This window comes from Anopheles coustani, chromosome 3 (genome assembly GCF_943734705.1).
Source record: "Anopheles coustani chromosome 3, idAnoCousDA_361_x.2, whole genome shotgun sequence".
Classification (NCBI taxonomy): Eukaryota; Metazoa; Arthropoda; class Insecta; order Diptera; family Culicidae; genus Anopheles; species Anopheles coustani.
In genome coordinates this window covers 77235466-77307554 of record NC_071288.1, presented here as the reverse complement: position 1 = coordinate 77307554, position 72089 = coordinate 77235466, and the positions used below count along the sequence as shown (strand labels likewise).

Sequence of the window (72089 nt, the reverse complement as noted above, 5' to 3'; positions counted from 1 at the left end):
TGTTTGCAGATGTTGGGTACATTTAAAAATGAAAAAAATGAGACTAAAATATAGATAAAAATGAAACAATAAAAGGCATTTCTAAATAGAAAAAGGTAACAAAAGCTTTGTATAGCAGAAAGCAATTTTGATGCCCACTATGATCTTGTTTGAAAGAAGAACTTTTTGCAAATTTAAAACAACTTTGAATATGTTAGGGCGTTCTTAATTCCCTGTTTTAATGCACATAATTCTGATAAGATTTCTTTATAAAATGTATCAAACTGAGGATTTTCTGAAACAAAGCAAAGACTAAGTATCTATTAGTATTTATAATTACCATAGAAGTCAACAGAAAAGTTGTATTTAAAAAATATATTTCTAAATCCTTTAGTTTGTCAGATTTGTTAAAAGACCACTTCAGTTTTAGTTTAGCTTAATGTGAGCTTCGTTAAGAAGTTCCTCTAAGTTAGCTTTCTGTTTAAGCATTTTTTTTCAATTTGTTCAAAACCTTTTGTACTTATCGGATGCGCTTTGCATTATCGTTCGATATGAAATATTTTGCTAACGGCTTTCAAACGTATTCCAATTTTTAGCATAATTTTTTTATAAATGGATATCACGAACTAATCTATGATGAACATTAGCGATGGATCAGACAACAGCGAGCTAAAAATTCATTTGGATGGTGGCACGCTAACTAATAATCACATATTGACAATATCTACCTCGAGTGAGAAACAAAATTGGTTCTTTCCTTCAAATCCACTGATTTTATTGATTATGCGTGTTCAATTGAATTTGTCTGTTTATCAAATGTATTACCAGATTTAAATTTACATCGCTCGTTACGGAAAATCTTAAACGAAGATATAAAGAAATATTATCGATCGAAACCTATTTCTCTCCCGATAGGCCATGGTTTGAAATCAAATTTCTTGGATATGTGATTAATTAAGATTTTCGTGTTCAAAACTTGCTTTTCAACTCACAGTACTATTTTTTAACAGTTTTCACTTTTAAGTTTCATTTATTTTTTATAAAGGATTTGAACCACGACACTTTATGTATTAGAGAATGCATAATTTTTCTTGACGTTTTTGTAGACAAAGTCAATTTTGTATGGTATTTAGCAGACTGCAGTATTTTCTCAAATGAGCTAAAAGATGTTTTGTATCGAGCATTCTAATAAACATTTTTCGAACAGCCCTAAAAATTTGTGGACATTTAGAGTAAACAGAAAAGCTTCCTCCGGTTCTTTCACTGCGTGGGTTCCTCAATTTGGATCGACCCTTTCACCTTCAGAAAGAGTATTTCTTCGGTAACGATAACTCTTCACGAAGCATCCGACCACTTCCCAGAACCTAGCAGCAACCTTTCAGCAACCCAAATTTCGAGCCGCTTGGTGGGTCGCCAAAAATGGTCGATCTTCAAATACCACCGGCGGACCGTTTCAACCCGCACGCTTCGGTATGTAACACCCCCCGGTCCCGTTCCCATCCTACATTGTTGCAGCTGGCCCCTCGACTTCTTGGGCGTTCTTGTATGATGTTTCGTGCGGCTTTCGAACGCACCGAAAGCGAGAAGTTTGCGATTGCGCGCAAAGGTTACATTGCGCGCCCAACAAATGCCCAGGCTGGGGGAGGGTGTGGGAGGGCTGGTGGTGGTCCACGATTGCAACCGCGAACGCGTAACGGCGCCGATGACCTACATCAAGCGCGTGCAAAAAAAAAAGGAACGGATCCCTCGCGAACACGCGCTCTGGTCAAGCGTAAAGAAAGTCAAGGTGAGGAGAGTTTTCGCGGATCGTCTTTCGGTTTAGAGCTTCAGCAAAATACACACACACACACACAAACACACGAGGGACCGTGGGGAACTGACTGTTGCTAGTCCACAAGAGATAAAAAAAAACATCGGCATCAAGAAATCGCACCATCGAAGCTATGTTTGATTAGAGGTTAGCGGTTTGTCTGTTCTTTCTCGTTTCCAAGCAAACAAACGTCTACCAAATTCAAAAACCGTTCGATACCAGTTCCCAGCGCGTACCTCAAACCCCCTTGCCAAATTCTTCCCGCACATGAAGGAATAATAATTTTCATTCCAAGGCTTTTCAGGGCGTTGATTTAGAGAGCCCGCCCGAGAAGAATGGCGGTTGAGGTGACAGAAAATTCCGAACGACAGAACTTACGACACGCTGCATTCATTATCCGAAGGTTGCGCCGCGAGTGGAGGGCGGCCTTCTTGGTGAACCACGCCGTGGATTGACGATCGACACTTTTCGGTACTGTCGAATCCTCCAGGCCCGAGAAACGTAATTTTGCCAAATCGATGTCAAATGACGTGGGAGGGCGCTGGGGTTTCATCAGATTTGCTAAAAGGAACGGTTCCATTTTGTCGCGCGTGGTGACACTCCCTAGCGACAGAGAGAGAGGGGGCAAAAGATACTTCGGTTTGTCAGGTCGCTTACCTTCAACAATTGCGACTGAAATGGAGGGTTTTCTCGTTGATCGATCTCTATTTACCTTGTTCATAAACGCAACCGACCTGTTGGACACGAACTAACCGATTTAAAATAAAAAACTATGTACTAGTTAATGTCTTGAGATGTCCGCGCCCCGGCCTGGTCCTCATTACCCGGCTAGTGAATTAATCCACCCATCTCGTGAAGCATTCGTATTCGTTTCACTTTCTAATGGTTCGCCCGTACTCGGCCCTGTCCTGTTATGGCCTTGGAATGCGCAATGCGCTCAAGCCACCTGCCTCGGACCGGCATTAATTCCCGCACTAACCGGGTGGAAACGGTGGAAAACGATTGGCCGGCGCTGGCATTGCGATCGAAGTAGGCGAAACAGTACGCTCCGATCGCATACTAACGCCACTCCAGGCCCCGAAATATGTGACGCGCCGATCATCATCAACATCATCATCATGCATGCAGTTAAAAATGCCCGTCGCTCACTTTCCATACATGCATCTTGCATTGTTGTGCGATGGCCGGTTGTTGATGGGCTTTTCTTGGCCTCGCCAGTGAAAGTGTTCGGCTACGGGATGGTTGTTAATATTTAAGGGAAATTTTGTTTTTGGTCCGCCATTTAAATTTGATGTTGATTTCGTGTGACTTTCCACCGACGTTAGTACAACCGATGGGGGGAATTAGCGAAACGCGTTAGGAAACGCACAGGGGCTAGCGCTTCATTATGGTTTTATTGTGGTGAACGAAGGTTTCGTCATGCAAATGTCGGATGGGTTCGGTTGATCGGTTCGAAACGGTCCGACAATAAATGGAAATTATCGTATATTATGGATTATACAGTGCACCAACTGAAATGTTTTTAGTTATAAAAGACATGATTGGAGAAAAACATGGATTTCTCATAAATAAGTTTGTATTAGGTATATTATGGTAAGCTTTTATATTCATTGAATATATAGGGTAATGGTACCAATAGTGGCGCCTTTCGTCATGTAATTAACAATATGATGTAATTTACAATTGTCATAAACACAATATTTTACATATTTATACAAATTATTCATTATTTTTCTCCAAGCAACTTTTTTAAACCATAAAACTACACAACAAAGCAATTATTTCTTAGCCGATTGTCCTTCTTATAGTTGTGGTATGGACTAACTGTAGTGGTGGTAATACAGAAAACTACGAAAGACTAAATATACTTCGACTGTTATTTAATTGCTCACAGACCAATGGATTGTCTTGGTCTTAGACCAATAGTCTCATGGAGCGGTGCATTTTGAAAGGGATTTATAGCCTTAAGAAAATCTTGACATTCCTATAATTTCTTAAAATAATACAGTAAATCAACACAACCTGTTTGGAAAGACGAATTTTGAAGCCTCTATATTCCAAAGTGAGAAGTTTTATCTTTTGAACACGCCGCAGAAGATCAAAGAATATTTCATACTCGAACAAATAACGCTATTGTATTTATTTCTTCCTAGAGCTAAGATTTTATTCCACTACAACCACTAGCACCACTGTGAGATAACCTACCCTACATTGAATAGCTAATATTTCAATGTGTTGTATTAGACCGCCAAAACTTTTATGGTTTAATATTCTTATTTATAATTTTTCCAAACTTACCTAAGTATTGAAGGGCTGTGAAAATCTTTTAGAGAGAGATTTACTTCAGTGAATATTTTAAATTGTATTCCTCAAACAGAACACAATGACAAGTACTTTCCACGAACAACAAAATACCCGAAACAAAACATTAATAAAAAATCATATTACATAATGGAAATATTTGTGTTGAAACTATAAAATAATTACAATGGTTACTAGAAAAAAAGATGTTAACAGACTATAAAAATTGATTTTTTAGTTGCGATTGCTCAAGGAAAACTTTAAGAAACCTTTAAGTTCCAAAGTGTCGATAAAATTAAATAAATTAAAACCATGATAGAGAACGGGAAAAATGTACAAAATGTACAAATGTTTGTGTCCTCCATTAAAAACTCCTTATAAAATATGGTCCGCATCAAAGTTGCTGGTCACGATATATTTCTCTCTGCGATTTGGAAGGCAATGCTTGAATTTTTACTCTTATTTTATGTTTTGTACAACTCAGTGTTGTTTTAATTTCATAAGAGACAGTTTCACTTTCAAATAGTTTGATTTTTTAGATTGGGTTATTTACAAGATAGACAATTTTTGTTTCAACAAATACTCATCACCTCTATCATACTTACCCGTTATGATACAAAACTGTTCGGAATGTTTGGCGCTACCGATCGATGGCAGACGGATTGAATTCTTTCTGTTACATCGCTCAACAAACATGTGGATAACACATAAACAACCGCGAGTGGTTAGGCAGGAAACCCCCTTTCCGCCATTGCCAAGGCCACCAACCACCGGCCCGTGGAAAACGGGTTCCCAAAAACTTTCCAATCGAAATTCCTCGCTGACCGTGTGGTGTAAATATTGCTCGGCATTATTGCATCGCGTAAATAGTAATCAACCTAATCCCGATTCCTCCCCGGGCGTAGCTTCCAACGGAGTTTAAGTTTAATAACTTATCAATTCCAACGCGTGAGGTTCATTAGACTGGAGCAGCTGGGGAAGAAAAACACTACGGTTGCAAGATCTGTTTTTGGCTAATCAATGCCCACCGGTAAACTGTCCGACGTGCGAATCTGACGTGTGTGTGTTGCCAGCTGGTAGCTCACTTCCTTCCACTTCAACGCAGGAAGCAACACCACGAAGCTTGTGACCCGTTTCGGCACCCCGAAAATGGGAGATTTGCAAGGCAGCGGAACAGAAACTGCACACGGCAAGGCGATCTGAAGGCGCCCCTTCGATCTTCGAAAACACTCGACGCGCTTGTGGAGGGAAAGATCCGGTCTCCGGGATGGAGGAGAAAACCAAAACCACGCGTCGTGCGTGCTGTTCGAGAGTTAAAGGGAAAGTTTGGAACATGTGGCGGATGTGTGTTCGGTGTATGGCTACGCCAGCCGCTCACGTCCTATCTTTCTCTACCGCACTTTGGTTCGCTTCGCTCACGAAACTCTGGGCATGTCTGCCGCCTGTATGACTTTGCCGATATTTGACACATCCGGTTACGGTACAGAAGGTTTGAGGACCACTTCCACGTTCGAACATATCCAGTTCTTCAACTGTTTAAACTCGTCACTAACATTTATTGATTTGCCATTAACACTATCACCATCACCAGCACTTAGTTGGGACTAGGTCGGGAATGTCACACTTGCCACGGTTTGCCACCGATTTCCAGGACGCCTAAGGCATCCTTATACCAACGTCGCTATATTCTATACAGGTTGCGGGAAGTCCTGAGGTTCCCCCACAGGTTTGATTGGGTTCTCCAGGACCTTCCGATTTAGGAACGACCGTTGCAGACGACATTCTTCATCAGATCGCACTGGCCAATTGCCTGGTTGAACAGGAGTCCCACAGGGCAGATGCGCTCGTGAGCTACACCGTGGAAGCAGAGCACGTACCGATCGCACCGAACCGGATTGGCCAGGTGGACGGCACCTGTCGGCGGGCAGGCGAAGCACTCGTGCACGGAGGCCTGCAGGCACGACTGACGCCCCTCGTCGAAGCGATGGCCAGCGGCGCACAGACCGTAGAACGGTTCACCCTCGAAGCAATAGTAGTACGAGCGGCAGTCCTGCGGGTTTGCGATGAGGTACCGGCCCTTCTGCCGGCAAATCGGTTGAGCGAAGGCGGCCACGCCTTCCCAGGTAGTCGCCAAGGTTACTACCGCCACCAGCACGCAGGCAAGCACTGTCGGTGTTGATCCTGCGAAGAGGTGGAATCACTCGGTGAGTGTGGAAGAATGACCCGACGCAGGGACGACGGTATCCACGAGTACACTACCTTTCATCGTAGGGCAGGAACTGGTCGCTTTCGGAATGTAATCGGTCCCTTTTATCATGTTCGCAGACATACCTTGAATTTATCACCAAATTCTCGCTAAGATAACAACGAACAACTGGCACGTGCTGTCAGGTGTCTGGACGCTGAGTTCTGGTACAAGCGCACATCCATCATCATGTTACCGTGTCTCGTTAGTGACTCGCTGTAGACGCTGGTTACCAGCTGTCGAACCTATTAGCTCCCGGGTCTTCCTTATCATGACTACAACTGATACAAAACATCCAAAGTGCCCGACGCGCTTCTAACGCGTTTGATTTCTATCTCCTGTGGGCCGGTGATATGTTTATTTTTAACATCAACCAACCGCAGAGGAATGATTGATGGCTGGTGGGCTTCCTCCAAAGGACAAATCGGTGATCGGAACGGTGACATATGCGAGATGCACCTAACACATTGACACTCGCAGCGTACCCGAAAACCATGAATGAATCTTTTCATTCTGGTACGATAAAATAAGACATGACGTCAACGTTTAGTCCGGATGTGTTGACTTGTTTGGGGATGTTTATTTCGCCTCCCTTTCGAACCACCCTAGGTGTCTTCAAAGGGGATATCCAGATAGCGTACGTTTCCGTACAACGATTCGATTATGTTTTGATCAAACTGAACTTTCACGATAGCAAAACCAAAATAGATTAGTGATTCCAAGAAGTTCAAGTCTTTTAAGCCTGTCGGATTAGATAACCACTAAAACGTAAGCTGTCAACAACAAAACCGGGTCGGTTTTCCGGACCAAAATTACGACTCATCTTTCCGGGTTGAGGCGAGATCCGTTTTATGGGTCAAAACTTAACTGAAATTAGCCATTTTGCCCAACTGTTTTGTTGTCCTGTTCAAAGAGTCTAGAATTGAGCTCGTGGGTAGAACACGCGTTTCAAACACTTTTCTGAACATCGTTTATACCAGGGGTCGGCAAAGTCCGGCCCGCGGGCCAAATCCGGCCCGCCAACTGATTTTATCCGGCCCGTAAGAAAATTTTAGTGGTTCATACAAAAACCCCAATTCAACTTTTATCGGATTTGTCAGGTTTGTTTTCTTGCCAAAAAATGGATTAAAATTGTTCAACAAGGTGTTCCTGTTATATGTTGGGATCCAAAATCAAAATTCAACAAAAACAAGTATGAAAATGTTTTAAAAAGTATAATGCTACAATTTATATAACTTTATAACACTTTTTATATAACTTTACTATTTAGAAAGTTGATACTCCATTAAAAAGGTGACTACAAAATATTCAGACATCGTTTAAGGTATCCGGCCCGCGGTTTCACTTTCCTTTGAATCATTTGGCCCTTTAGGGAAATGTATGCCGACCCCTGGTTTATACGGTAATCTTTAGGATGCAATTAAACGCTAGACAAGTAACCATTTAAGGCGTTTCCGTTAAACGTTTGATGAACAACGACCACGGCCCGGTTGGGAGCTAGAAGGAACGCGGTGCTATCGATGAGTAATTGTTGATCCAGCTGGTGCGTTCTAATAAAGACCCTTGCTTCTCCGTCAGTTCGTGTACCGCACACAACCCACACGAGTGTACGCACGGCGGCCGGAGAAGAAGACCTGAATTAAAAACAATAACAATCGTTCAAATATCCCCATAAGGCGCCCGAGAAACCCCTCATCAAACACTAGACAACGCCGCATGCTGTTGAGTGGTGTTGAGAGCCCGTCTTCCGAATTGGGTCAGAAATGTGCGCCCGGCAGTTTCCGAAATACCGTGTGGGATATGACGCCAAAAGTTCTTCAGTGTGTTGGAGGGATGCATGATTCAGCATCATCGCCAACGTGCCGATTTATGCCGTAATTTCATTCGCAAGCTAATTACGCCGGATAAATTGTTCCGTGCTCTGGTGCGATGTGAAGCAAAATATCCTAATAAAGCTAATTCCGTGCGATCGGTTGCAAAGATGAGAACAGAAACATTGCAAAACCATGTTTGGGGAACATATTTTCCAACAGTATGGAATATCGATAGTCGATAAGTTTGTTCGATTATCTTTTTTTTTTTATAAAATCTTAGATCAGGTTTATTTTATCTGAGAAGTTGATATTTTGGTTTTTATTACGTGTACTTAACACTAGAATACATTGTTTTGGAATTTTTGCGATATTGTTTTTTTCGCGGTAATTTTGACCTCTCTTTTTAAGACGCAATCCATTCTCCATTTTTGAAGATTTTTCAAACCTGCAAACGGCTGCTTTTTAGTATATGTTTTGACTATTTTTTGGATAATCACCTCTCCATCATTCCGCTAGCTCGGTATAAAGTAAACAAGATTTGAAAGGAGTTTGTATCTCTTTCAGCTTTTACTATTTCAACATTTGAAATGTAAATTTAAATAAAGTGTAAGAGAATAGTAATGTGACTTAAAAAAAAGTAAATAGAAAGTATGTGTGAAAAAAAGGGTGAAAGCCATACATGAAAAATAATTTCATATTGACGAAACGAATTGGCCTTAAAGTTGTAGAATTTAAAAAAATTACTTTAATTTTCTCAGAAAAATCTGAAATTTTTGTTTAAGATGTAGCTTTGGATTTTCAGAAAGGCCTTTTTGTTAAAAAATATTCAACAGTTTTTGTGATATTAAACACGAAAATACCGGTACGGTTAAAAAGGCCGCTATTTTGACTTGTTTGTTGACTTGTATGTGAAAATTATAGTTTGTAATTTTATGTTTTAAACATACTAACAACCTGGTGATGTTCTTTAATTATGTTTCCTTAAAAAAATAATTTTTGCATTTGACCACTTTGAGAGAGTAATTTGATAATTTAGACTAATAAATAGATAATAGTATAAGTAACAACACAGAGTACATAATGCCGTGTATTTGGGTAATATTGGAACAAGTAACAACGGCTCGCCGTAAATTTAAAGTGTTCTCCCTTCGAGTTGTTGTTGCAGCTGCAAGTGCTATTGAATTTTCCTAACCACCATCATTGGGCCCTCCCCTCGGGGACCATTACAACAACGGTTTACACTGGCTGCACTCTCGCCCCACGTGCGGTTCCCTTCTATCGGAGTTGGTGCAGTACAGTTAGTTCTTTTTGATTAAAACCCAGCTAACCGTGACGTCACTGCATCGTCAAGCATAAACACCCCTACCCCCGGCGGGTCGTCACACACATCGGGATCCGGGAGGGTCCGGTACGTCGGAGGTCAATGGCTAGCAAGCACGGGTTGGAAAAGTTGTAATGACCACCGGCTGTGGGACGAAGGGCCACCCTTCGGTACGCATGGGAAAACGCACGGAAAACAACGCATTGTCGATGGTATACTACGCTCCGAGCTGAGAGTGTGTCTTTCATACCAGGCTGCATTCTGGTGGGCACTTGATTTCACGTCGGGGTTGTTCTGAAGGAAAGTTCACACGCTAAACAATATTCTCTGATTGTTTTTCTTCTTACCAAAGGTGCCGATCTTGCTGGAACTGTTTGAAAGAAATATCCTCCTTCGAGCGTAACGCCACGTCTAACGCCTCGTCTTTAAAACCTTTTAACCCTCGGTCAATCAGACCGGTTCGAACGCGCCGGACGTGTGTTTTTGCCAGATTTTGTAATTTTGTGCAGTCCCCTCCTCCACCGGCTGTTAGTGGAGTTTTGCCGATTCTCACCTTCATTCGTCTGACTACTTCCGTGGCATCCTCAACCCGCAACGTGCGTTCCGCATGGGCGCCCCCAACAAAACACAGCAAAAAAGACAATATGAAATAAAATGACCATTAACATTTCTTTGCGTACACTTCCCTTCCCCCTCCCGGCGTGGTGGTGGGGTGGCCAATTTTCCACGGGATAGTCAGATTTTCGAACGTGTGTTTACCGTGATGTCATACCGGTCCGGTGATCATTTTCGGCTTCCGTCTGAGGCGTCGTTAAATATGCATTAGAAGTGGAATTGTTATGAACACTCTGCCGCTTTTGCTGTGACGCACTTTGGTGAAATAAATAATTAATTTAAAAATCAGAAGAACATCAACAGCCAATCAGGTTTCAACTGTTTCCTTATTTTATGTTTTAGTACATTCATCGCCAAAATGTAACCATATCATCATATTGCTTTTGGCATCCCTGGGGTGACCAAAGACTCGGAAAGGAAAACATTTGAGTCGGTTCGGTTAAATCTACTTGCTTTGTTGTTGTACATTTTATTCTATTTTAATCCCTAAGGAATAAATAAATCATTCGATGATTTTTCGTCAAACAATATTCTTTAATGTATTTGAATTATTTATTAGTAACCGTCACAGCTTATTCGTAAACCCACAAATGCGTTACAAGCGTTACCGGCGAGTCTACAAAACTGCGAAAAGGCGAATTCTCTCTCAAAATCAGGCGAAATCGCTCTTAAAAAGAAACGGTAAAAATGACTTTGTAAGGTAACGATTTGTTCGAACTCGATGACCGGAACCGGTAGAGCGATTTTTCCCGGTACGTTTCTGAACGCGGATGCGGATGTGTTGGTGCACACAATGCCAATGTGTTCGTGGCCCGGTTCATTCTCCGAGAGAGAGAGAATTGTTCGCTCTTCGCCTGGCGAGAACTGTTAGAAAAACTAGAAAAGATGGTCAAAATGTAGTAACATACTTGAGACAAAGTTACGCGTCTTGAGTAGACCATTCGTTTGAGGGAATATTTATCAAAATTGATAGGGGGATTAACAAGTTAATGGAAAATTGAACTTTTCAACCTAAAGTGCTAATCAAGGTTGCTTAACCTTTTCGCCCGTAGGCTGAACCCGTCCCAGACAGGTGTTTTCCTCAAAAACCAGAAACGATGGTAAAATTTTACCTTCCACAAAGTTGCGCGTCTTGAAAAGACTTTTAATTCGAGGGATCACATGGTACAATTCGGTTTAGCGCCCATAAAGTTATCAACAAATTTGTCATTTCAACTGAAAATACCGACCAAGGTTTCTATACCTACGTCCGCATTCAAATATTTATTTAACACTAGAACGCAGTTTTCGATTTTAAGCTTAATATTTAAAAAAAAGGCTTTTCTTAAAATCCAAAGCTATATCTAAAACAAAAATTTCTGATTTTTGTGCTCGACCAGTTCCGAGAACCAACTTGACAATCCCTAGAATGCTTTTTACGGGTCATTTTGACCCCTACTTGTAAAACTTTATATCTTCACTATTTTTGAAAATTTTTCAAATCTGTAAACTGTTACTTTTTAGTGTGGTTTTTGACTATCTTTTGACGTTTTTGACGACATTATTTTTCAAAGGTGGCCTAATAAATAAACATCATAGCGCACACTTTTTTTCTGAATTTACATGATACATTTTGAAAAAATAAAAGTTGAAAAGAATTAAAATTCGACACCGAGCTAGCGGAATGATGAAGTAATACATAAAAAAAAACGCCAAGAGATAGTCAATAAATATACTAAAACATAACAGTTTACGGATTAGAAAAATCTTCAAAAAATAGTGAAGTTATAGCGTTTTCAAAATAGGGGTCAAAATGACTCCCAAAAAGCATTCGGGCAAGTTTCCAAAGCAATGTATTCTAGTGTTAACCATCTTGGTTCATGGAATAAAAACAGAACTGCGCGGATCGTTTCAGCGCCAGTTTCATTCAGCTCGTCAACGCGTTCGGGTGTCGTTCTGTTCGCCTCAGGTCCCGCGAACGAAAGGAAGACTCGCGCGTGCTCGTCTGTTTATCTCGCCGTATATGTGTGTGTGGTTTTGTTGTATGTTTTCTTGCTCTTCCTCGCTTATGTGTTACGTGATTCCTCTTGTTCAGCGGCTTCCTCGCTAAAGACAGCGTGAGAAAATTGTCCCACGGCACGGTCCTTCGACGAAGAGGACGAAGGAGAAAGCCCAAAAGAGATGGGCGAGAGGGAAACGTTTGAATATTTCTATCATCATTAAACATTACCTACGCCACCGCCGCTACCCCTCGTGCATGACCGTGTCACAGGCAGTGCCTGCAGGTCGATTAGTGTGTGGCTGAAGAGTGCTTTTCCGGGCGAAGTGGCAATTTTGCATCGAAACGCTCAATCCGGTGAAAGTGGCACTAAATTATGAATGAATATCGTGACAAAATTGTACCGCTGAGGGGTGGGATAAGAAGGTACGGAAACACACTCGTTCGATGTTTTTCCTGCTGTGATTGAATAATCTCTCTCGAACCATCACAAACCGTAAATGAAAGTATGGCAATCAGTAATGCAGCGTGCCTTTGCAAAACCGCTCGGCGTCTTGACGTAAAACGCTACTATCAGTGCAGTTGCAGTTTCCGTGGCGAGGCGAAACAAAGTTGTGTTAAAAAAGAAAACGTGCCCGTGCCAAGGGGTTCTCATCGTAGTAAACAATAATATTAGCCCGCCCTTTATTCGCCGGGATTTCAGATCGCGAGCGGCGATAAGATGTGAAGCTGGTGATTTGCGCTTAACTTTCTTCCACGAGCAATCACGTCGAAGTGCAATTACATAAACCAACCCCCGGGCCAGGCGATACCGATCACAATCTCAGGCCTACTCCAGCCCACGACGACGCTGATAGTGACCGTGATGGGGTGTACGTTTGCCCGTTTTCCGACCGTTGCCAAGCGACGTCGCTGAAGCCCTGCTTACACGGGGTTGTTAATCAGCGTTAACGTGGTTTATTATTTTTATTATCAATCTGCGAAGAAAGTACGAAACTTGGGCTGTGTGGTTTTCAATTATCGAATTTAGTTGATATCAGGCATAGTTTCGAAAAGTTATTTTTGGTTTTTGATTACTTTTTATACGTTCAATACGAACGTATACACGATTTTGTTTAAAGAATTTATCCCACATTTACGGAGATTTTATTTACCAATCGGGAGTTACAATTTTTCAGGGGAGTGTGTGTGTCGTTGTAAAGGTACCTTAATGCGAGGAAAAAGAATGTTTCCTGTTTAGTCGCATGTGCTGATGGAGTCGCGTGACACGAAACCGTGCATGAGGGCACAACCCACCCTCGCCTTTTAAAGAGCTAAATCGGATTTATTTTTACCGGCCAAACGACAAAATCTTACCGTTTCTGCACCGGCAGGCGGAAGGGCGGAAAATCACATGCCAAACCGCCAAGTGTTGCGGTAGGACTTGGTATGTTGGTGTCGCATCACTTCCTCGTGCACAGCACACAAGGAAGTGAATCGTCCGCGGCGGGACACACTATTTGCGCACGACGCACGACCGCGGAAATCGTCGCGAGGACGAAAATGGGAAATGCGGACGCAAAGACGACGCCGACGGTGGTGGTGACAAGTGAAACGGAAAGCATGATGAGCTCTGCCAAGAAAGCATGAAATGAAATCAAAGCCAAAACGCCGTGAACCCCATCACCAAACTAATAGAGAAGAGTATGGAGGGAAGTGGAAAAAAAACAACATAAAACGACCCCACATCTTTAAGCCGTGCACTGGCGGCGGCTTCGGCACGAGTTTTCTCCTCCAATTATCATTAAAATCCCATTATGGACGGTCGTGCGCGTGGTTCCCTAAGGGGGTATGCACGCCCTTTTTTTTTTGGTTGCCCAATACATGTGCGCACGTGTTTGTTGGGGAGTTGTTTTGAAAGGCTCCTATGTTTGGAAATAATTTTTTCATCATAAAAGACCTTTGATTCCTGCTAATGATAACGGGATGGCAAGGTTTACAGAAATGGTTATCCCGTTGCCAATGAAAAACCCAATTGAAAACATCTCACCAACTATGTATACATGTTCGATCGGGCCACCGACCTGAACAACGAACTATTTCCGAGTGACCGATAGCCCGAAGGGAAATTCACCGTTTCGTCTATAAATAATTACCGCCAATAATTTCGCTCCCTTTTGATGGGAGACAGGACCACAGGGGGACACGTGGGGAAGTAGGTGGGCGTGGGTCGTGACGGTAGAAGTAGTCTCGGCGCCCAATACCCGGCAAGTGCGCACGAGAGCCAACCCCAACGAGGTGGATGTTCGAAGGCTTTAAATAAACCGTCAATAAGGGTGGTAGATTCGGTTTCGGGTCGAATTTACCGCTTGGAGGTGCATCGAGCGGAATGAAGGGCTTTTTCGGGATGGGGTAAAGAGGAAGTAGGTTCTGGAATCTTTTCCCGGAATAATGTCCTTGAAATCTGCTTAAAAAAAGGACCCTCCAGGTCTTCCTGCTTCCATCATACTCTCTCAATGGATGCTGTTGATGCATAATTGATTGGATATTTTGGGTTCAAGCTGGATTAAATCAAAAACCAACGTAGAAGGATGTCAATCACTTGGATTGATGCTTTCCTTATGACTCAAAAATCGTTTATGGTTTGTTTAACAAGAAAATACCACTACCATAATTTCTTATGCTTGGTTTTAATTCGTCATTATCTGATGATAGTATTTTCAACTTTTAAATGTTTTCTGTTTCACGAAAAACATTATTTTATTAACACAGCTCGAAACATCAATACTTGTGAAGCGACCCAGTATGACTGTTCTCAATTGCTGCTACCGATCGTTTGTTCTGCAACGTTTCAAACAGTGCCCCACGTGCCGCCGGTAAACATTTTTTAACCCATATTTCCGCATTTGTTGATACAACTTCGCCAGAATGCTAAACATTTATCCCGCCTCCATCCTCGGGGGGTCCCTTAGTTAATGCAAACAATTATAAACAATCGCCATCGCACGCCATTTGCGTTTCCAGCTGGTTAGCGTTTGGCCGGAACTTACCTTCGATGAACCGGTGCGTCCTCGGATGAACAAACGGCGATGGAGGCTGCGAGTTAATTTCCCTCCAGCGAAGCGGAGTACGGTGGCTGACAGCTAAAATGAGCTGAAGTTGCCAAACCAAGCTGTCTGTCAGCTACATCCGCCGCGATCGGTCGGTTGGGATGGGGGCGGGGTTCGGGGCGAGGTTGCTAAACGTCTATGGAACACCGTTTTTCCTTGTCAATTTTCTTCCGAGTAAGTTGTCTCCCCTCCCTCTTTGAGGAAGGTGAGGTAGGGGGTGTGAAGGATATCGGTTCGCGGTTAAGATGAGCTTTTCTTGCACATCCCTTCCGGCACGGCAACGTCCACCGAACGCAGACAATGACTCTCGAGCTTCAAGACTGACAGGATGTCCCGAGCCGTTTTTTTTGTCTTTACTTTTTTCGTTCGTGACACGTTCAAACGAACCTCAGATTGGAGCGGCTTCGTTTTACCGTCTGGGCCCTCGGAGAGGAGGGATGTTGTACACGTGCTGCTCTTGCAAAACGTGGGCAAGCTGTCGATAAAACAAACCTCTCCTCCAGCCTGTCATTTTTTGTCCCCAGGATAACTTATTGTTCCACTTTAGCAGCGACTTGTTTAAAAGAAAATCTCGTATATTGGATGTTACAGCTTGTAGGATGGATAAACAATATAATAAAGGAAGAAAATGAAAAAAAACAACGCGTTGATTGAATACAGGGTTGATGTTATTGAAAAAAAAAATAAGGAAAATTATCTTGTTTGTATCTTTTAATGTTTCATTTAACAAGTTGAACACGGCATCACACATATTGTGAGTGACAGCAGTATTCCTCATTAGCATTGATCACTAATAGATTTATTATAATAATAATAGACCTATATCGAAGAACTTTTAAGTAATTAAAAAATGTATTCTTTTGGAAAGCATAATTTTTTCTAAACTTTGGTTTAGAATTAGAAATTTTGTAACCAAATGTTAAGAATACCGGTTTTTCTAGAAAATGTATTCAAAATACTATTTAACACGTTTTACCAATCGTTTTTGCACACTTTTTATTACAATCTTTTTTAATAAAATGTGTTTATAAAGTTTATTAAACCGACGGTTTTCGAAGGCTAAGCAAAAACTTAGTTTCCCAAAGAATTATTGTTTAATACTACAATACTTTTTATGTTGCATTTCGATTTATTTTAGGGGCAAAAACTTTTGAGAACTAATGACAGCTGGCTATAAAAAATGATCGATAACTGTTTTTAGAACAGTTTTTTTGTACAATCAGTTCTGATAAAATTTGTTTATAAAACAAATGCTTAGGCTGTTTAACAACTGCTACAGCCTACCATTATATAAGTTTCTTGGTAAGACCCACTACGCGAGTTATTAGCAGTCAAAGTGTTAAGTGCACAAGTATATTAACGTAAAGGGCTAATGTAGATTACTGCTGTCACCCGCGAAATGGGTGACGTGGCATTCAACGTATTGATAAGCGATTTTGATTTTCATATTTGTTTTCTTTACGTTGATATTTCAATTCTACATTACATTTTTCACATTTCAAACAGATTTGAAATGCTTAAACATTGTTTCTATTGATATGCTTCTTTTTATAGATTTAGTTTTTCTTATCAAACAAATACTCGAAACAAAAACTTTATCAACCGTAACCAACATTGGTTACTTGAAACCCCTTGTTCCGATTCCGAACGATTTTGCATCACTTCATAAATAACATAATAGCCATTTAAAATAGCTCCCACGTCGTTTTCTACATCACGGTTGCTTTTTTTTTGTTCTCTTCCATCCCCTTGACATGCGACATGCTCGTTGCAAGGGTTGCCCATTTACGAAGGGCACAATCAATTACATGGCAAATGATCAGCACCGGCATCACCGTTGCCAACACGGTCTAGATGCATCTGAGGGATGGTCGCAAGTGCATACTCGCCTGCATGTGTAACCACCAACCCCACGCTGATGCATTCTCGCGATTCCTCCCCCCGGTTAAATTGCATTTTGTATGGCCCGAGGCCCGTGAATGCTAGTGTTCGTTGGCTTTCCGTTCCTGCCGCTCTTATCTGTGTGCGTTTCACCTTTTGTCAGTTACTGTGACTGTTACGGACTGATAGAGTTATGTGGGCGCGATAAATATAAACAACCTTTTTTTCTCTGTCTTATTTTGCCATCCAGATGCGCGCAGATCGCATCGAAGGACATTTGCGTGCAGTTGTTTCCGTTCTTTTTTTTCCCACCCCACCACACCCGATTTGTTTGCACAGTGTGCATAAAGCCTGAAAATAGACGGCACCATTTTCCGCTGCGCCCGGGATGTTTGTGGAAAGTGACATCCGGAGTTTGATTAACAATGGACGTGACTTTGATTTCGTGCTGTGTCTCGTTGGGACAAGGTTACCACCTGCACGTTGGTGGTGTTTGAAAAGTAAAAACATGAGTGATGGAAAATTTAAATCTAATTTTTCATTTCTACTTGAGAATAAATTGTACTTTAAAAGTAAACCTATGTTGTTTCGAAGTCAATCAATTTGTTAATATTTCCTTCAAGTTATCCATTTTTAAAGTTTGTTGAACCGCCAGGGAGTTGTTTAAATTAAAATATCTACAAAACCAGTTTTTTTGACCTTTGATCATCAATTTGCTCTTTCGCATTATAATAATTTATAAGATAGTTTCAATTCAACCATCTTTCTCGGGACAGACCCCTTGAAAAACCGCACTAAAAAAGCCAAAGGCATCATTAACAATCGTCTGGCATGCAAAGCGAAAGCCAACCTGTTTCTATTTCGCGACTAGACTTTCGATTCCCCAAAACTACATTCGCTATCTGGCAAGTGTTGATATCCGCGTGCCATCGAAACCGGCCGTTGTGGCGTTTGACATTGGCAAACCTGTTTGGAAGCTCCCAAAACCCGTTCCATCTGAAACGGGTTTGGTTTGGGAATTCACTAAAAAAAAGTTCGCAAAAAATCGACATAAGATTTTGGAACCGCAACAGAGGATGATCTTCCTACTTGAACTCTTCTGTGTCATGTCTTAGAACGTCCCTCAGGAGGAAAGTTTTGCGCTGCAAACATAGCTAGACTAAGACGTTTTGCATCGCTGAACATAGCCACATGTTTTCCTTTTTCCTCTTGTTTTTGGCTACCTATGAATGATTCGCTTCCAAACAAAGAACATCCGTACCTGAACGTTTTCACTCGTGCGTGACTCGCGGCTCGAAAGACGCTACCCTAAGCGCGACGAAACGGAAGTAAGGAACGAGTCACAATGCAGCCTTAACTCGGCACAAAGTTGTCTCCCCCCCTCGAGGAACTAGAGATAATACCATATGGAGAAGCGAAAGGCGACATAGGGCCACCTGAAAACAGGCACGACGGAATCTTGTGGCGAACCATTTTCAAACGACTCCCCAAACACGGGAAGGAGGGAAGGGTTTGCCGAGACAAAAGCAACCCTCGAGCCGCCGGCGAACTCCAGCTCTGGTGTGTGGCGGGAGGTATGTAAACTCCAACTATGGTGGTACAGCTATTATTTCACTCCCCTTTCCTATGGCGAGCCTTTGCGACGCTTGTCGTCGATGCTGGTACATGTTTCTTTGTGCTTCTCCTATTAGATACAGTTGGTAGAAGAATGAATAGGTAGATAAAAAGAAAATAAAAACATATGAAAAAATAGCTAATGACCATATCTAGTCATCCCACTCGTCGATCGAGTGATCAGGTCCGGGGCTGAATGACCAACGTTTTCAACATCGAACCTTCTTGGACCAAAAAAAAACAACATTCGGTTTCGGTTTAAACCAATTTCAGTCGAGCACCTTCGGCCCAGGTCTCCTTCCCTGGGGAAATGCGCTGCCAGCGTCAGGTGATTGGAATTTTCCTTCCGTTCGCAAAAATTTTCACGGGCATTCCTTTGAAGCATGGCGACGATAGGGGTTACGGGCCGGGGGTTCATTCCTGCGGGAGGGCGTGAACATCTATAAATAGTGCGATCTTGCACCTACGTTCAAAAATCAATGATTCACGACGGTTTGGGGCAGAGGACCGGGAAAAGGAAACTCGATTATTGCCCCAAAACCGATCCGGGTGGGAAGATGGTGGTTGCCAAAAATACTGTATACCGCCCGCGGCGTTTGGGAAAACACGCGTGGGAAACAATCGAACACACATACGCGGGCGTTTCCGAAAGGCGCAGGTAGCGTCATCGTGGTTTGGCAAGAAAAACTCTTCCCGTTCGAAGGGAGGGCGGTGGTGTCGGTGGCACGTGGCGAATATTTTCCTCGCTCGGCGAAGCACACCATCATCGATCATGACGTCTCGGGTGTGCAGGGGGCGGGGTGGTTTGGGGCAGCAGCATCGTGGCTCTAATCGTGGCGTCTTGGCACCTTTGCTCTCGCGAGACGCCGTCGATATGTCGTGATGGCGGATCGGGTCCGCCGATGTTTGGTGGTGTGTGATCGAATTCCGCCCCCGCGAGCGCCGCGCCGTCGATTACGGTTGATTAACCCGATGAAGGTTGCGTTTTTCAGCACATTTTCACGCATCGTTGGCGGTGTGTTTAACCGCGTGGAAATGTACGAACCCAATGCATTCGATGCAAGCGTTTGTTCAGTTCAATAGTTTCTGTAAACCAAATTCGTAAATATAAATTACAGGTTTTTTTTGTGAATTTTTTATTCAAATGAACTTTTTTTGAAACACACAGATTTGTAAAAGTTTTATTGAACGATGGCAATACAAAGGAAAGGATTATAGATTTTTGTCAAACTGGGATCCATGTTGGACTTTCAAGTAGTTTTTCAAACGAATTATCATTACTCCTGTAATAAAAGATGCGGAAATGTTCGAAAAAGCTAACAGTTTCTGTACCATAAGCATTCTCTTCAAAGCAAAACTTTCTGTCTTTGTAGATATGTCTAGTATATCGCGTTCTTTTGAGTATTTTTCCCTAATGTTTAATATAACATGAGTAGACAAATCGCTGCAATAATATGTTTTGCGTATTTTTATAAGATTAATTATTTTATATATTTATTATATCCTGAAGCGGATTTTCCTATGAACACACACTAAGCGGAAAAGCTTGTTGATAAAATTATAAAGTTGTCAGAAACGTTTGAATGGTATAAATTAGCCTGCCTTTTAATATGTCGGTGAATAACATTAGGAAAAACCTAACATCGATACAGGTTCGCCATATTAAATTGTCATGTACTTAAAGCCATGAGAGAGCGTTTGTTACCTTTAACGCAAGGGGTTTAAAATAGATAGCCAAAAACTAAATTAGCTTTTATCAGGATTAAACATTTTACTTAAGTTTAAAAAAACATTAAATTACATGGATTAAGGTAAAAACATTCATGAATTTGCAAAGAAAGAAGCCAGAAGAACATTTGGAACAGCTTAAAAAAATATTTGATACACAGTTTAGCAACACTCTTCGTTGATTTCATCAGTTTCTTTAAAATATTTTTGAATACAACCCTGCGTGTCATGAAAATATACAATAATTTAAGCTCAGTCTTAGGTTTTTGATGTAGAAACATTGAAAGCATCAGAACTGATGTCACATCAGTTGGTCTGTCCAAACTGGCAACAAATTTGATAACACCATAGTAGAAACACTTAAATGTGATTTGAAATGAAATATAGCAATAACTTTACTGAGGAGCAATCACCTAACCATTCCTGACGCGAGTAAGAATTAATAACATCCTTATTTTTCAAAAATTATCAACGGCTCACATCTTATTACAGATGTCCGCAAAGAGGCAAACTTTTAACATTCCAAATCGATAAAAATAAAAATACATTCCAAAAACGCTACTTTGCAATTGTTGCGACACTGTCGCTTCGGGTGAACTCACAAGATAAACCTTAGGGATACGGGGACCAACAAAAAACCAACTTCTTATCCACCGGCGAGAGGACGAGAATGATGGACGGGGGAAGGCGTTCCGGAGGCAAGTACTCCGGCACGGTACTGCATACTGGCGGTCGTTTGGCAAACTTCCCTTCCGACACAATAAATCTTCTTTGTCTGGCCGGTATGGATGGTGGAATGTGAACATAACAGCATGTTATTGCAAACCTCCCTGCCCCGTTTTTATTGCCTCCGGTCGGTGACCGGCGACGAATGGCGTGAGGGGTTGGGTTCGGGACGAGCCCGCGGGGTGAAGAAGATATTTGGCTTCCAGTTTCGATAGTGTATGAGCAAACGTTGTGTTTGTCTGGTCGAACCGGTTGGTGGACACTCCCATTTAGGCATATGAAACTGACGGGAAAGACGGAAACGACACGGATTGGAGAAAGAAAGTCCGCACTGTTCCGAAACTAAACAGGCCAGCCTGTGGGCCTCAAGTGGCAGCTTTGTAAATAGCCTTCGGGGCATAACAGTGGCCCCACCTGGGTTCGTTGGGACGCCCAAGGCATATCCGCTGGCACCTTTCCACAAATGGTTAAAATTGCCAACTTTAAAACGTTTAAATGTAAAGTACTTTGTGGAGAAATGGGACTAAATTTGAGTATATTTTATTCAGCGAAACATGTCTAAAATAAAATTTAATAAAGTAGCATATGTTTGATATTTGCTTCGAACAACCCTATGTCCGACGATCCGCTGTCCGACCTCACAATGTGCTCACGAATCGGTTGTCCACAGCTGGATCGAGTTGAACGACTTCCCAACGACACCTAGAGAGGACGAGGAAGTGTACATTCTGCAACATTGTTGGCCACCAGCACGTCCAGAGGACGTCTCTCCCAAACGTTCGACGCCATTCGACACCGGGTATCGCATTGGAGGTGCGTTTCGGTAAACATGCGACTGCACTGCTAGAGATAAACATATTCGTAGACACACACACAGCAAAACGGACACTGGCATGAGGTATTTGCAAACATTGGGATCCTTTTTCCGGGACCGGGACTATGGCTCCCACCTCAAGTGCGCCTACTTCCGTCGCACCCAAGAGGGGGGAAACAAGGACGTCCCGACGGGTTTCGACATCCGGTGCGCCCAGGCGAATACAGGATATTACAGAATTTAATTACCAACGGAGAAACAGGGTCCCGGGTTTTACGGCCTGCCGGTTGTGGTTGTGGATCCGAACGTTCGAGCGCTCGACGGTTCGATCGGTCGATTCCCTGCTCTGGTTCTTGGCAGTAGGACCTATTGCCTATGCACCATGCTGTTGCATGGTGGTAAATTTAGCCCGACATGTGATGCGCGACCGGCAGCGATCCATTTGGAAGGAGATGACGATGGGAAGCACCATTCTGTTGAAACTGGCAAGACAAAAGATATCAGTTGCGGCGAACGAAAGGCATGTGGTCGATGGGATTTTGAGCTGTTTATTCCAATGTCTGACAGTTATGGTTGATTTAAAGGTTGATTTTACATTTGGTTTGAACAAAACCAAGAAACTGCACAATTGGAAGAAACTTTATACTGAAACATTGGTGGATGAATTTCTATTCCTATTCTGAAATTTTAAATTCCTTTAGTTTTCTATCTTCAATATAGAATCACAGAGAGCAAACCTATAGAGATGAGAAAGAACCTAAAACTTTCTTGCATTTTATTTTGAACCCTCATTGAGTGAATAAACTACTTCATTCATAGAATAAACCTATCAGAACCTTGATTCTAGGATCTGGAAAAGGGAAGCGTTAAAATGATGATAGAATTCGCTTAAGAACCTAAACTTCTTACATTCAAACAAAATAAGTCAAGTGCTCAAGTTGGGGATATCAAACCTTTGGGTAGTTTAAATCGTACTAAAAGAAACACAAAACTAATTTCTTTATTCAATGAATAAACTACTTCATTCTTAGTGGAAAAAGCCCTGAAAACTGAAGCATAACAATCAAGTTAGAAGCTGAAAAAGAACCTAAACAAATCCTTCTTTGATTCTTTTTCAAACAAAATAAATCTACTGGGGCTTTGGAACATCAAACACTTTTGGGCGGTTTGAATCGTGCGAGAAGCTGAAAACAATAATTCCTTCAATCAGTGGACGAGCTACATCAGGGTTTCGAAAAGCGAAAGGAAGAATCAATCCGGAAAACCTCACAGTTGGAATGATTCCGGAGTTTTGTTTGGATTTCGACAAATAAACACTCCTCCGAAGGGTTCGTAATTTCCGCATGCGGGGTTTGGTCCTAATTAAGTACAAATTGTTTAGACGAACCTTACGTCTCGGCGGCCAAAGCCAAATGTTTATGTGAGGTAAATGATTGGGAGTGGATCGGACACAGGAAGGTTCGGAACGTGGCGCCGTACAGTCTTCGTACCGAAGGAAAAAAGAAGGAAAACAAAATCAACTGGAACCCTTTGGGAGTTGTTCGGAGAAAAGGCTTTCCTTATGATGTTGCGTGTTATTAGTCATAAGAAGGTTTCGATTGGCATTTCTCCTACAGTTTCGTGCCGCTTCAACGTCACGGTGCGCAATCGATAACAACACCTTCGCCTCGCGGTATTCGCTTCGATTTTTACGATTTATCCACCCGCGGGTCGCGCGGGTTTACCTAATGATTCACCAACCCCTCGTGGGGTTTGGTCGCGTCAAATTCGTCGTTGGATGTTGCAAATGGGCCACCCCCAGATGTCGCCCAACCGCACGTGGCGATGTGCGGAGGAAGCGCGCTAACGAGCTCGCTAACAAATGTGGGACTGTAACTACATGGCCGGTGTGTGTGTGTACCTGTGACCACAAAATGACCACCAAACGCAATACTGTGGTTTCGGGTGACGCGCGAACGAACTAATCACGTGTCGGGCTGGGACTGTGTTCTAAGTTTCAATCGATTGCTTCCTGCACGTGGTAGGCCACGAATTTGTGTGCCTCAAACCTTTGATTGTCTTCAGTGAAGTACAGTCGATTCGGTAATCCTTTGATACGCACGTAAGGAGTTGAGATACTTTCACAACAAATAACCAACCTAATGGGCAGATTCAACGAATGTACTCTAGACACTCAAGAAAATGTTTAGTTCGTTTCAATAATGACGTTGGCAGTTGATGGCGATATAAACTTTGGGACCTCTTTCATACTTTATTTTGTGATACAGTCTTAATGTTTAATTGCACAACGTTTCAATGATTTCGTATTCATTAGCGACAACCCTCCGAGAATCAAGTGAAAAGTGAAAGCAAGACAAGGCCGAAACTGTTCACAGCAGCTATCAGGAGTGTATGTTCCCGCGAACTGCGTAGGCCTGAGATTGATTAGCCCTCGGCCCATCACTGCAGGCATCTAGAATCTTCAACAGTGCAGCTCCAGTGTGTTTGTGTCGGTCCGAATGTGTCGGTAAAAGGCCGCCGGAGGAGCACCAATGTTTTGCCCGAGTAACGAGACGCTCCAGAACATTACGGAAAAGACGAAACTGCTGGCCCACAAATGCACCCAGCAGATACGGAACAGTGCCAGCAGTGCGGCCACGGTAACACCCAGCGCCACCGATGGTTCCGTAGGCGATGGGTCGGGTCCACACAACGACCCCGGCTCGGGTGATCCTCAGCGATTGAACTCTAAAGAGTCGACCGTTACCGCGACGGTGACGGCGGCACCAACGGGGGATGGTGGAGGTGGTGGTGGTGGCAAGAGTGCCCTGCGCTGCTTCTGCCCCTGCAAGGGAACGCTCAGCAAGATCATGGGCAAGAAGCTGGCGGGTAAGGAGGGCCCGGCCAGTCAGCAGCGCACCACCAAGTGGTATGTCAAGGTAATACAGATGGCAAGCTCGAGGAGCGACCGTAACGTTACGGTGCGTTATGCGCGGGGCGTTAGCCCGCACGTTTCGGGGATGATGATACGATTTAATTCGATTAACCGTTTGATTGGATGAAATGAGGCTACGACGCAATGGTGGTTTCATTAAGAGGGGTTAACAATCGAGTCGGCAGCGTAGTTTCCTGGTTGCTTGTAACGTAACTGTTGTTCCGCACCCTACAGAAAAGGTCAAATATTTAAAATGTGCCCTTATCTTTTCAATATTTCAAAGGTTCTTGCTTAGTGGCGGATAAGGTGTCATATTCACAAAACGCTAATTGAACAATTCTTTCGCAACTCATTTGTTAACACTAGAATACATTGCTTTGGAATCTTGCTCGGATACTTTTTTGGGGTCATTTTGACCCCTATTAAAAGGCGCTATAACTTCACATTTTTGAAGATTTTTCAATTCCGTAAACTTTTACTTTTTAGTATATTTGTTTACTATCTTTTGGCGTTTTTAATTTTTTGATATACCAATTCATCATTCCACTAGCTCGGCGTAAGGTGAAAAAGATTGATGTGAATCAAATTTTAATCCTTTTCATCTTTAATTGTTTTAAATGTATCATGTAAATTCAGAAAATAATTCACATCTTCAAGGTCAATTTGTGGCGTCATTTGTAATTGAAAAATCGTTTTATTTTTGGAATATTTATCAACATACTAACTTTCTAGCGCACAACTTTTTTCTGGATTTACACTATAGATTTCGAATAAATAAAAGCTGAAAAAGTTCAATTTTGACCGTTTTTGCTTAACACCGAGCTAGTGGAATGATGAAAAAAGGCATCGAAAAGCCAAAAATGTCAAAAAATATCCAACAAATATACTAAAAAGTAACAGTTTACAGATTTGAAAAATCGGTAAAAGAGTAAATGAGGCCCCGGCCGCCATGTTTTCGATCGTGGCTACACCTCTTGTCGACGTTTAAACTGAATGTATGCAATTGGTGATACATTAATTCGTTAAATTCAACCTACGAGTATTTGAACCGTAGTGTGTACCGTTAATTTCGGCTACGCAATCAACCTAGGGGTGCGGTATGAGGGGGGCCCACGGGCCCCCCTTATTTCTCAAAACTATAACAAACTCTCTTTTTCGGTAGACCTAGCGCAGTCCGCTCGCTTCGCTCGCTGCGGGCGCGCCGCCGTTTCCAAATCATTTCTTCGGCTTAACTCATTGTTTCATGCTGTCCACCATGTGTGGTATAGTTTACTTACTAGTAACTTAACATGTAAAAGTATATTAACCCGCATTCAACTTCCACTGGGTGATTAGTTTAAACCGTTATGTTCTTTTAAGCGAACCGTTAGCGTTCAAAAATTCGAAACGAATGCATGTGTCGCGCTTTGCATAGCTTCAGGCGCTTAATGTGAACCAGCAGGAAGAGGAGAATCTAGCCCGGGGCCTCATTTACTCTTTTACCGAAAAATCTTCAACAATAGTGAAGTTATACAGACAGAAAAATACGGACAGAAAAATCTCAATTTTTTTGCTTTGGATGTAGCTTTGGATTTTAAGAAAAGTCTTATTTTTTTGTAAAAATATTCAACCGTTTTCGAGCTATTAAAATCGAAAATGGCGTGGGGGTAAACATGACCCTTATTTGGGTTTTAGTGTTAAACGTTCAATGGTTTTTACAGTTCATACAATCGTCTAATCAAAACTTCTTATCACTGCTCAGCGCAGTCGTAAACAAAACCAAGGAAAAGCAACGCTGCACTTACTTCCGAGTTCCCTTGTTTTATTTTTGTTCTGTTCCGGCATTCTCTTTATCTCCGGGTGTGAATGTCTAAAGGCAAGCATTAAAATCAGCCCAACCCTTGCATATGACAACATAGACCACTCTGAGGGAGGGCAAAGGGTAGCATCTTGAACGTGACAAAGTTTTGTTTCCCTCGCCATTGTTAGAGCTCAGCGTGTTTGGCGTGACTCACTTTGCCTCAGAGGGTATTCCCTTCGACACTTTGACCGGTTTCGGGCGTTGTACTGTGCGTGTGCCACCGATGGTTTTGTGTTTGCGCGCTGGCAGTTGGGTTTACTTCACACTTTTGCTTATCTCTTGTCAATCCCCCTCTGGCACTCCCTCTTGTCTGCTTCCTGCTCCCAATAAGACGGAGCGGGGTAAGGGTTTGTAAACAAACGGCTCAAAACAGCGTCAACGCGGCGTTGTGCAATATGCTTGGAGGAATTGATGGGAACGTAATTAACCCGGGGCCTGAACTCCACCCGCTCGGCTCGGGACTAATTTTTCTTTGATCTTCCTACTGTTAAAGTAACCTGTTTTTTTGTTTCCAAGTCCGTTTCGGTTCAAAGTCGTCTCGTTGAAGGCAAAAATACAATCGGTAACATGATTGAAAAAGTGGTGAATGTTTATTTATAAACAATCGTTACGAAAGGGAACGCCTTGGTTCATGGCATACTACTTAGGTGTTATAGGAAAAAGTAATGCACTGTATAGAGAAGAAAAAATAGACTTAGAACAAAGTCTGTTACAGCATTGAAACAGATGTTTTTAAAGCTGAAACAAATTAGAACTAGAAAGTGATATTACCAAAGGAGTGTTTTTCATTTATGAAACGAATAAACTTTAAATAAAATACGTTTCTAAGTTTTAGCTCCGTGGTTTATGGTTTTGTCGTATATTATCAAGTTTTATGTTATGTTATTTTTTATGTTTGTTTTATGTTCTCTCAGTGGTTTGTTTTATTTTCTCTATCAGTTTTAATTGAAACAAATCTTGTTTACCTTATGTTGATGGCGTTTTCCACTTGTTTTCGAACTGGGTTGACTTTAAATATTCCGTTCTGGTTTATCCGATACATTAATTCACTTTTCTTTTATGAGTCAAGGGCTTAACTGTTAAATTTCAAAACTTCTCTATAGAAATATCGTTTTCCGAAAAGCTTAATTGCAAGTACTGGAGAGATATCTTACTAGCCCTGGACATTCGTGACTCACAATGATCGTTGGCCATTATAAATCCTTCTAAATTTATTCACTTTAGACGGAAATCCCTCCAAGCGATAGTCGGCTGATTTGGATCGTTCTTTCATTTGGGCTTTTTTCCTCTTTTATTGCCTCTTATTTTTTTTTCTAACGCGCGTGTTAGCCGGCTTTTCCGCCACAAAGAGACTTGGAGGAAATACGTGCCGAATCGCGTCCCACATTACGGCACGGTTCGCTCGGCATGGCGCTGTCGTCCGGAGTTCACGATTCCTCCCCCGTCCCCGGGAGAGGAGACAATGGAACCCGCGCGAGCCGTATTCAAATGCACGTCGTCTTCTCCTTGGAGAAGGGTTTCTAACAATGGGCGACCACCCCGGTTTTCGACTGTTTGTGACCTCTTGCCGGTGTCTTAGAAATGTGTGGATGGATGGTTTCGGAGGTCAAAAGGTTCAAACGAAGCCTTGACGGTGTACACGTGGTGCTTTTTAGTAAAAGAAACTCTAGATAAGCCTAGCATGAATGTCTTGAAGATGAAAGTCTACGAATAATGTTCGTCGAAGGAGCAAATAGTACAAGTTTAAAAATGTTTAAAGTATATCTTTGTAAAGCGCCCTACACAAATTCATGGATTCTCCACAAGCGTTCCCCACAATTAGTTGAGGTTGATCTCCGAAACTTCCCCGGTTGTATTCCCCCCTGAAAAGGATTGACCAGAAAGAAGCAAACTATTCTTATTGCTCACCTACCGTGACGGATGCGTTTTACAACCCCCCAAAGTGTTCGAAACAAAAATAGGAACAAAAATCAGAAAAAAAACAAAACTATGAAACTCGGCGTTAAAAGTAGCGTGCCGATGCGAACGAAATGTGGCCCCGTGGAGAGGATCGTGACAGCCGGTGCGAGAAGATGTTTCTTCCATTGTTTTGTTTAGCTCCAATTTGCGGCAAAATGTTACCGAGGGTAGGGTGAATCCGTCTGTGTTTTTTTTTTTTTAATTGAGGATACTTACGGAAAGGTTGTGATCTTGAACTTGAGTTAGGGTTTATTTTTAATTACTCTAAATTCGCTTAATTTATATCACCCCGCGGGATGACTCACTCTGAGATATCCATCCATACGATGACGTATGGTACGCCGTTTGACCAAGAAGAAGGAAAAACTAACCCAAAAGTTACCTTTAAATTCGTGGAGGGATATCAAACCTGACGATCCAGCCAAAGTGAGACATTGATTTAATGGAAACGGTTCTGTTCGTTCTTTTCACACTTTCTTTCCAGCAGCCCACCTGGCGTTTGTGGGGTGAGGAACGCGAGGAAAATGCGGTCTACACGGTCTACCTTAAGAAGGTCCGCTACCATCGGCCGACGCCCAGTGCCAGCAGTGTAAGTAGAATCTCAACCAACTCCAGTTTGGTCTCCGTCTTTCGATTAGTTCGTTCTTCTTAGTTCGACGAAAGTTTCTTCCACTTATTTTAGCTGTTTTCCATACACTGCTGCATTTTCACCATGCACCACAATAATCAACATAAACAGAAGACGAAGAAAATGAGCATGATTTAGCCAGCAATCGATGCTGGCAACGTTTTTGCTAATCAGGTCACCAGACATGCAACCATTTATCGTTTCACCCTCTCTCCGAACAACCGAACCGCTTTCTCCTGGGATTATTTTCGGCGTCCCCTGAAAGTGCTTCCCACCTTCGCCGACGAATGCTAAAGCGGACCGGGTTATCTTGCACACACACTCAATCTCCAGTCGGACGCGTTTGTTTTTTGTGCATCGACGTGATTGGCATGCACATGGCTTCGATTCAGCATCGATTTGGATGCTGCACCGTTTGCGATGGGATAGAGCCATCGCATTTAAATTAAAATAAAATAAACCCCCGGGCAGCCTTTCCCCCTAAGGTTGCGGGGATGGAAGGCTTAATGGACGCTAACGACGTTTGGCACCGGCCTGGCGGTGCAGTTTGGCGTTAATTTAAATTGCTTTCTTGCTAATTCAATGTAGGCGGAGAAGGTCAACAAGCCCATTCGGAGGGCCAATAAATCAGGCCTATTTATGCTGGAAGGATGTGGAAATAGTGTTTAGAATTTATGAAACTAGAGAAATCTATACAGCTAAACATATTTAAATGAAAACAATAACAGTTCTTAGATAAATTCTCCGAAGTGCTAAATGAAACGGTCAAATTGAGCTTAAACGCTTGGAAATGATGCAACCAATGCCATTTGCCGGCGGGAATAATTTGCCCGATCGATATTAAGATAGAACACCCCGCGGTGAGATCAAATTAGACATGCAAAACCGAGTGCCCTTCTGCACCTCTCCCTGTCCATTGTTGAAACACCTGTGTCCGTGGGAATCAAACACCTCCACCACGCCTGGTGGCGTATGTTCCGATATGGCCTGGAAACCGCTTTGTTGCATAATGTTGCATCTCGGAAACCCTGGAACCCCTCTCCAGACCGCTCGCCGAATTAGCTTGGACTCGGTGTTCTCCGGTTCCATTTGGACAGCTGGCACAATGCTTTGTTTAGCCATGGTACCTGCTGGAAACGACTGGTGACACATCGGTTTTACTAGAGACCTATAGCCCTCGGGAGGGTTGGGAAAATCGTTCACTCCCACCTGGGATGGGTGGAAGTGGCAAGTGTGCAATGGGGGGAGTCGAGCGAAATTATTCCACCCCCATTAAACACGGCATCCACTCACCGTTAGAACCACTTGTAAAACAATGGAAACTGACCAGGGTAAGAAACGAAGGAATAAATTCTGAACCAGACGGTTGGGAGGAAAATCGATTGAAGTCACACTATTTACATATACAACATTGATTTAGGGCACAGAGCAGGTTCAGTTTAAAATCTGGGTTAACATGACGAATGGTAATTGTGTTGATAAACTTTTCATGGATGCACTACGTGAAACGTCATTTCTATAGAACAATCATTACAACTGTCATAAACTCGTTTTAAATTCTATTATTAAACGATTGTATTATTATTCGAGTTTTAAATGTTATTATAGAAATTTATAACATTTACATGCTTGGTGAAAGATACTGCATAATTTAAAAAAAAAACATCTAGAGTAATCTTTATACCAGAAAAAGAATCGCCAAAAGAGATCGCTATACAAACTCCAGTAACTGAGTGGTTCCATTAGATAGCACGATTGATCGATGCAAACACGTAAGCGAGATGCAGACAATTTCAACAATTTCTACCTTGAGCTTAGATAGCAATAGCACCGTTGAACGAGCGAAGCGAGCGTGAAAGTGAGATGCACAATTCCTACGCTCCGGTTTTCCCACGCACTTTACGGTTTCCCCACCCGCTGTGCTTTTGCTAAGGATACTATGGATGCAAGATGGTAGGGGAAATTTTTCTTGCGCTGAACGAGTTTTTGGTAGTCGATGGTTACTTTGCCGAAATAAAACAAAGCAAAGCGTGAACGTGCTACACAGTTTCATTCAAAGTTTGCAATACGAAGGAAATGAAACGTTTTCGAGATTTAAGGGACAATTTTTTCGAAAATTGCATTTACTCTTGGGAAAAGTGGTGCTGCAACGTGATGGAAATAACCAACGCAGAATAAAATTAAGTATAAAACTAAATCCATAAGGTTAGGCCCTATAAACGGGCCCTGTAACCGGGAGCTGTCAACGGGCCTACTTACCGGGCCCTAAAAACGGGCCGTATTTCCGGGCCATGTAAACGGGTCCTGTAAATTGGCCGTGTTATCGGGCCCTCTAACCGGGACCTGTCAACGGGCCGACTTACTGGGACCTGTAAATTGGCCGTGTTACCGGGCCCTTTAACCGGGCACTGTAACCTGGCCCTGTAAACGGACCCTGTAACCGGGTCCTTAAACGGGCACTGTAACCGGGTCCTGTAACTGGGTCCTGTAAAATGGGTCCTGTAACTGGGCCGTGTAACCGGGCCGTTTTACCTAGTAGTAACAAAATAACGCTTTCTAAAACATGCGTTGAAAGTCTAAAATGCACTGAATAAAACAAAAAACTGACAGTATAAATCAGTTCTATAAACAAAAACTAAACAAGCAAAGAACAAAAAGTCAGTGGTGAACTAAATTTAAATTTTTAATAAGTATGCTTTCAAATTTAATTCAATTTTTTTCATTTTTTGTATTGTTATGTGCACTTTGATATCAGGTATTTGGCCAATATAATGTTATTTTGATTTATATTACCTTTTTTATTTGCTCCCAGCACGAGTTTCCAAAATTACTTCAAGCTGACCTGTATTTGTTACGAGGTTTGAGAGAAAAATCGATAAATCAAGTTTAAAATATTTATCACCCACCTGCCTAGCGTTGCGTGGGTTGTCCTGGCCAATGACTCGTGAGTTTTTTCCCCACAAAGGTCGCACTTTATTGCGCGGGTCATGTAAGAACACTAGGGTTGTTTTCATTTGGAGTTTTCTTTTCATGGACAGTACAATCGTGAACCTGAGAAGGGAAAACAATTCAATCGGTAGAGCTTCATTTGTCAAAGTACTTGTTTAAGTACTTTATCAATTAATCATCACTGTTTTAGTGTTTGATTTGCATTACCGATATCGTTCGAATGTCATTCCGTATTCTTATCTTTTCGTGCACTTTACATAACGTCGTTATAATCGTTCATTTAAAGTTTGTCTTATCACAACAAAACTCTTCCACTTTTCATATATGCAGCAAGATTCCGATGACGAAATTTCGCACCTGGAGTGGGAAACGGTTCGCGTGCGGTTCGTCAAGGCGGCCACCCTGTCCCGGCTGGTCGATGCCCTCGCGACGGACGACGGCGAACTGGAGAGCACGTTCGTGAACGTGTTCCTGAACACCTACCGCACCTTCGCCCAGCCGGAGAAGGTGCTGGAGCTGCTGCTCGAGCGGTACGAGCAGCTCCATTCCGAGCCGGCCCTCCTGCAGCAGTCGGAGTCCGTCTCCGACCAGCATAAGAAAACTCTAGGTAGGAGGCAGGATCTTAAACTGAGTTCTAGTGTGTCGTGCCTGCTCTTACTAACTCATGATCGAAACTTCTTTCCTTCTGGCGTTCGGCAGTCTCTGTACTCCACGTGTGGCTCGATGGGTTCCCCGAGGATTGGGACACGGACAATTTGCAACGGCTGCTGGCGTTCACCTCAAAGCGTTTGCCAAAATCGGAAATACACATGAAAGCTTTAAATAGGTAAGTGGGTCCTCACTGGCCTGCGTGTGCCATCTCGTCCCAAAATCCTTCATTTTACATCCCTTCCATGTTTTGCAGGTTTACAAATAGGTTAGACAAGTACAGTAGAATACCACCGCCGCTGCCATGGTCCAACGATTATCACGATTTCGCCGACCAGTTCGGGGGCCTCTGCCTGACGCCGGCGTTCCGCGGTCCACCGTCGCACCTGCTGAACTCGTACCGCTTTCCCAACATTCCCGTCAAGCACTTCGCCGAGCAGCTGACGCGCATGGACATGGAGCTGTTCAAGCGGCTCATCCCGCACCAGTGTCTCGGTGCGATCTGGTCGAACCGGGACAAGCACGAGTGCAGCTCCGTACTGGCGACGGTCACCCAGTTCAATGCCGTCTCATTCCGTGTCATCTCCAGCATTCTCATTGAGCCGAGGTTGAAACCGCAGGAGCGTGCCCTACTCATCTCCACCTGGATTGACATCGCCCAGGAGTTGCGGCTGCTCAAGAACTTCTCCTCGCTGAAGGCGATCATCTCCGGGCTGCAATCGAACGCGGTCTACCGGCTGTCGAAGACGTGGGCCGTCCTACCGCGAGATAAGGTGAGTGAGCACTCAAAGGTACTTTGAAGACATATTGTACCTATTTCTTTACCTCTTCCTCTAGTTGGAGCTATATAACGAGCTGGCGCGAATATTCTCCGAAGACAACAATGCCTGGGCCCAGCGGGAGGTGCTGATGCGCGAGGGGACGGCCAAGTTTGCCGACACGGTCGGCGAGAACGATCGCCACCTGCAGAAGGTGTTCCAGAAGCAAAACACGCTCATCAGCCACGGCACCATACCGTACCTCGGGACGTTCCTGACCGATCTGACGATGATCCACGCGGCCATACCGGACTCGCTGCAGGATGGGCTGATCAACTTTGATAAGCGACGCAAGGAGTTTGAGGTGCTGGCCCAGATCAAGTTGCTACAAGGTGCCGCGAACACGTATCACCTGCCGGAGGATCCCCTGTTCGATCGGTGGTTCGCCTCGCTGCTGGTGCTTGACGAGCGGGAAGCACATACGCTCAGCTGTTCGCTCGAACCGGCACCGGAAATGACCAAGCGACCGCCTGCGCCGACTTCCAGTACCGGTGGTGGTGGTGGTGGAGGAGGTGGAACACCAGGTCACAAGAAGAGTGACTCGATCGCGTCGAATTCGAGCAGTGGCGCCGGTTCTCAGTTCTACTGTGATATTAATAGCACGTCTAATGCGAGGTAAGACTCTTTAACATTACAATCCAAAGAACGGTCAGTTTGATCGCTACGCAATTTTCGTTTTTAATATCTCGCCTCAAAAAGCCTAAAAGATAGTCAACAAATGTATTAATAAGAAACCATTTACGGATCCGAAAATCCTTCATAAATAACCAAGTTATAGTGTGTTAAAAAGCGATCAAAATGATCGCTAAAAAGCCATATGGGCTCGGATCTGGCTAAAGAGAAAAATCTGATTATTTTTTAGATGTAGCTTTTGGATGACCACTATTTGGATTCTAGTGCAAAGATCATCGCTTGTTCCTAGTTTGCTAACATCTCTCTCGTATACTCTTTTTGCAGCTACAGTTCACGCAATAACTCTCTCGATCGAGACGCGACGCCACCGAACGCGTCCCTCCTGTCGGCCGCCAGTAGCGTATCGTCGCTATCGATGGACTCGACCACATCCAGCAGCCAACGGTCGAATCACACCAGCCAGAACGGTGGCGTTGGGAGCGTCCGTACGCCACAATCCGCCCGGGTACACAACGGTACCGTCTCGGGCCGAAGTGCCAACGGAAGCCACCACGAAACGCCCATCATCAACGGGCAGCTGGTGGCCAACTCGCCGCTCAAGGCCAGCTCGCCCGATTTCTACATCATCAAGGTGACGTACGAGACGGAGCAGGTCGAGCTGGACGGGATCGTGCTGTACAAGAGCATCATGCTGGCGAACAACGAGCGCACACCGCAGGTCATCCGGAACGCGATGCTCAAGCTCGGCCTCGAGGGTGACCCGGACCGGTACACGCTCGCGCAGGTCCTCCCGGACAAGGAGCTTCTGCTTCCGAACAACGCCAACGTTTACTACGCGGTCAACACGGCGTACAATCTGAACTTCATTTTACGCCCCAAAAAAGACACCGCTGGCTCGGCGGCATCGAGCGTGGCGGGTGGTGCACGCCCTTAGAGGCATCGAATCTCATCACATGTACATTCTTGTGCCCCTTGCTTTGGGCGATCGAGTGAAATGGGCTGGTTCACGTTGTACAGCTATCAAATAAGCCCCTTTCGCCCTTCGCAAAGCGAGTATCGGATCTATTTTTGTTGCTTGTTTTTAACCCAACGATACCCTAATCTATCGCAAACCCGTTCGTATCTAGTAGAGTATTCCTCCGTGCTCATTTTATTTCGTATCCGTTAGTGCAATCCGCCAGGCAAGCGCTGCTAGTGAAGCACGGAATAGTTTAAGTCAAACTAAACGGACAACTGGCAAACAGATCTGAGGGATAGCCGGTAGTGAGTTGAAGGGAGTTCATTTTACAAACAGACAGACATACATTCGAAACGGAGGTAACAATGGTACTACGAAACTACGTGCGCAAACCTTTCCATACCGGAATAACTGACAAGACTATAACTCAGTGGAGTTTAAGATGAGGTTTTCGAGTGGTTTGTTTGTTCTTCTTCACCACCGTGATCTCTGTCCGTCACGAAAACCCCAACACGTGTGGATTATAGGAGGAGGGTGTGGGGAATAGGGAGACGGTGCGATACGATTGTGCGTGGGAAGGAAAATTCAAACTTTACAATGCAGCATGATGCAGGGTACTATGTATATTTCTGGATCTATACAACAGAAAACAAGGGCGTCAGAGCGTTTAACCCTACCGACGCATGTATTTTATTACTAGAATATTGAATAAACAGACAACATGTTATAATCAACAGGGAGTTTTGACTATTTTATTCTGCACAAATGATTACGATACGGGTAACAATTTTCGTAACATATGCAGATTAAATTGTACAATGGTTTTACACTCTTCGGTATGATCGTAGGATGCTGACGAGGGTTTTGATTTGTACGTCCAACGAATTAAAATTCAAACTTTGCAATAAAAAGACAAACAACAATAAGAGCCAAACAACAACAACAGTCAGTAAAGCTGTCAACACTCCAACATGCCGTCAATCAGTATGTTTTTATCGTCTCAATAGTGGACACTCCGAACGATAAGGTGTTAAGCAAGCCGTAGACGTTACATATTAATCTGCACAGATGTTTGACGTCTACGGCTTTTCCTTAGCTCTTTCCAACATCCCTCGAGATATTCGGGATATCTGGAGGGATGTTTGACAGACGATGGGTACGAGAGAACAAAGGAAATCTGTAGACGTCAAAGATCTGCACAGATTGATATGTGACGTCTACGGGCTGCTTTATATACACTGGGCCCAAAGTTAATCCGGACGCTCAAAAAATGAGCATGCGTCCGACTTTGTGGTCGATTTTAGAGTACTTAGAATTGATAACAATGATTTTTTTTCATTGCATCTTCTTGGTGCACCTTCATACGAAGTACATGCAAAACGAACGATGAAAAAAATCGTACCCAAGCGGCGCAATAAACAATAGAGTTGAAAAAGTCAGAATTTTGACGGCCAATCGCAAAGTCGGACAGTTATATTTCATCGTATTTTTGTTAGCTAAAGTGGTGTGTAAGTTAGTTTCGACACTTGATATTTGTTATTATCGATGCAGACGTCTCTTGGGCATCGTTAGAAGCACTCGGATGATTCAATTTATTATATTATTGAAGTTTTTATTGAAATATGCGTCACACCACTTTGTTGGAACGAAACGTTATCATTTATCCATCATAACGATGGAAAAAGATTTCAAAACATATGAAATTAGACTAACATTAGCAAACTAACAGATTCAGACATCATTAAAAAGCATACCACTTCAAAAAGTATCCTAAAATCACCAAAGAACTGCTCTTTGCAGCACACAATTCGGGAAATGGGAGGAAGAACCAATCGATCCAACCCTTTTACTACTTTACTACTTAAAAGAAACTTTACTAAAAGTGTTTGTTAAGTGCTCTAACTATAAGGAACTATTTACACTGGAATGGGCTGCATGCCATAACCCCGGGAAAGAAATCATTAATATCGGAGAAAAATTGAAAACTACGATTCTGTTGCTGGAACTGATATCGATAAATATAATGATTTAAGGAACAAATTATATCATTCTACGTCGATAAGATAGTTAAAGTTAAACAATCATGATATTTTGTGCAAGTCCTGTGTGCAGTTGACACAAAAATTTGCATTTTTTTCTCAGATAGAAGGCGATACATATGGTGCGTTCGAGGGAAAGGGTTTCACCAAAACTGTCCGAGTTGTTCAAGGTTCCTAAATAATATGAGAGTGCATGTAAGCTAAAGGAGTTGGAAAATTACATAATATTAGGGGAATAGATGAGAATTAGTAGACGGGCAATAGTAACTGGGTTACATCAAATGGTTTTTTTAATCATTCTACCTTCCCTCTCCTGAGTTGTGTACTGCAAAGAGTAGTTCTTTGGTAATTTTAGGATACTTTTTGAAGTGGTATACTTTTTAATGATGTCTGAATCTGTTAGTTTGCTAATGTAAGTCTAATTTCATATGTTTTGAAATCTTTTTCCGTCGTTATGATGGATAAATGATGACGTTTCGTTCCAGCAAAGTGGTGTGACACATATTTCAATAAAAACTTAAATAATATAGTAAATCGAATCATCCGAGTGCTTCTAACGATGCCCAAGAGACGTCTGCATCGATAATAACAAATATCAAGTGTCGAAACTAACTTACACACCACTTTAGCTAACAAAAATACGATGAAATATAACTGTCCGACTTTGCGATTGGCCGTCAAAATTCTGACTTTTTCCACTCTATTGTTTATTGCGCCGCTTGGGTACGATTTTTTTCATCGTTCTTTTTGCATGTACTTCGTATGAAGGTGCACCAAGAAGATGCAATGAAAAAAAATCATTGTTATCAATTCTAAGTACTCTAAAATCGACCACAAAGTCGGACGCATGCACATTTTTTGAGCGTCCGGATTAACTTTGGGCCCAGTGTATGCACCAACTATACCTTCATTATTGAACAATTTAGGGTAGCATCTATCGATATCGTGATGAAATCTACTGAACAATGCCTGATCCACATCACAGCGTATCTGTTGCTCATCCACCTGGATGCCTGGTGCCTTTGCAGAGGGCAACTCGTAAGCAACTGTGGTTCTAAATCTGCAATGCAACTTTCCAAACAACGAAACCCTGAGCGTTCTCCCTCGAGAAAAACTTTCCCATCAATGGTACGATAGAGGCTGTCGAGACCCGTTTTCCATTCGAATAGTTGGTCCGTACACTGAAGACAACGATCATCCGCTCGAACTATAACGGTGTTTGAGTTCCATCTCGTACAAGGGACACATTCAACCGTTTCCATTTGCATACTTGGACTAATGCACTTCGAGCACGAGCGGACTGACAATTCCGGTAGGTGACGTTCAACCGATCGAACACCGTCACACATCGATCGCCGGTGACGTACCGAATGCACGTTTTTCAAACTTCCTCTCATAGGACAATACTAGGCAAGGCGCTGATACTCTCGATCGAAAAATGGTACAACCAACAAAGAACATTCCTGCTGGGTGTGTCCGCTTGGAAGGATCATGGAGGCGCAGGCTCGATCACCCTCCAGGCAGTCTTTGGTGAGGGACCGGGCGGAACGCAGTTTCCATAACACGATGAAACGCACATATGGTAGTAGAACCCATCTACAGGACATACAATTCAAGGTAAGTTATAATATCCTATACCGGAAGACAATGTACTTGCTGCTTTCACGAATCTACATCCTATTACCTGCCGCAACAGATACTTTTTCATAGTCACAACCTTCCAGTGCTACTGATTTCACAAAAATAGTCTTACTGTCCATTACAATTCAACCAGCATCAGATTAGCTATGGTTGACAGTGTGGTAGCAAATTATATTCAATATCCCCCCAAGGGATGAACCCATTCGAGTAGTTCCTTTAATAATCTCCACTAGATGTTATGGACCCAATTGAAAACCATAGGATTTATTGAAACATTTAAATTGTGCTTATAAGAGATAGCGTATCACATACATATGCATCTGCATGGATGTGGGTGGGCATGTACTAATAGTATTGATGCTTATTTATTAGCCATTTGTATAATTTTATAAGAATGTATAAGTATTATAAGAAACGTGTTTGTTGGCAAAATAGTACTGCTTTACTTGAATAGGAAATTTAAAAGGACCGGAGTATGTGTATAGTAGTGACCATAAAAATATACAATGTAAACGAGTATTGCGGTAAACGCAACGCTGCATTTAACGACTTATCGTTGCAGTGGTCTTTCTCGCACAAGAAACAATGCTTCGTGTCCAATCCTTCGCACACGTTTTCCATGGTGTTGTCATCTGATTCACAACCACGCAATACTGAAATTGAACATGATTGCTAGTACTACCGAAAGCATGTAAAAAATCGTTGCAAACATACCTTTTCCATCGACTTCCTTCGCAAAGCATCGATCATCTTGCTTATACCGTTGACAATAGCTCGCCTTCAAAGGACTTGCATCCCTGGAGCAATTGTTACCCACTTTCTCCGAGCTGCACTGTATGCACAATCTCCACGGGTTCCGGTTGCACGAGTTCCCGGTGCAGGTGACGCAAGACTGATCCGTATCTTCCAAACACTGGCTTCTATGAGGTTCCACCAAATGCGAGAAGCAACCTCGGTGAAGTTTTCCATCTAAAGTAGAATCATTTCGTGTTATCTGAGGAAACACTTTGAAGGGCACCTTTCGTTCCTACCTTCAACCCGAGAGTAGCACGGCTCGTTAAGGTACTCGCAATCCTGATCGAACAGGGAACCATTGGCGCATTGCGGATCGCTGGATTCGCACACGAGACAGTGTGGTGGCATCAATGTGCTTCCGGAGTTCCCATTGCAGCCGTCCTCGTTGCATTCGACGCAAGTTTTCTTTTGGTCACAGTACAAAAGTCCACAACCCCTGCGAACTGAAGAGGTGTTGCATAAGACATGAATTTAAAACGGATAACAACTTTAACTTACTTTCTTGTTCAGTCCGATCCTCAAAGCAGTGATCGTCCAGTTTTTCGCAAAACTTCAGATTGGTCGCATCGTTCTGCGCCATCGCGCAATCTGCATTCGTTAGACTACTGCACTGGTAACACGCGACCCATTTCGCACTGTTGCAACCCTGCTGGTCGCACGTATGGCAAGATCGGCTGAATGGGCTGCGACAATTATCCTGTTCTGCCAGGGAAAGATCCGTCAGACATCCACGATGTATTCCCTTCTGGTCGGGGGTCTTTCTGTAGAAACAAACGTCGTCAGGGTCTTTGCATAGCTTCGACACTGTGGTTCCATTCACACAGCTCGGGCCGCTGTCCGAGTGACACTGTTGACAATTAGCCGGACTGAAGAGGCTTCTATAGGAGTGATGATTACACGCTTGACCAGTGCATTTGAAGCACATTTCCGGATCTGTACACTGATTGCCCGAAATACTGGCAATGCATCCGCGAACAACTACATATTGAGATAAAGTTTTTTAATTGAAACGGAAATGCTTTCACGAATCGTTACCTTCGTTATCGACTTACAGGATTGTTCTGCAACCATGGTGAAACACCCTGTGTCCTGGTAGTCCACACAATACTGCAACCTGTCACTGTTTTGCTGTGTACTGGAACATTCTACGCTTGTTGCGTTGCTACACTGGTAACACTTTGGCCATGCTAGATTATTGCAATCTTTCCCATCGCAAACCAGACAGTTGTTATTTACATCACACTCTTCCGAAACGATATCTGAAAGGCATCCCCTTGTGAGTTTACCTTCCGAAAGCTTCATGTAGCATCGATCGCTGTGATGTTTGCATTTCTGCCCTTTTTCTTCCAACACGTCACAGCTTCCTTCGTTAGAGCTACACTGAAAGCATGTGTGAGGATGCTCCAACTCTTCCCTGGATATTGAATTACATCCAGTACTATTGCATGCAACACATGCGTTGTTATTGTTGCAGATGGCATTTCTATCAGTTGTGCAATCTCTAGTCACTTTGGATGAGAAAGATATAAGTATATTCTAAGGAACTTCAACAGCTACTACTACTAGCTACTTACGAACATCATTGACAATTGATGCGTAGCAAAAGTTGGTCTTGCTATATGACGCACAAAATCTCAGTTTGTCAATTGTCAAGCCTCCGTTACACCAGGACTCAGTTGAACTATGGCACCGATAGCACATAGGCCAGACCATCATATTACATCCAGTTTCCTCGCAGGTGATACATGACTGATTTGTTTCATTTTGGCAGGGTTCAAGAAGATCATCGTTCAGGTTCGAAAAACATCCCCGTATAAGGTTATTTGCTGTTTCAATAAAAGTGATGTCTCACAAAACTGGGAATAAGCAACCACTTCAGATCTCTTACCATTGTCCACAGCTGTATAGCAACGGTCGTTTTGCAGAGGGCATGATTTACTCTCGGCATTGCCCAGAGCACAGTCAGGACTATCGGCCGATGAACATTGTTGGCATTTGATATGGACAAGCGATGCACCGGCAGCTTTGTTGCAGGAATCTTCCTCACACAAGTCACACACTTCGGCATCGGTGCATATGTCGACTTCGCTTCCGGCGTCAGTCTGGCAACCTCGCTCGACCTGATCATTGATAATTTTGGTGTAACATTTGTCCTGCGAATTATACGCCTTACAAAACGTGGATTCAGCGTCTTCCTGTTCCTCAGCGCAAGTTTGGCTTGTGGAAGATTGACACTGATGACACTTTCTCCACAGATTGCTATTGCAACCCGACTGTTCACAGACAATGCATGACTGATCGCTTGAATCAGAACATTTTGCTTGAACCGACTCATCCAATGTGGAGAGACAGTTGCGTGTCAAAATTCCATCTATAATGATATAGTCCAGGTCAGAATTACGGTATCGAAAAGTTTTCTCACTAAACTGGGATTAAGGAAACACATGAAGATGTCTTACCATTGTCCACAGCTATATAGCAACGATCGCTGTGGAGAGGGCATGATTCACTCTCAACATTACCGAGAGCACAGTCAGGACTATCGGCCGATGAACATTGTTGGCATTTAATATGGGCAAGCGATGCACCGGCAGCTTTGTTGCAGGAATCTTCCTCACACAAGTCACACACTTCGGCATTGGTGCATAGGTCGACTTCGCTTCCGGCGTCAGACTGGCAACCTCGCTCGACCTGATCATTGACAATTTTGGTGTAACATTTTTCCTGCGAATTATACGCCTTACAAAACGTGGATTCAGCGTCTTCCTGTTCTTCAGCGCAAGTTTGGCTTGTGGAAGATTGACACTGATGACACTTTCTCCACAGATTGCTATTGCAACCCGACTGGTCACAAACGATGCATGACTGATCGCTTGAATCAGAACATTTTGCTTGAACCGACTCATCCAATGTGGAGAGACAGTTGCGTGTCAAAATTCCATCTATAATGATATAGTCCAGGTCAGAATTACGGTATCGAAAAGTTTTCTCACTAAACTGGGATTAAGGAAACACATGAAGATGTCTTACCATTGTCCACAGCTATATAGCAACGATCGCTGTGGAGAGGGCATGATTCACTCTCAACATTACCGAGAGCACAGTCAGGACTATCGGCCGATGAACATTGTTGGCATTTAATATGGGCAAGCGATGCACCGGCAGCTTTGTTGCAGGAATCTTCCTCACACAAGTCACACACTTCGGCATTGGTGCATAGGTCGACTTCGCTTCCGGCGTCAGACTGGCAACCTCGCTCGACCTGATCATTGACAATTTTGGTGTAACATTTTTCCTGCGAATTATACGCCTTACAAAACGTGGATTCAGCGTCTTCCTGTTCTTCAGCGCAAGTTTGGCTTGTGGAAGATTGACACTGATGACACTTTCTCCACAGATTGCTATTGCAACCCGACTGGTCACAAACGATGCATGACTGATCGCTTGAATCAGAACATTTTGCTTGAACCGACTCATCCAATGTGGAGAGACAGTTGCGTGTCAAAATTCCATCTATAATGATATAGTCCAGGTCAGAATTACGGTATCGAAAAGTTTTCTCACTAAACTGGGATTAAGGAAACACATGAAGATGTCTTACCATTGTCCACAGCTATATAGCAACGATCGCTGTGGAGAGGGCATGATTCACTCTCAACATTACCGAGAGCACAGTCAGGACTATCGGCCGATGAACATTGTTGGCATTTAATATGGGCAAGCGATGCACCGGCAGCTTTGTTGCAGGAATCTTCCTCACACAAGTCACACACTTCGGCATTGGTGCATAGGTCGACTTCGCTTCCGGCGTCAGACTGGCAACCTCGCTCGACCTGATCATTGATAATTTTGGTGTAACATTTGTCCTGCGAATTATACGCCTTGCAAAACGTGGATTCAGCGTCTTCCTGCTCCTCAGCGCAAGTTTGGCTTGTGGAAGATTGGCACTGATGACACTTTCTCCACAGATTGCTATTGCAACCCGACTGGTCACAAACGATGCATGACTGATCGCTTGAATCAGAACATTTTGCTTGAACCGACTCATCCAATGTGGAGAGACAGTTGCGTGTCAAAATTCCATCTATAATGATATAGTCCAGGTCAGAATTACGGTATCGAAAAGTTTTCTCACTAAACTGGGATTAAGGAAACACATGAAGATGTCTTACCATTGTCCACAGCTATATAGCAACGATCGCTGTGGAGAGGGCATGATTCACTCTCAACATTACCGAGAGCACAGTCAGGACTATCGGCCGATGAACATTGTTGGCATTTAATATGGGCAAGCGATGCACCGGCAGCTTTGTTGCAGGAATCTTCCTCACACAAGTCACACACTTCGGCATTGGTGCATAGGTCGACTTCGCTTCCGGCGTCAGACTGGCAACCTCGCTCGACCTGATCATTGACAATTTTGGTGTAACATTTTTCCTGCGAATTATACGCCTTACAAAACGTGGATTCAGCGTCTTCCTGTTCTTCAGCGCAAGTTTGGCTTGTGGAAGATTGACACTGATGACACTTTCTCCACAGATTGCTATTGCAACCCGACTGGTCACAAACGATGCATGACTGATCGCTTGAATCAGAACATTTTGCTTGAACCGACTCATCCAATGTGGAGAGACAGTTGCGTGTCAAAATTCCATCTATAATGATATAGTCCAGGTCAGAATTACGGTATCGAAAAGTTTTCTCACTAAACTGGGATTAAGGAAACACATGAAGATGTCTTACCATTGTCCACAGCTATATAGCAACGATCGCTGTGGAGAGGGCATGATTCACTCTCAACATTACCGAGAGCACAGTCAGGACTATCGGCCGATGAACATTGTTGGCATTTAATATGGGCAAGCGATGCACCGGCAGCTTTGTTGCAGGAATCTTCCTCACACAAGTCACACACTTCGGCATTGGTGCATAGGTCGACTTCGCTTCCGGCGTCAGACTGGCAACCTCGCTCGACCTGATCATTGACAATTTTGGTGTAACATTTTTCCTGCGAATTATACGCCTTACAAAACGTGGATTCAGCGTCTTCCTGTTCTTCAGCGCAAGTTTGGCTTGTGGAAGATTGACACTGATGACACTTTCTCCACAGATTGCTATTGCAACCCGACTGGTCACAAACGATGCATGACTGATCGCTTGAATCAGAACATTTTGCTTGAACCGACTCATCCAATGTGGAGAGACAGTTGCGTGTCAAAATTCCATCTATAATGATATAGTCCAGGTCAGAATTACGGTATCGAAAAGTTTTCTCACTAAACTGGGATTAAGGAAACACATGAAGATGTCTTACCATTGTCCACAGCTATATAGCAACGATCGCTGTGGAGAGGGCATGATTCACTCTCAACATTACCGAGAGCACAGTCAGGACTATCGGCCGATGAACATTGTTGGCATTTAATATGGGCAAGCGATGCACCGGCAGCTTTGTTGCAGGAATCTTCCTCACACAAGTCACACACTTCGGCATTGGTGCATAGGTCGACTTCGCTTCCGGCGTCAGACTGGCAACCTCGCTCGACCTGATCATTGATAATTTTGGTGTAACATTTGTCCTGCGAATTATACGCCTTACAAAACGTGGATTCAGCGTCTTCCTGTTCTTCAGCGCAAGTTTGGCTTGTGGAAGATTGACACTGATGACACTTTCTCCACAGATTGCTATTGCAACCCGACTGGTCACAAACGATGCATGACTGATCGCTTGAATCAGAACATTTTGCTTGAACCGACTCATCCAATGTGGAGAGACAGTTGCGTGTCAAAATTCCATCTATAATGATATAGTCCAGGTCAGAATTACGGTATCGAAAAGTTTTCTCACTAAACTGGGATTAAGGAAACACATGAAGATGTCTTACCATTGTCCACAGCTATATAGCAACGATCGCTGTGGAGAGGGCATGATTCACTCTCAACATTACCGAGAGCACAGTCAGGACTATCGGCCGATGAACATTGTTGGCATTTAATATGGGCAAGCGATGCACCGGCAGCTTTGTTGCAGGAATCTTCCTCACACAAGTCACACACTTCGGCATTGGTGCATAGGTCGACTTCGCTTCCGGCGTCAGACTGGCAACCTCGCTCGACCTGATCATTGATAATTTTGGTGTAACATTTGTCCTGCGAATTATACGCCTTGCAAAACGTGGATTCAGCGTCTTCCTGCTCCTCAGCGCAAGTTTGGCTTGTGGAAGATTGGCACTGATGACACTTTCTCCACAGATTGCTATTGCAACCCGACTGGTCACAAACGATGCATGACTGATCGCTTGAATCAGAACATTTTGCTTGAACCAACTCATCAGTGCTGGAAAGGCAGCCTCGCTCCAAGTGGCCGTCTATATTACGATAGTAAGATCATAGCTGTGATTCAATGAAAAGTTTGTGTTTAGATGAATGTTTTATCGCAATACAGAACTTACCTGCAACTCTTGTGTAACATTCAACATCGCAGGTTACTACGGTTGTTGTATGATCCGTGTGTTCACAAGCTTCTCCTTCATAATCTGTGCTGCAGCTAACACAATCTTTGTAGCGCCTCAATGTGCTTTCATCGGCATAGTTGCATCCATCACCGGTGCAGATGGCACACATAGAGCTATCTTCACATGGGTCTATATCAATACCAAGATCAGTCACACATCCACGATTGACGTCGTCACCAACAATTTTGGCGTAACACTTCTCTTCAATATAATGAAATCCATCACAAAATTCTGCAAAAAGTTCGGTATCTTCAGGAGCTGCACAACTTGGTTTGTCCAACTTAGAGCATCGGTAGCATCTTAACCATTGCTCTACGTTACAACCTCGACCTACGCAAGATACACAAGACGCATCTTCCTCATTCTGGCACTTGTTCCTATCCTGTTCAGAAAGTGTGGATAGACAGTCCCTCTCCATGACTCCGTCTAGAAATACAATTTAGGTGAAGAGAATATTATCCCACAAAACTAAGCTTCAAAAGCAAAGTCATACCTTGAACTCTTGTGTAACACTCATCGATTAGGTTATCACATTCTTTAGCTTGATCGTTGGTCGCTTTTTCACAATCCATAGTATCATCAGTATCTGAGCGACAGCGCAGACACATTTGCACCTCGAGCAAGCTATTCTCTGACTCTACGTTGCAACCATCTTCTGAGCATACGAGACAGTTCTTGTTGTCTTCACAAACCTTGTCAGGCAGGGTGAGCTTCGAAGTGCAACCCCGTTCTAATTCTTGATCCAATATTCGTGAAAAGCAGCGATCGTCGGTGGTGAAGTGTGGACAGAACGATGCCTTCATCGTGGTGCTCATTGACGGTTCTGTGCAGTCATTGTCAGTAGATTTCTTACACTGAATGCATCTCAACAAGTGGTCGGTGTTGCAACCAGGTGCATTACTGCATGTCACACAGGTAGCATCGTTCGAATCAGAACAGATTTCCTGTTCTTCCGATGGCAGTGTCGATAGACAATTTCTATACAGAACGCCATCTTATTTGAAAGGAGCGATTTTTAGAAACTACCTAGTACCTTATTACGTTCATAAGCTGATCTTATTTACCTTTGATGCGCGAAAAGCATTGATCACTTGATTCGGAACAATCTGTGGCCTCCAATGTTCCCAGTATGCAAGAATCGCCATCTTCTTCCGAGGAACACACCAAACACTGGCTTGCAACTAGATCTTCTGCCGACCGACATTCTCTCGACAGCCGTAACACATCCAGATCTGTTTACGATTGTTTTGTGCCGATTAATGATTAATAATGGATTAAACACTACAGAGCCTACCTTTGACCACTTGAGAATTGCCATAGGAGCTATCATCCGGGAGATACTGTGGACAAAACCGTGCTTGCTGCTTATCAGAACAACTGTCGTGCAACTGTCCACTATCATCGCACTGGGCACACTTTACCCAAGTGTGACGGTTGCATTCATTTTCAGTGCAAGCTATGCAGGAACTGTCTGCTCCTTGTGAACATTGCTGGCGTTCTTCGCTGGATAACAGCTGGGATAGGCAACCACGATCCACCACACCTTGAAATGGTTCCGTTAAGTGGGTTCACTACGCTCGTATTTTAATAGCCGTCACTTACCATCTGCTATCCGAGAAAAGCAACTATCAACTATTCCTCCGGTACAGTTTCCAACGAGTTTCCGCAGTCCCTCGTCACAACCTGTCTGCGTGGAGTTGCATATCAGACACCGATTAGCTCCGGAAGTACCTGCAATGCGAATCATACGAAGTATAGGTAAAGTATCGGTGGGCTAACAGAGTTATTCTTACCAACTGTGCTACTTAGAAGAGAATCGAAGAAGCAGCACCAAAGTACAACCCTCTTCAGTAGGCTCCACATTTCCAGTACACCTTGGACGAGCTGCACAATTAAACTGAAACAAGTGTCTTCGGTGAGTGAGGCTTATATACGCAAGTGACTGATTTTTATAACGAGGAATTAAAGCGACTTTCTTGTCAGCAATATAGCATTGAGCACCTGCACAATGAGTCAAACAATTATCAATACAAATCAGCACAAGCTGAACCAGTGCAATACAAAATGAAATCATTTACTGTTGATCAAAGGGTTTAGCTTGTTTTGAATGATACAGCGTTTTACAGCTCACCTAGCAATCGGGGCAGTGTATGTAGAACATCAAGAATGATAGCCTACTGCAGAGTATTTGATGTAGAATAGCAAAACCCACAAGTGGCAACACAAACGGGTTAGTAGAAAAATCATCACTTTCTAGGATCTACCAGAATGAAAGTTGTCGCGTGGATGTTTGTAGTAGGCACGACCAGTCGAGGGGTGCTGGTAAAAGTAGGGGAAATCGCTTTTTCGCATCAGAAAATGAGCGCGAATCACAACAATCCTCGAAAAAGTATGTTTTCGACCGGAAAGCGATTTTCCCCTACTTTTACCAGCACCCCTCGACTGGTCGTGCCTACTTCGAACATCCACACGACAACTTTCATTCTGGTAGATCCTAGAAAGTGATGGATATTCTACTTACTGGTTTGTGTTGCCACTTGTGGGTTTTGCTATTCTACATCAAATACTCTGCAGTAGGCTATCATTCTTGATGTTCTACATACACTGCCCCGGTTGCTAGGTGAGATGTAAAACGCTGTAACTAATAATTTGCCCAATATCAGTGATGTGTCAACGTGAAGAAAAGTTTGAAAAATAGGATGCTTACAGCGTAGTACATAGCGCTTAATAAATGCTTGCCTTTATAACAAAAATGTGGTTATGCACCATTGCTTGCACCATTTCTTCAGAGGACTGTTTTTGGACCATCTTATCGAAAGTTGCGGCACCCTCAGTTTGACACTTTTTCGCGAGTTTTCTTGCCCAAAAAATATCTCGAATCCAAAAAAATATAGCTGGGTAGTTCATTTTGAATGTTCAAAACCACGAAGCGGATCTTCGCAACGATGGTCGTTCCGATCAGAATTGTTGCAGAAGTAATAATAGTTTTGATTACGTCATTGTATTATGTACATATCTTAGTATACACAACGCTATACTTCTTCTTCTTGGCGTAACGACCATCTTTTGGACATATCTGCCCCGTTAAGGGCTTACAAGACTTTTCCCATATGTGTACGGGGATAGTAGTGATGGGTAAATTCGAAAAAAAATCGGAACCGCTTCCGAATGACTCCACCAATATCGGAAGCGGCTCCGTATGGTAGGTGCAATACTTCGAGCTCATAACCGTTCGGAGCCGTCCGGAACCGTCCGGAGCCGCTAGTCGGCAGCCGGAGCCGTCGGCAGCCGGAGCCGTCGGAGCCGTTGGAGCCGCTAGTCGGCAGCCGGAACCGACTGGAGCCGGAGCTGTCCGGAGCCGTCCTGAGCCGTCCGGAACCGTCCGGAACCGTCCGGAACCGTCCGGAACCGACCGGAACCGACTGGAGTCGGAGCCGTCCGGAGCCGGCTCCGGCTGCCGAATCGTGGGTTTTACTAAGCTGTTACTGGGTTTTACTAAGCTACTGTTTACATTCACGTGTTGTACTTTTTCTTAATCCTAAGAGCATGTTAAACCAACTGAATACACGACTTGCGTTGGATATTGAGAGAGTCAGTAGTTCTCCTGCAGTTAATCCGCATATCTACATTATCTAATCGATCACGTGAGTACTGGTTGTAAATGTTACAAAAGTATTACTCAATCTGTTATAATCGCAATAAACCTGGGGATAAGTGTCCATTTGTAGCAACACTTGAAGTCAAAAGCAAAGCAAAAAGCCAATCCACTCGAACTCGGTTTTGGATTAGATCCGCTACAGCATTTGTCGATGCGATTGACATTATGCAATCATTTTAATTTAGTAACGTGATCTCGGTCAAGAAGCGTTACTGTGGTTAAACGACAATGTAACGCCAATCTCATCGATCTTAGATCATTTTATCTATACAGCCAGGCCTTATATCAGGTTTGCTAGGTTATTTAAGATAGTAGTGTAACAAATGAAGCAGTCGCATTTAGAAACAAAAACAAGAAACCTTCGCTAGATGCAAATGTCATACCTGCCAAATTGAAATGATGTAATCCTGCGCACTATCGGATGGGGATATTTCAGCAGACATATCACGTTACAAAATATCCCCCACTCGACCCGATATCGACTGTCAAACGGCCGTATCCCGCGAGTTACAAAAACAAATCATACTTATCCTTTTTTCCCCGCCGCTTATTGCGTTTGTCAAAGAAAGCTTTTGAGAACTATCTTTTCATCTCACCGCTTATTCCGTATCTCTCATTCTCTTTCATCCGTCTCTTTCCCGCATTTGTCAACTGTGTGCTGTTTGGAAGGAACCCGTCTCGCTTGCACGAACACGCGTCATTTTCCGAAAACATTTTCCTACTCGCCACGAAAAAAGAGCGAATGACGTTGACGCGTGACATTTTTCCTTCATATACGTTTACTCTCACACACATACAAAAACACACATACACATGTTCTGATTTGTGTTCTCTCGGAAAAGTTTCCGTGCTTTCGCTCTCGCTTTCACCCGCTCGGAGCGTCTGCTCGCACGCCAGTAGGTTTTCCACGCGGAAAAGCTACACAAACTGCCTTCGTTTGGCTGCGTCCCTTTCGCACCGGATCCTGCTCATCGCTCCAGTTGCTCGGAAAAGCGCTCGCAGGCGCCTCGGCGTTACTCGCACGCCAGAGTAGCCATGATGAATTTTGTCAGTTCGAGGTGAAACGTTGCTGGCAAAGCATACTACGGTACGGTACCGCTCGGTAGCTAGGGTTCCTAGGGATATTGGAGGAGTAGCAAGGAAGAAAAAAGGCCAGCCCCCTCCCCCCCCATCCAGTGGAGATAAAGGCAAACGCAGGTTCAGCTTTTCCAAGGGCAGCCGACGCCAGCAGACGGACGACCCAAAAGCGCGATGGCGGTGGTGTGGCTTGTCCAAATCGGAAAAGGTTTCCGAAAGTGTCTTCGAATCGCACCGATACACGCAACGTTGGAAGGGAAGAAGGGCCGTAGTGCTGGAGTGTGCTGGAGTGCGTGGAGATGTGTATTTACAGCCTGCCCTTTTACCAGTGCGAAGTGGCAATAACCTTCCTATCGTTTTTTTTTTGTCTTTTTCTCATCCGTTCGCCTCTTTTCCTTCGCCCATTCGAAAGTGTGTGCAATCGTTCGAGTTTTCCCATCCCGCGGGGTGGAAAGGCGAAAAGTGTGCGTACGCCCAGGAAGATATCTAGCATATTCTGATGGGGGAGGTGGGTTGTGTGTGGTGCGATAAAAGGTCGGGATAGATCCGACTAGAGGAGCAATACAAAAAAGGCAGCGGGTCTTCGAACACTATCTAATCTAAAGTGTGTCCAACAATCAGAAACTCAAACGATGAGAGCCACCCCTCCCTACATGGCAATGAGGGTAGTAGTAATGGTAGCAACAGTGAGACAGTTTGTCGATAAGCTGAAAGCACGTAATGTGAGGTCCAATCCCCTATTCAGTGGTGCCCTTTTCGGTAGATCCCAAAGGATACAGGATCCAAGTCTGCAAGCGATTTCCGCAAGTCGGTCTGGATGTCGCACGATCGATCCAGAGCTTCAGGTGCCGGAGTCGGAGGTCACCAGAAGTTAATTCCGCTAGGATCCGTCGTCGGTTGAAGCACAACAAAACGCATCGCTCTATCGCGCTCTCCCTCTCTCGCGCTCTCCTCAAAGGCTCCACCAAGCGACGCACAAATAGTAGAACGGAGGCTAAACAGGCTCCACCGCTTTCGCATACCCCGACCGTTTGACTTTGAAAGCTGTGTCCCTGTGACATCAGGCTCAGGCCCTTTTGCTGGCGTGGGAAACTTTCCTCGCGCAAACTTCAAAAACCCCAGTATTGACAACTCTCTTCGCGGCTGAAGCGCGAATGAACTTTCACGCACCCTCCCCGTACTCCACTGGGGGGGGGGTGGGGGTTGCGCCAATATGAGCTCGTTATATCGTAGGTGCTTATTTTTTTAACTTCCATTTCTTGACCACATCCTATATGTGCCTCCCGTATGCGTGTGCGTGTGTGTGTATGTTTGTGTGTACGTGGAAAACATCTAGAGAGAAAGAGCGATAGCGAAGTGGGTATATTGTGGGTGTGAGTCCGGTTGGCATCGAATTTCCGTGAGATTTGGGACCGTCGCGGACCGCTCGGGAGCATCCCTGAAATGAAAACCCAGCGTGCGCTAAGGCGAAAGGCGAATTGTCTACCATCATCATTGTCGTCGTCGTAATTATCATCGAAACTATCGCTTGCTGTCAAGTCCTGAAATCGTCGACGCCTAGTTGGAAGGTGAAGGTGTCACCGACCGCCGCTTTCACCCGTCCCGGCCGTCGCCGTCAGCGTCGTCAAAAGGAAAAGTGAAAAATGTGCTTTCCCCACTCGCCGCGGTGTGCCCTGGTGCGCTGGAAAATGGAAGTAGGGCAAGGTGGCAGCAGCAGCAGTAGCAGTACAAGTAGCTCCGATAGTACAGGGTGCCTCAGAAGTCATCGTGTGTGAGAGTGTGTAGGTGTGTGTACTGGTGTCGAAGGCTTGCTCCGAAGCTCTCACCTCCAAGAGCGCCTAGTTCAACCGATGTGTGTTTGTGTTTGGTCCTGCCGAATCCTGCCCTCGGAGAAGAGTGGAGCTTTCACATCGCTTGGTGGTGTGTGTTAGCGTTCATTGTCCCGCTTGCGTTGGTGTGCTTGGGAAAGAAAGGCGACGGTGACGCGGATGTGTTCTCCTCCATTCGTGTGCAAGTCTCGACACACCGACGTCTACGTCTGATCGACTGGAGCGGAGGAAAAAAGGGAATGGGAAGGGGGGCCTTTCCCTCGTTTGTCCGATCCTCTCCTGTTAAGGATGATGTGCAATATTTGTGTATACACCCCTTGCGCGTGCTATACAGGAGCAGCCAGCGCCGCGCCATCTCACAAGGATAGATAGTCGGTGTCAGTCACTGGGCGAGTGTATGTGAGATGTGGCCAGCAGGCGCAGCAGTAAACGGGCTCCCTCGGCCGTATGACGTGCACGGTGGTGAGCCGTTGCGACGGTGTTGGTGCCCTTTTTGATGTACCAGCAGGCCATCTTCTACTAGGCCACGGTAGCTGAAGCTTTAGTAGCAGCTACTGTACGTGTCGTGTTCGTGCCCCGCGTCGACACATTGCTTCCCGTGACAATTAGTGTGCGGGTGTAAGTACGTATGCGCCTGGCTCTGCTGTCAAACGCCAAAAGGTAGTAAAGTGACACGAACGTACAGCGAAGTTAAACAGAAAAGTGGACCGCGAAACCCTCTTTAATCACGTCAAACCCCGCAGGTTAGGCTGGTTTGGCTGATGGCGAACGTCGATTAGAGGCTGGTGGGCTTTACCGAATGGCGTAAATTATGCGGAAATTTGTGGATCATTATTCCGTGCGGTTCACGGGTTTTCCGATTTGCTGGCGAAAGGGAACAAAAAGGAGCATTTGCATGTGCCACTGCCTTCATCCAAACGATTCGCGGATGTGGAAGATTAGAAAGGGTACAATTTCGAACCTGCTCAACCTTACGATAATCTCAAAAAACAAATGGGATGTGTCGGGAATGTTAACCACGCAAGGGAGGGAGTTAATTTTGTTTCAAGTTTTTTACATTAGCTGGTGTTGTAGCCTTCAATTCACGTGGAAACAATTTACCTTATTCTAAACTAAACATCTTATGATAAGAAGAATCACCAACAGTGTTCGGAGGTTTTAAACGTCCAATTTCCTCAACAAAAAATTTCTTCATACGGAAGGTATCACTTTTGCTTATGTATGGTTTTGATTCGCTTTGTAAATTGTTAAAAGCTTAGCATATCGTTAACCAATTTTAAGAAGCGAATTATCGCTTTTTGTTAGAGCAATAACACGGAAATTGTATTTTGAATTAGAATAAGGGTTCAATGAATTTCAAAAATTGTTTTACTGCTAGAATGTTTAAACTACAGAATGTTCAAGTCATGTCGACAGTTTTTGGAATAACTCAGCGCTGCAGTACTGTTCATTCGTCATGAAAGAGTAATTGGTCAAACAATAGTAAAATGGTGAATAAACTAGTTCGACAGGTTCTCCGTTTTCCGGATTCGGATAAAACACGATAGGTTATGCTTTGAAATTGAAATTTAGTCCCATCAGTCCAAAAACCTACTGATTTTGAAAACCTAGTCGTAGGATAACGAATTAAATGCCCTTGTGGAGCCAAATGATGATGTTTTTTCATCTTATGAATAGTTAAAACTTTATTACCCCAAGATTTATGCTTGTTCTGTTATTCAAACGAGAATCATTTAAGTCTTACATTTACCTATAAATCAAAATTTTCATATTGTTTGAGATTTGGCAGCTCGTAGTTTACCAATACAAAAAGCATGTAGTATAAAAATTAAAAAATCGAGAATTACTTTCGTTTAACCGTAAATTAAATAATTACATCCATTAATTTCAAGTGATATTCGCAATAAATGATGTTTTTTGGGGGTCCGCGACAGCCGAGCGGTAGTGCTGGTTAGAAAAATCGGCCCATGAGCGCCGTGGCTTCACCACCACTTCGACGGCGTGGGTTCGAATCCCAACCGAGATCGGACCCCCTCCTCCTGTACAAAAGAGGACTGTAAGAGTCTCGTAAACCCTTAACGGGCAGATATGAACAAACAAGGTCGTTACCCCAAGAAGAGGAAGAGATGTGTTTTTAATATCTTCAACGTTCAACCCTATTACGAACAATTAATAGATTAGTATACCAAGTAGTGTTTTCAGCCAGAGGAATATTTTCTTCTTCTTTTTAAAACGAGAGCAAATCGGTGTAAAACAAGATACAAGTCTACCAAAAACAAATATTTTTGGCAACTTGCCTAAGATTTGCCAGAAAAAGAAGTTTGCTCCGTATTCAGAGTTATGCACAAAGGAATATGGTCACTTGTTAAACCGACTAGCTGACTTATCGAATTGGATTTTGACCAGAAAGGCGTTGCAAATGCCCAAAAGCCTACAGTATAGAAGCACTGTCTCATGAGAAAAGTCAAGGAAAGATGTGACAGCATGTTTATTTCATTCCTTTTATACCGTCACTTTAATACTGCTACTCAATCCAATAGTAAAACGAGTTGGTAATTTCAACAAACCGTACCACTGGAGTCACACAAATCCATTTCTACTCCAACGGTCGTATGAATAGTCGCTTAAAAGTTCCCCCCTCGAGCCGCAATCGCACACGAAATTCAACAGGAACGGGCCGAACGGGGCTGGTAGGGAAAAACTAATAAAAATCGGTAGATAAAAGCGTTCAAAATTTATAAGCTCACTTCAGTCCCCGCCGCCCGCCTTTCCCGACCCGTGCGCCACTCAACCGCACCGCCTAGTAACGGATCCTTGCTGACGTTTAGGGGCACACACAGAAGAAGAAGTCATAGAGACACGAGAGACGCCACTCCCTGACCGGCCAAACACAAGCGCCGCAAGGATACGACGAATTCATCGGTTTTCGAAGAAGGATTCGCCCATCCTGCTGGACCCCTTCCCCCGAAAGGGTGGGCGGTAGGGGGAGGGGGCATATAAATTAGTCCTCCTTACGCGGTTTTATGTTTGGCAGTTGGTCCCGGTCCGGTCCCGGGCGCGTTTCGGAAACACCACTGCGACTAAATGGCACTGTCGGGGCACCGAGATTCGGATCGATTCCGAAAACCGAGCAAGCCAGCAGCAAATAGGCCAAATACTACGCGCAACCCCGGCACTGATTGTTCGATGCACATCTTCCTTGGCTTGGTCTCCCCCTCCTCCACTCCTCCCTACCTCCTCCAGCCATTTGCTCTAGCTCTTTCTCGCTCGCTGGCTGCCAACCAGCGTTCACTCGCACGCAAGGCACCCGGTTGCGGTAGGCCTCTGTCGTTCAGGTTGCTCCATTCCGACACTAATGTCGTCGTGGTCTTCGCCGTCAGTTGTATTTCCGGCGATTGACGATAGCGGGAGCAGGGGGGTGTGGGTTGCTGAAGACAAGAGGGAGGCGTTTTTCAGTTGCTCGCCACAGAAAGGAAGAAACCAACAAGCCGGGGGAAAAAAAGAAGGTAGTAGAAAGGAAAAAAAGTACCAGCGGACACACGATGGGACGATGGGAGAGCCTACTAAAGTTCAACATCATATTCGTGCCCTGCATACGAATATTCGTTTTCGAACGACACGATCCCTTTCCAGTGTCATTTTTATTTTTTTACTTTGCGTTCGGTTTTTTTTTCTGCTCTCGCTTCTTGTTTCCACTTTTTCTTCTTCTCTGTCTCGCCCCGGCTTTGTCCCATCCGGTGGCGCTGGAGCCTTCCGGCACCCACGCAAACCCGGAAGGAGTCGCTGGGAGTCGTGTGTGTGTGTGTGTGGGTGTGTGGTTAGAACAACGATGGCCGGGTATGAATATAACAAAAAAAAAGCAGCCCTGCAAAATTAGGACACCGAAACTTTTCCCAAATGGGTTTTTTTTCCCTCGGCGGCCGCAGAAAAGGAAGGACGAGTGAGGGTGCGTGTGTGTGTAGGTGGGTGAATGTGAGCGATGTTCAGACCTTCGAGGTCCTGATGCTTCTCGCAGGCGACATCTTCTCGCCTTCGCCGGCAGCCCTGGAACCGATCCAGCCGGCCATTATGGAAAATTGCTCCCGCTTGCGCTTGCGGATGGCACCCACACCCCGACCTCGTCGCAACCCCTTTACACCACCCAACGTGTGTGTGTGTGTGTGTGTGGCACGTGACGATGTGGCTCATGATTGATCGCGCGCGAGGGCGCAATTGTTAAGCGCGCGCCGGTCCGGGGGCTTAAATGAGCCATCATTTCGCCAGGGATTAATACGGGGCCCTTGTTCTAGGGCAGCCGCGATGAAACGTGATGAAATTTAATCAACGCCCGCGGCGAGCTCAAATATGACACCCAACGTATGGTGATTGGCCGGTGCCGGATTTATTTATTCGATCGATTGAGATCGACGACGTTTGTCTGAGCGTCGACCGATGCCACCAAACGGCGTGAGTGATGAGTTATTTGCTGCATCATTTCCATCGCTCTTCGCTCCCAATGTGATTCGTAAAGATGTAAGTTAATTAGCAAAACTGTGAAAGCTATACGGATACGGGAATGTCATATTGCCGTACTTCTCTGTCAACATTTCTGAATTAATTTTAAGGTATAAATTTATCACGAAAATTAGCATTAGCGGGGTTGAACCTCATTTCGATGTAGGGTAATTAATTGCATACAGCTTTTTGCACGTATTATACTTAAAATGTTGTTCAACTGCATTGGAAATATTTTTTTTTTTTAATGTTATGTTTAACCAACTTCGTTACTCTACAGTGATGTTCTTTCCAAATGCCTTCTGCTTCATTTTCGAAGGTATTCAGTTTCTTTTTATCTCTTAAACATGATTATCTATCATCAATGTTAATTTAAAATGCTCTAACGATCTATTATTTCTGTAAATGTTGACATTTCGTTTTGGTCATTGCGATTCATCGCATGGTTGAGCCAGGAAGTCTTGAATAATATACAAAGTGCGTGCAGAATTTTTGAAGTAAATTTGAAAATTTTGTTCCTCGCCTTTTCGTTACATCATTCAGAGAAATTTGACAGCACTGGAAAGGTGACTGTGTTAGGTATCAGATAGAAATACCGGATTACTATACCCAACTATATCAAATTAAACGACCAAGCGGTTGCCCGCCGTCATTTTATGACGCGTCAGAAAAAGTGAAAAAGGATGTTTTTTTTGTCAACAAGTTTGTAGAAAAGTTCAGTTTACAAGCAAAAACAAGTTGAGTGTACACTTAAACTTGGAAAAATAATGGTTACACTTGATTAAGGCATGGTTGAATCCATCAGGCCAACGTTATACCTTCATTGGCAAACTATAAGGTTTGTTTTGGCTTTTATAGACGTAGAATGCGTGAAGTTCAAAATACAATGCAATTTACAATGCTCTGATGTGTGTCACTAATCCAGTGTGTACCGCTAATCTGTATAACGACTAATTTTTGGGTATAATATATAATATAATATAATAATATAATAAGAAGAAATGTTGTGTACATCAAATATTCTTTACGCTGTATTAAAAAAAAAGTAGAATGATCAATCAAATGGTTTCTACAACTTCCTCTCTCTCTGGAAACAAAATCCTATGCTTCTTTTCTGCAAAAAACTTACTTTAGCTTGTTGAGGAGTTTGTTGTGTAATTAATTATTTTAATTCAGATACATCCCTCTGCTTCACGTAATTCACCATTCCCGGGACGTTCGTTCTAGCATGTTTCGCTTGCGTTTGCGGGAATTTATCGTTCGTCTATTCTCGCAAGGATCCATGGTTTCGATTATCCGCATCCGTGAAGCTTGAAATAACTTCGCCCGTGTGTTCATCACGCACGTGCGCACCCAAGGTTCAAGGCAATATCCGTTTACTAATCTACGTGACAGTTAATTGCATATGTTTTATTTCATTTCGAACCGTAATATTATTTGCTGCAACATAGGTATTGCGGTGGTAAAAATCGATCCGAAAACCGTCCAAAAGCAACGCCCTACGGTCGAAACAAAACATTGGGCTAGCTTTAAAAAGCAGAAAGTCAAACCGTCACTCGAACGTATAACTTCTACGGTTGATTTGGCTGTAAGCGATCAACGTTGGCGGAGTTGGTCGTCCTGCCACGCACTTCCCGTTACGTTGTGTGCAAGCCAGTCCACCCGCGAGCGTGGGAGAGACCTGTTTCTTTTAAAGCATAAAACATACAGCATGAGAGAACCGGGTCGGGTGAGGCACGAGAGAAAAGCAACGGAATTCCCATCTTTCGCTGGACGGACGGGAAAGCGCCCTCGGTGGGGACGTGAGGGCGAGCATGCGAACGTAGGGCGCAGGCGTCCGCACGGAAACACGAGATTTTTGACAGCCCAAAGTTCAGGAAGGTACTACAAGGGCCGGGAATGCTGGCGAACACACACGCGTAGCAATTGTGTGCGGAAAATGCGAGAAAGTAATAGAATAGACGAGAAGGAAATTCGAGTCATGAACCATTTCGGTGGCACGTTGATTCCCTCGAATGATCACACGGCGTGCTTAGTCCTTGTCTTGGATGGGAACACTTTCCCTTAGAAAGTTGTGTTGTTTGTACGTTCGGATCAGTACTAAGCTGTCAAAAAGTGGCTGTCAGTCGTGTGATGACAATTTCAAGCTCTATTTGATACCTGTTTGCAAAGCCCACCGTCGAACTCGAGAATCAGACAAGAAAAGCCAACCTATTTGTTCACCTTGTTAAGGTCAAGGGAAGTTACTCAAAGGTGGAGGAAGTTAGGCACAAGAATCTGTGCGTAAGCTCCTGCGGAGGTGCATCTCAAGGCCATTCTAACCGCCATACCTTGAGCAAGAAGAGTCCTAGTACACATGCACCAAAAGATGCCACCTTCAATGGTCTCTCCTCGTGTGTATGTGTTCGTGTAAATCTGAGAAAGAGCAAGTGCTTACTTTATGGATGCAGTTTATCTAACCCCAACGTTGAAAACAAATCTACCCCGCTGAAATGTGCTGACAGCAGAGATTTTAAAATTTTAAGGTTATGTTGCACCGACGGTGGCACGAGTATTGGCAAACTGCTGTGTTTGCAACAGTGATAAAAGTCCCTCTGACGCCAGCTGCTGACCTTCTCTTTCTCTCACACACACACACTGTCCCTCTATCCCAGCCAGGTTGTGTGGAAAAACTGTGTCAATGAGCCGGAAAGTGAAACAAAGGTATCGCACCGGAACCATCCGGGAGAGCACCAATCACCGATGGAGCGGATTGAAGGTGGACAAGCAAAGCGATACCATAGCAGGACACCCTTTCGGGTTGTGCAAATGGTGTGGAAAACAGCGGTGGCAAAACTTACCCTTCACCCTTTTTTTTTTTGCAAGTGGAAAATTAATACAAGGATAAGGCTCTCCAGAGGTCGGGCCTCGAACCGGATGCGCGCTTTTGCGGTGTGGACCATGGGGACACTAATGTAGGCCACTGTCAAATGCAAGAGCTTCTTTTATTTCCACTTAACTACCCCCTCACTCATTTTCTCTCTCGCTTTCGCTTGCTTTTCCTACCTCGCTCACTAGTTCTGGTGCAGTCTCTGATTTTCCCTGCCCGCTCCTACCCTCTCACTTTGGTCGACATTCAACCTTGACTGCCTTTTCCGAAAGTCCCACCAAAGCGTTTTTCCCCATCGTGCGGAATGAGGAAAATGGAACGTATAGAGAGCGAAAGGGGGAAAAACCGGATGCAGTTTATCTTCATCGCTCCCCAGCCTGCTGGTTCCGAACTCTCCGAGAAATCCAAAGAATGGGGTGTTCTGTCTTCCATCCAAACCATGTTCACCCGCTTCGCAACAACGTGCACAGCTTCCTGCTCTCGTCCGAGCGTCCGTTTTTCCGTCTGCAGCGATGAATTTACGTCACATCCCACGTCGATAGCAGCAGGTCGGATGATCGTTCGGTTCGGGACCCACCCCTCGCCCAACACGTGGGGGAAAATGAAGAGGGCAAAAAAAGGCAAGGACGTCATCGCTATCATTCGCTTCGATTACGGATGCGAGAATGCATCACCCGCACGACATCGCAGTGTGCTGTGTTAGTGCGTTCGAGTCCGTGGTGTGCTGTGAAAAGTGGCGAGCAAACGGGTCTCCCTTTGCTGCTTGTTTAATAAATTTCCCTCTCGTCGATTAATTGCAGAGTTGGCTTAGTGAATAATTGAATCAAAGATAGCAAAGCAAAACAAACAAGTGCTGTGTGGAGGTGATCGACAAATCGAGCAGTGAAAGTGGCACCAGCGAAAAGTGTTTAGTGGAAACATGAATAGAAAAGCGTGTGCAGTGGTGTGCCTGATCAACAATGGTCCAATTGTTTGAACCAGCGGTTTGTGAACGTGCCATTTTTAGGGAATAAATGTCAAGGTGAACGCCAGAGCAAAAAGCAGTGCAACAGGAGAACGAAACGGAGGCCCCCCCCGGGAGGGAGCGTTAAGAAACGAGCAAGGAATGAAGTGTCTCGTTCGTGGGTACTAATAAGGTTGAAAGTAATGCCCGGGCCGTCTTAGAAGCGGTATGGCCTGATACGGTCGAATGATGGATTATTCTCTACTCAATCGTTGTGCTTCGTATTTCGGATAACGTTAACAGAAAAGGTAAATATTTCAAACCACATCGGTATGTTAAATCAGTAAAACGGCTTTCTGTTTGAAACTTACTAAAATAAAACCGGGGGTGCCCATGGCGCAGCGGTAGCGCGAGGAAACACCACACCACAGGTGTGGGATCGAATCTCGAGTCTGGCACCCTCCGGTATTACGAACGGCTGACCACCGATCTATAATATACCGTCTTTCGGTCACACAAACTCTCTTCGGAGAGAGGCCTTGTCCCACTAGGGGATGTCGTGCCACATAAAAAAAAAAATAAAATAAAACCTGACTTTTCAAAATATTCTTCATAAATGACAACTAAAAAAAATAAAATTTATAATTTTTTACATTAAACTTTAAAAAAAAAACTTTAAACTTGAAATCTGTATTAATAACAAACACGATATGTTTGACAATTTTGGGAACCACCATTTTTCTAAATCCTTAAGAGATCTAACCCAGGGGTCGGCATACATTTCCCAAAATGGACAGATGATTAAAAGGAAACTGAAAGCGTGGTCCGGATGCCTTAAACGATGATTTAATGTTTTCAAAGTAGTATGGAGTGCCCTTTTAAATGGAGTGTTAACGTTCTAAATAGTAAAGTTATATAAAAAGTGTTGAAAGGCAACACATTTTCGTTGAATTTTGATTTTAAACAGGAATACCTCGTTCAACAATTTAAATCTTCAGTTTGGAAGAAATCAATCCTGACATCATCAACAAATTCGGTAAAAATTAAGATGGATGTTTTGCATGAAGCACTAAAATTTTCTTACGGGCCGGATGAAATCAGTTGGCAAGCCGGATATGGCCCCGGGCCGCACGTTGCCGACCCCTGATCTAACCAATAACTGAGAATCGAGTTTACTTCACTCAAAGCAATGTATAATAATTGGTAGTTGATGATTAAAATATCTTATTTTTCAACACAAATTTGTCATTTGTCACATTTTCAAAACTCGATTTATTTTTTAAGTGATATGCTTAAATCACATCAAAGTTACGCTTGAAAATGAGCGAATATTTCTCAAGTTCGAATTTATCTAGTATTTATCAAATCAGAAAGCAAGAAATTTGCAATACAGACCAGGAAAAGTAAGATAGAAAGATTCTTTTATCCCACCAAAAAATTACAATTTTATCTCATCTTTTTGTTAATAAAATGATTTAAATAAATTTGACAATTTCCAAAAGTCCACATTGATATGAAATGTGGCAAATTTAGATTCAGTCCAATCTGTTTTACAATCTTTTTGGATTTAACATTCTTGGAATTAAAATAATTCTTTTATTTGTACCATTTCACCGAGATGTACGCCACTCTGCCACCGTTGAATGTGAATAAGTTATTGTGAAATACTTATTATTTATGCGTCTTTCCAACCAACGCTTGGCCGTATTCCATTAAGACCACCCTCGGGTACGCGATCGCGGTATTTGCGTTCGCCCTTTTTTTTTACCTACTTGCTTGATAGTCATATCTTTGCGTGAAGGTAGCAACTTCAAACCGTGCGGCACAATGGGACCTGGTCACGCGTCTATGCCCGAACCACAACAGTCCAGCTGGAAAACGCAAGCCCGAAACGAAAAGCTGTGCCTCCCCCCCCCCCCCCCCCCCCTTCCTTTACCAAAACTTCACTGCTCCACCCACCGGCAACATCTGTTCCGTATATTGGCAGCGAAATAAAGCACTCGGTGACATCCGACGAAAAACGCAAACTTAAATCTGCAAAATAAAAAAGAACCGAGTGGAAGAGAAAAAAAAATTACGTAGTTGAGGGTGGGGTTGTTGGCCGTGGAAAAAACACACACACACACCAGAAAAAAAAACCAGAACTCACCACCAACAGCAGTAGTTGTGCGCCCGACGTCGTACGCATCGCCTTCCGTGTCCTTTCGCGTCCTGCATCCTTTGCCTTGCGTAATGGGGAGTAATTTTCGGAACGCGGGTGCCTTTGTTGATGTTGAATCAGAAGCGCCAGCAAGCTGCCATCGATTTTTCCATAAATATTTCGTAACACACATTCCCACGTCGGGCTTTCTCGCCCCGGTGGCACGGACGGAACGTATCGCACTTTTTCCATTCTGGTTTTGTTTTCTTTTTTCTCTCGCCCGTTTTTTTTTGCCATTTTCCATTCTGTTCTGCTCGTTGTGGTACGATGCGTTCGGTGCCATTGTTCTGTTTTCCACCGACCGCTCCATGAATCATTGCTTTTGGGGAAGGGAAGCTAGGGGCGGCGCCGCATGTACGGTTGACACACCAGCTCCAGCGTCCAGCGCGCAAATAATAGAGGTGTTCTAATGCCATATGTGACACAAACCGGGTCGGCTTCAGCTGCGTTTCCTTGGCCCGGAGCAACCGCAGCCGCAACGCAGATGCTAATATGCAAAGCACGGTACACCCAGCTGGGTGCGATATAGGGTGGATACGGTTACGTTTATTTTTACCTTTCCCCACTCACGCCTCGCACTTTAACGTCCCGACACCGGAATATGGCTTCCGGGTAGGCGGATGGGGGGATGACGCCACACGCGGCAACTCACAATGCAATTTACAGCGTATACGCACCCGGTGCTGGTGCGCAACAAAGTCCTTTCCCAATCACGTGGTGCTTTGGGCTCCGGTTTTTCCATCGTAGGCTGATGTGGGGTGAAAGCGGAAACGGAAGGCTTGGGAATCAATAGACCTGCCGCACGCTTCTTTAATGCCAATTAAAACGCCGATATTTCGAAGGCTTACAATCTGGAGACCAAAAGTGACAGTGAAGCGCCGTTTAATCTTTTAATCTGATCTGGTCAGCAGGGAAGGGCAGGGTTTTTAATGAAGGACGACAGCTAATGTCTTACGAAATGGAAAGAATCCTATCTTGCTCCACTTATGGATATATCAAGGCTCACAGTGCTTTTATAAAATTACACACTTAAGCAATCGATTTGAGAGGTACCGAATATGTTTTAGTTCTGCAAGGTATTTTCATCTCACGATGTGTTTTTTAAGCATTGGTTTGTGTTACATTGTTGATAGTGAATTTTGCACCGTGAATTCTTCTGATTCTCGGCAAGTATTTACCATGGTTTCGAATTACTGTATGGAATTGTTTTGTTTGGAAAAATACAGAAATAGAAAAGTAATTTTTGAGTTCATTGGAAAATATCGTTCTTTGTTGTATCTTAATGTAATATCAATAGTTTTATGTGATTTTCAAAGTTCATTTGATTCTTAGTGACGGCCTTGAGAAAATTTATCGATCAAGTTTTTTGGTCATGGCATGTTTCAGTTTTTTAGGCTGGTTGCATATTTTTAATAAACTTTGATATTTATAAAGAAACCTGTATCATTTTCTGTAAAAATCTCTCTTGCCCTTTCTTTTAAGTTCTACGATTTATTTAAACGATATCCAATAGCAGCAAAAATATGCATAGTATTCAAATCTTTTATAAATATACTTAAATTATGGAAAGAATACATCAGCATAATAATCTTTTACAAATTATAACAACACGGTTTATCACATTATTCAGTGGTATGCTTTTGAGCCTAATTTGCAAAACAGATATTCAACATGTTTGATGATTGATTGATTGATGATTTTTTTTGTTTCGACAATCTTGGTAACAATATTTTACTTATGTTTATGCATATAAAACTGTACTATTTAAACAAGGTAAATTTCATTTCTATGTTTTTTTTTTTTAAACAACGATTTAAAACTGGAACTTTATTAAAAATGAAGCAACATGCAGGCCACCGCTGTTGGTGTCTGTGAGACACATCTTAGCAATGTAAAAATTGCATTTCATGCTAAAAGTCGGAAGATTACCAAAGGAACAGTGAAAAATCTACAATATTAAGAAATTATTGGGATTCCATACCAACACATGTCATTTTTTTTCAGACTATTATCCAAATTTAATTTAGGAACAAAAAAGTCAATTAGGGCATGTTGGCTCTAACAATACGGCAACGTCTGGTATACCATAGTAAATATCCACATTTACTACTTTGATGAACGAATGTGTAGTTGAACATTACACGTTCTACATGCAGATGCAACTCAGTACATTCAACAAATCATCTTTTAAACAGTCCACCATCGATAGATATGCGACAGATCACGTCGCCAAAAAATAGGCTCATGAGCGTTTCATAAACCCGACCTCGCCTAGGTTTACTGCCTCAGTTTGTCCCAGATCGGCTGATAATTTTGAAAAGAAATAACAAGAAAACAACATAAATTATCTTTAATAGCCTGCGGAGGGGCGAACCGAGGCTCGAGTCACATTTGTGACACTGATTTAATTTGACGCATGTACGGCGCGCTTGACAATCTGTGTCAGTTGCTCCATAAATTCACCGCCACCGAAAGTGGCGCTCCGGAAATCGTCGTACGATCGCCATTTTTGGCGGCTTATTTTCCACTTTTCGCACTGTTCCATTCCATTGGCGGCTGCGGCGCAATGCTACGCCATTTTTAAAGCGAAATTTATTGCTAATGCCTTGGCAGCCCCGGTGCCTTTTGTCTCTAGCCACCGAACCAAAATCACATTAGAAGTTTCGCTTGGGGTTTTTGTTTTTTTGTTTTTTTTGTGGATTAGTTTTGTCGCCGACCACGTCGACACGCGGATCCATCGGATGACTGTAAATTATCTGTGCTAGATTCACGCCAACCGCTAGCCCACGAGGCCCCTCGGAGCCTTGTCGTGTTCGATCCGAAAGGTAGGAGAACGGCACGGAAAATTCGTCCACCTGCCGGGCTGGGATGGGAAAACGCCGAAGAAAAAGCCAACCGCACGAAGAAACGATACACCGTACTGACAGGTGTGTCAACAGCAGCAGCAGCAGCAGCAGCAGGCTCGAGCAGCCGGCCAGTCTCACCGCCAACGAATATTTCAAAACCCAGGCGACACACGGAGCGGTACAACGGCCACATCGACCGCACCGTAAATGTGCCATGACATGACATGCCTGAGTTTTCCTCCTCCCGTCTTCCTTGCCCTTTTGTCCTTTTTTTGTTGGTTCCGGCGTGTGTGCCAAACCTGACCAAACTAAACCACCGGCAATAAGGACTTCCCGTGCCATGCCGCACTCGACCCCGGCCATGTCGATCAACCCAGGGCGGTGCTAGCCGAGGCTCTCCGTTCGCTCACGTGAGGCCCCCGGACCAATTGTGTGAGCGTCATTAGGCAAGTGTCTAAATTCAACGAGCAAAGGATGAGGTGGACGTGTCCGGACTCTCGGAGGACAACGAATCGGGACGGCGACGGCGGTCAGGGCGGGGGTAACACAGAGTATTTATTTGGCTCCTTTGGCGTGATAATTATCGGCCCGGGGAAAACAAAAAAAAAAACTGTGGGAATAAAGATGGGGCATATGCTATCGATCAATCTTGGACTCGCTCGCTATAGCTACGGTGGCTTTTCTCGAGAGCGAAAACAAGCGAACATAAAAATTGTCGCAACCATTTAATCAATAATTAAATGTCCTTACGGGGATGATGAGCAGCTTACTAATAGCATTTTTTGTCAGCCGGCTTTCACCCAATCGATACCTGGATGTATTTTTATTCTAATACAATGAAATACAGAAGAAACAATGTACATTTCAGGGTTCTTATAGGACGAACTAAACAAATTACAATCCGGCTCTGTTTTGTATTTGGTTCTACAAAATCTCCTCAACTAACGAGATTTTTACCTCTTCCGTGCCTTATTCAACTAATGGGTCAGTGTGGTTTCCAATTATGCTAACTATTTGCGTGTACGTGGCCCTATTTACCTAACATTTAATAGCTTTATCTAAAGACTCTTTCATCTCAAGAACTTCACTTTAAATTCCCCGGTTTAACAGCGCGCTTAACTTAAAAGACGATTAATTTGGGTTTTTACATCTTTTGCTTAAATCTAGTGCAAAAATCAAATGTTTTAAAAGTACTTTTATGATCCTGTTCTAACTCAAATGTCAACATCGTGATTTAATTTCTGATGGTATAAATCGAAAACTCCTTTCGTTCCGCATTTCTCAAACGTTGCACAAGCCGTTGCTACCATCTGCTCTCACCGGAACCGAATTCGATAACTTTCGGGGATCGTTTCGAAGCATTTCGAATTCGTTTGTTTCATTTTGGGGATTAAATTCAATCCAACAAGTTTAATCCTTGGTAATTTTATTCAAAAGCGATCATTCTTCGCCAGGACGAGAATCGAAGTATTCTTGGAACAACAAATTGCTTTTCATTTCGGAACAGATGAAAACAATTATGTTTCAATTTGCAAGGGAAACATACTTTTTTCTCGATTTTCAAAAGAGAAGTCACGAAACAATAATCCACTTTCTGATGTTTTCAATTGGCTTTGAAAAGGAAACGCTTTATATTCACATGACAGCTAGCGTTGAAACTACTTCGGTTTCGATCAAATTGTAATACTTCCGGCACGTTTAATATTGTGAAGCCAAAGTGCAATCATATAAAAGCCCGATTTAAATTTTGATTATTTTATTCAAGAGCCCTTCATCCTCGAGTACTTTGTTTTGCCCCGACCATCGAATGGCTCCTTAGGTTGAAGATAATTAATTTATACTAACGCATCTTTTGAGATTGAAAATTGACGAAGCAGAAGCGCTTGAGCTCGAGAATTAATTACGTAGCTAGGTTTATTGCATTTTCCATTTTGCATGTTTCGGGAAAGGGGGAAATAGATAAACTACCTCTTCAGCGCGTTCTCCACCAGAAGATTATATATTTATTTATCGTTATGCAACGAATTATCCTTTGAAGCGAAAGATACGGTGAAGGAATATTTCTCTCTCGTACATGAAGTGTTAATGTTGTGCCGAAACTTTTTCGGTCGATGTTGGCTCGGTGGAATATTTTAATTTCCGAGTGAGTAGCAGGACCTTTGCAGAACATAACATGAGGTCGTGCTGCGCAACGGAAACGTAGTTGTTGAAACTCATTTCGGCTATTCTAACACTACCCAGTGCTTACCGGGTAATGTTTTCCATGAGTGCTGCTTTTTTTTGCGCTGCCTCCAGTTACATGCAAATTTAGAACAATTGCCGTAGAAAAGTGCGCCACAGTTCATGTCTCGTGTACATCCTTCAAGGACCGCAGTGGCCGGGCAAAATGAGGGCGTAAGAGGTTGCCATGTGTAGCACCAGTAAAGTGCTGCCGAACGGCTTGGCGTGTAACGATGCGTCTACGTGTAACGTGCGGCTGAATGAAGGACTCTCGGTGGCCGGTGATTAGCTGGTCCTTTTGCGTACACTCTACCTGCGCCGAGGCCTCTCGGGTGCTGAGTGGCCGAGTCCACCCACCCGGAGGCCCCGGCCAGGTCGACGGCAATGTTGCGGCAAAACGTGCTGCCCTATGCAGACGCTATTAATTGAAATTTATGATGTGTGGAAATTGGAAAGGAAATTCAATAACACGAGCGTGCGGCGCGGAAGGGAACATTGAAACGCAAGGCGGAAAAGGGATGCAGCTTTCCGTGGAGCGTTGCTAACAAATTGGGGGCCTGGAACGGGAACACGTTTGTGCAGTGTGCCAACAAAACCACACGCCACCCTAACACTAATGATGGACCGGGGCTCTCAAATCCTACGTCAAATAAGGAAAAGGAAGGAAAAAAACAGGAGCTACCATCAAAATGCTCCCAACATATGTTGCCTGTGGCTTCACGAGGGGGGGGCGGTTTCCTGGTGATGATTTGAAACATTTCAAAACCTGCTCCTTTCTGCCTCCCAACCACCATCCCACACATTCGAAGTCAACTTTCGTTTTCGTGAAGTATTTTGTGTTGTTCCTTCGGCGCGAACACCCAACTTCCGGCCAACAAGAAAGGCAACGCCGAAAGCACGCTGCTTGTGAAAGCTGCAAGCTCATTGCCTTTCGATAACCTGTTGGGTTTTTCCGTTCGCTTGCGGCTTTCGTGGGAAGGCGAGCAGCACCACCACAGCTTTGGTGGTTCGCTATTGCGATGCTTTTGCAGCCGATCAGCCCGATCATTGCGTGCGACCGATGACCGGCGAAACGCACGGCTCATGCCAGCTGTCAGGTTCGCTGATGCGTAAGTTAATTTATAAATGAAACTGACATGTTGCCGGCTGAGGGTGGCTCATGTACGCGGGGCCGGCTCCAACCGATGGGATTAAATGAAGGAAAGCGTAGATTCGTATTTTATTCTTTTCAATCCCCACGAGCCTCGGTCACTCATCACTTCTTTACTGATTAGCTCTTTTTTTATCGATTGCCATTACAGCACACAATTCAACTGAACTGACACGTAAATTATACTAAATTACCACATTTCAAATTAATTTTTCATACCACATCACAATCATCAAATTGGACTATATAATACTGTAAAGCGTGTTAGATGTTATAAAGTTATTTGTCTTATAGTCTTTATGACAGTTTGATGTTTTCATTTGTTGGAACACAGTTTTCTCTTGTAAGATTTTATTTTCCGAATTTAATGTGTTGTTCAATTTTTTGTGTGAAACATTTCTAAACATTTAGTGTCATACATGAACAATCGGTCGTCATCTTCATAATTCAACACACTCCATTTCTACACATGAAGTATGTATTTCTCTTTCTCTTGAAAAATTAAAACTACACTAATTTTTGGACGATAAAACGGTAGAAACTTGATATGATTGCTTACGTAGTGTTTGGGTTAAACATATTTCGACGATCATTGAATTTTTTGAATTTTTATATATTATTTTTGTAGTTTTAAACAGCTCTTTCCATCTGTGATATAAGATTACTTACGTAGCGTTAGGGTTGAATATATTTCCTCGATCATTTTATTTTTGTTTTTTTTTATATAAATCTTTCTATCTATTCTTCTTTTTCGACTATCATTTCATACTTGTATTTTTATACAAAATCACTTCATATATTTTTATATAAAAATAAAAATACAAAAATAAAATGATCGTCTAAATATGATTAACTCAAACACCTTAAGCAATCATGTATCATAGATAAAAAGAGCTGTTTAAAACTCGCGGGAAACGAATAGTCCCGCGTAATATATAGCATGACATTGCAATTTATTTTCTTAGCAGTCGTATTTGTGCACTTTGGGAATTGCGATGGTGATATTTATTCAGTTTAAATATGTTGGCTCACATTTAAGAGTGGGAAGATGTTAGTGCTGATTTCGTGCAAATGTTACGTATACATATCCTTTACGAGGTTATGAAATTAAAACCACTCTTCTTGATTAAAAGTAGGAAACTCATTACATGCAAGATTTGTGAGGAGTAATATTGCAATGTTCGCCACCCGGGAAGTTTGATCAATATGAATTTAATTATCAAGAATGATGGGACACGCACATTCCAGCCCGGATCGTACGTTTCACTTAGAGTAATTACATTCTCTTCATTTTATACTAAAGGGTGCACACACTAACGTTGGGAATGCAAACACCCTTTAAAATAAACTAACTCGCTTCTCGTTTGATGAAATACCCGTTTCGTTCCTTCAAGCATTCTCCATTTTCACAGATGCATTAAGTCACGCTCTCGTTCTCCCTCTTCCCCCCTCTCTCATTGCACTCTTTAATCAGAGCATCAATCAATGGTTGGTTTCCATTAGCAAGCATTACCACCCTTTCCCGGCGGGCTCCCGTATCCGCCCCTACCCGGATTGAAATACCGGAAGTAGCCGGAAAGGAACGCCAATATCGGTCTTCAAACGGTTTCGCCGGTTAATGAAGGAAATGAACGGGCGCATGCAATCCACAACGCGGTGCATTCCCTTGTTCTCCATCGTTTGATGTGAGCTGATTCAATGTCAAATATTCCACCGAGCTGCACCGTTTAAGAAAAAAAACCGAAAACTTCTTTCGAAAAAGAGGGGGTTCCGCTGAAGGAGAGTAATGTTGAAATTGCACCGATACTTACAGCTTGATAAGCTCGCCGATGCCGATGCGGTAATCCAGACGCGGGCGGTAAGCTGGCAAAAGAGCAAATAAATTGATTTTATCCAAGCGGAAAATTTCCCCCATTCATTTCCGCCACCGCTTACCGTCATTTCCGGTGGGGAAGTTTTTCTTTCTCTCTCTCCCACGGGTGGCCTGCCGTGGCGGTTCCCACGCTTTCCGCCCGTTCGGCGGCTGCCAAGCGCAGGCGTTATTGGGAATTTGCATAAATGATGGCAAATGATAGCCGGCGGTGGCCTTTGATTTTTGCATCGTTTAAAGACGCCATGGAGGAGTGAACGTATAGCTTTAATCTTCGTGCTCTATGTGCCTGTTAAGGCTTCCTGGTTGTAGGAGAGATTTGTGACTACCTTGAAATGAGCTTTTCGAGTTGCACATTTCATTTCCGCTCCACTGGAAGTATGGATGCTGGTGTGGAGTCTTCAGTCCTTTAGACTGAAAATTTTCAGACTCAGTGTATCAAATTCTAGGAAATCAACACGAGCAATGGTCTCGGAAACGTATCCAAATGTATCCTTTATTCGCGATGAATGCGGGGACGCGCCTAGCAGACAGACAGACGGAATACAAAGAAAAAGACAACCGAAAGAACTTGTAGGACCTCTCGAGGATGAGAGCACTTGAAATTGCGCCCCAAAACCACATCTCTCGCTTGCTATAAGATGCTTGCGAGTGTGCGTGCGCGGAAGCGTACACACGTAC

General features: G+C 43.6%; 3 protein-coding genes across 3 annotated transcripts; 1 reads left to right on the top strand and 2 right to left on the bottom strand.

Moving 5' to 3' along the window:
• Positions 1-5846: 5846 nt before the first annotated feature.
• LOC131267024 (protein obstructor-E-like) lies at positions 5847-6407 on the bottom strand. The gene is made up of 2 exons (XM_058269770.1): positions 6350-6407; positions 5847-6271 (listed from the first exon to the last, which is right to left on the bottom strand). The coding sequence occupies exons 1-2, from the start codon at positions 6405-6407 to the stop codon at positions 5847-5849; spliced, it is 483 nt and encodes a 160-aa protein (XP_058125753.1).
• An 18039-nt stretch (positions 6408-24446) lies between these two features.
• LOC131272878 (ral guanine nucleotide dissociation stimulator-like 1) lies at positions 24447-35963 on the top strand. The gene is made up of 7 exons (XM_058274751.1): positions 24447-24833; positions 29113-29217; positions 32536-32812; positions 32905-33031; positions 33110-33626; positions 33691-34286; positions 34629-35963. The coding sequence occupies exons 1-7, from the start codon at positions 24447-24449 to the stop codon at positions 35236-35238; spliced, it is 2619 nt and encodes an 872-aa protein (XP_058130734.1). The 3' UTR covers positions 35239-35963.
• A 3438-nt stretch (positions 35964-39401) lies between these two features.
• Positions 39402-48115, bottom strand: LOC131267013 (uncharacterized). Its single transcript, XM_058269759.1, has 16 exons — positions 48046-48115; positions 47855-47983; positions 47547-47795; positions 46746-47075; positions 46190-46678; positions 45686-46105; positions 43339-43821; positions 42768-43250; positions 42197-42679; positions 41626-42108; positions 41312-41563; positions 40790-41245; positions 40236-40715; positions 39981-40180; positions 39657-39936; positions 39402-39595 (listed from the first exon to the last, which is right to left on the bottom strand). The coding sequence occupies exons 1-16, from the start codon at positions 48113-48115 to the stop codon at positions 39402-39404; spliced, it is 5481 nt and encodes a 1826-aa protein (XP_058125742.1).
• Positions 48116-72089: the final 23974 nt, after the last annotated feature.

Coding starts and splice junctions, on each gene's coding strand:
- LOC131267024 (XM_058269770.1), bottom strand. CDS start 6,407: ATGATAAAAGGGACCGATTACATTCCGAAAGCGACCAGTTCCTGCCCT. Junction 6,272..6,349: donor TTCCTGCCCTACGATGAAAG/GTAGTGTACTCG, acceptor ACCTCTTCGCAG/GATCAACACCGACAGTGCTT.
- LOC131272878 (XM_058274751.1), top strand. CDS start 24,447: ATGTTTTGCCCGAGTAACGAGACGCTCCAGAACATTACGGAAAAGACG. Junction 24,834..29,112: donor CCACCAAGTGGTATGTCAAG/GTAATACAGATG, acceptor CTTTCTTTCCAG/CAGCCCACCTGGCGTTTGTG. Junction 33,032..33,109: donor CACATGAAAGCTTTAAATAG/GTAAGTGGGTCC, acceptor CATGTTTTGCAG/GTTTACAAATAGGTTAGACA.
- LOC131267013 (XM_058269759.1), bottom strand. CDS start 48,115: ATGTGGAGCCTACTGAAGAGGGTTGTACTTTGGTGCTGCTTCTTCGAT. Junction 47,076..47,546: donor CAATTCTCAAGTGGTCAAAG/GTAGGCTCTGTA, acceptor ATGACTGCACAG/AACCGTCAATGAGCACCACG. Junction 43,822..45,685: donor TAGTCCTGACTGTGCTCTCG/GTAATGTTGAGA, acceptor ATATCATTATAG/ATGGAATTTTGACACGCAAC.